A 70,678-nucleotide genomic window follows, 5' to 3' on the forward strand; every position below is an offset into this window, starting at 1 on the left:
AAGCTGGTTTGAGCCCCTCTTCTGTTTCCCTCACACACGTCACCAGTGTGATGTCGCCAATCAGCCCAGATTTACCATCAGTGAAAATTCAATTCCCCCAAATGGGAGGTCCTGTCTGCGCAAGAAACTGGGTCAGACATGCAGGGGTCTTGATGAGGGACCAGATGAGGAAGATGAACACATCCACAACTCAAGGTGGCCCAAGGTCAAGGGCATGGGAGACCTGAAGGTGGGGGGAGGCGAGTATTGGGGGAGCTCAAAGAGGGAGGGAGCCTCTCTGGCCAGGGTAGACTGGGAGGACCTAACGCACAGATGGTCAGCGGACAGAGCTTTGCGCTAGGAGAAGCGCTGAGCCCTGGCCGAGAGGTGGGAGGAGGAACACAGGTTCAGAACCAGGGAGATGCGTGGTGGCTACGTAGGAGCCCTGAGGGCATTCAGCAGGGATGAAACTGGGAAGGTGGGCAGGCGCCACGTGTGGGGAGCTTCGTTTCAGGCTGAGGACACCATGGGCACATACAGCTGACCAGCAGTTCAGAGCGGCAGCAAAGCACCTAAGTCTCTGAAGCAGAGGTTGGTTCAAATCCCAACCCAGCCAATCACTAGCTGTGTGACCTTGGGTAAGTCATTCTGCTCGTTGCTGTTCTAGTTTCTCACCTAAAATGTGGTTAAATCACTACTTCATGGGGCTACTGCGAGGATGAAATGAATTCAACTGCATGCAGCACTTAGCAAGGGCCTGGCTCATAACGGTGCTCTTACTATTACCTCATATAAATAATAACAACGGCTACCATTGGGGGAGCACGTATAATGTATCAGACTCTGAGACGTTTCCCTAACTACGTCATCTCTTTAATCCTCACAGGAAATCTCAGGGGTACCATCATCTTACCATTATCACACCCATTTTACAGATGGGGAAAGGGCGTGTCCTTGCCCACAGTCACAGAGCTGCAGAGTGCTGAGCCAGGCTCCCACCCAGGCCTGCCTGGCTCTAGGGACCTCTAAGCCACCGTCTCCTCTGGCTGCATCTTTCTGCCAGCGAAGGGGCCTGGGCTGTGCCCTGTGGTTCATGGATCCCAGGATTCTGAACGCAGCTTTGTGGGTCTTGGATGGGGTAGGAGAAAAGTTCAGCACCCCCCACACACACAACCCCTACAGACACCTCCCGGGGCCCATGTCCAGGAGTCTAGGTTTTAGGCGACACATCAGTGCTGCCTGTTCAAAGCAGAGCAGGGGGAAAGGCGTGGAGCCCTTAAAACAGTACAAACGTGTCCCTCACAGCCGCGCCTGATTCTCCCGGAGCCCGGGCGCGCACAGACAGAAGTTGTGTACGCAGGATTTTAGTATTTCCTCTCCGGCTCCAGCCCCAATTTGAGGGCCTGTAAAAGCTTGAATGGCGTCCAGTGCGGCGTGGTTTGCCTAAGCTCGGCTCCCGGCACGGAGTCAGAGCAGCCCACACAGGGATGGGGCGCCCACAGGAGGCCCTGGGGGGCAGAGGGCGCCCATGCCCACGCCCGGACCGCCTAGCCTACCCCCAGCAACCCCTCACCCCCAGCCTGGGGCACTGATGGGGGGAGGTGAGGGCCAGACCGTGTGACCCTATGCTCCCCACTGGCCTGGAGGAAGAAAGGGTGAGCTGGGAACCTCTTTCACTTCATAGGAGGTGGGGAGGGCTCCCCCGTGACTGGGGGGACTGGTCCAGGCTGCACCCCAGGAGGTGGGAGGCTTGTCCAGTCCCCGCTTTTAAACCTGCCCCCGGCATCTCTGCCACTGTCTGAAATCACTCAGTCTCCTTCCCTAACTGGCTGTGTGAGACTACACAGCTCATTCGCCCTCCCCGGGCCTCAATTCCCTCACCTGTAAAAAGGGGCTGTTGCTGCTCTAGCTCAGGCCCCAGCCCCAGCCCCAGCCCCAGCTCCAGCATCTTGGGGTCCGAGGAGCCTGTGAGCTGTCTGCGCTGTAGACAAGGTGCTCTCTTAGGAAGGGAGGACTGGCCCCCTCCTCCAGGGGCTGTGACCCTGCACAGCCAGGCAATAAGGGGAGGAATGTGTCTCAGGGCCAGGAAGGGACACCCCAGGACCCCCATGCTCGGGGGACTGGTCACAGGCCTTCCAGGGGTCACTCACACCCTGAGCACAGCCACCTTTGTGGACACAGCCCAGGTCACCCAGGTCTCCACGCATGGAGGTGTTCAGCCTGCCCTCCACCATCACTGCTCTGCAATTCCCTCGTGTGCATTTGTCTTTGAGGCTCTCAACCAGGGACTTTTGCAGAGGAAAGTTTTTCATTTTAATGAGGCCCAGTTTATCCATTTTTCCTTTTGTCGATCAGGCCTGGGTTTAGACCTCGAAGATTTTTCTCCTATGCTTTTTCAAGTTTTATAGTTTTGTGTTTAAGCCCATTTACGTCTACAATCCATTTTGAGTTGATTTTTGTATAAGGCATGGGGTTAAGTGGAGGTTCATTCCTTTGTCTGTGGATAACCAATGGCTAAAGGGATTATAAGAGCCGTTTTGACCATACGCAGTGTCTGCCTTAGAGTGCCACTTTTAGATAAAGTAAAGGAAGCCTGGAGAAATTAGACGACTTTCCCCAAATGACTATGTTCATCACGAGTGCCGCTTACTAACCCTTTCCCACTCTCTCTTTTCCGGGCGCATGGTGGGATCACTCCTCGGGGGTCCCTCTGTGGTTGCGTGGGTCCTCGCCAGTGAGTTGTGAGTAGAAATTACATGAGTCTCTCCCAAATCAGAGCATTTAAATGCCATTTCAAGACCCTCCAGATCTTTCCTTTCCCTCTGTCCCGGCAACCAGCAAGTTCCAAATGGTGACCATCATTAGCCTGCGTTCCAGAGGGCGGAGAAATGGAACAGAGCCCGCAGTGGACTCATGATGGACATTTAGAATGAACAAGATATAAACATTGTGTTTAAACCATTACACTTTTCAGGCCTTTTGTTACCACAGCATGACTCAGCCTCTCCTGACTGATACAGCCACCAAGTTGGACTGAGGGCCCCTCACTCCCCTCACTATGGACTTGCCAGGAGAGGAGACCAACCATAGAGTTATATGGACAATACAGCCCCTCCAGCGTATTGCTGCTAGTACCCTCTGCTACTAGAACACCAGGCTCCCATCAGCAGCTGTCCCCAGGCCCCTTGCACCCCCTCAGCTCAGAAAAGGCCCACAGGGAGGTCAGCAATGGTGCTGTGTCAGATGACCCAGGGACCCCCTCCCCACTCTGCTTAGCACCAATCACTACCCCAGACACAGGGGCTGGATCTACTTCTAATGGCTCCTCTAAGGGGGGGTAGGGATAAACTGCCACCCACTGAGGAGAGTGTCTGGAATGGAAGTGGGGAGACACAGTGGGTTTCACAGTGTTAAGTCCAGAAGCTTCTGCTTTCCTGATAAAAGGGGATGGATTCAGCTGGCGTGGCCCCTTTCTTTTCATCTTTTTGTCTCTGTTTTCTTTTGAATGTGGGCATGATACCTAGAGTTGTACCAACCATCGAAGACCATGAAGAAAAGGCCAAGGAAACCCTCCTGCACTGTTGGTGGGAATGTAAATTGGTGCAGCCACTATGGAGAACAGCATGTAGTCTGTCATACAGAGTGAAGCAAGTCAGACAGAGAAAAACAAATACCGTATGCTAACACATATATATGGAATCTAAAATTTTTTTTTTAAATGGTAAAAAAGAAGAACCTAGGGGCAGGACAGAAGTAAAGACGCAGACGTAGAGAATGGACTTGAGGACACAGGGAGAGGGAGGTGTAAGCTGGGATGAAGTGAGAGAGAGGTATGGATATATATACACTCCCAACTGTAAAATAGATAGCTAGTGGGAAGCAGCCGCATAGCACAGGGAGATGAGCTCGGTGCTTTGTGACCACCTAGAGGGGTGGGATAGGGAGGATGGGAGGGAGACACAAGAGGGAGGGGATATGGGGATATATGTATACATATAGCTGATTCACTTTGTTATAAAGCAGAAACTAACACACCATTGTAAAGCAATTATACTCCAATAAAGATGTTAAACATAAATAAATAAAATAATAGAACTACCATACGATCCAGCAATCCTACTCCTGGGCGTATATCCAGAAAAGATGAAAACTCTAACTTGAAAAGGTACATGTACCCCAATGTTCATAGCAGCACTATTTACAATAGCCAAGACATGGAAGCAACCCAAGTGTCCATCAACCAATGAATGGATAAAGAAGATGTGGCATATACATGCAATGGAATATTACTCGGCCATAAAAAAGAATGAAATATTCCATTTACAGCAATATGGATGGACCTAGAGATTATCATACTAAGTGAAGTAAGTCAGACAAAGACAAGTACCATATGATATCACGTATATGTGGAAACTAAAGAAATGATACAGATGAACTTATTTACAAAACAGAAACAGATTCACAGGTGTAGAAAACAAACTTATGGCTACCAAAGGGGAAAGGGGGCAGGGAGTGATAAATTGGGAATTTGGAATTAACAGATACACTCTATTATACATAAAATAGATAAACAACAAGGACCTATTCTATAGCACAGGGAACTATGTTCAATATCTTGTAATAGCCTATAACGGAAAACAATCTGAAAAAATATATATATATGTATATTTAACTGAATCCCTTTGCTGTACACCTGAAGCATTGTAAATCAACTATACTTCAGTTAAATAAATAAAGAAGAAAATGCCAAAGGAAATCTCAGAGTCCTTGAGCTACAACAATGTTATGACGGCCTCCTCTTGATTTCTTGTTCTGAGAAAAAGACTCCCCTGTGTGTTTAAACTTCTATAACCAGGCTTCCTGCTACTTGCAGCCCAATACTTTCCTAACTGGTACAGTTCCTAGCAGGGGAGTTGGAAGAAAGGACTTTTTCTGGTTATCAACGCCTGTGCTCCTCCTCTTTCCTCACCCGGGGTTGTATGGCCCCAGATCAATCCTGTCCCCAGAAGTTGTCCCCGATCAGTTCTGACTGCAGCAGGAGGTGAGATTTAAGTGCCCCACATCCGGGGCTTTTTGCACCTTTCACATCAACTCCAGAGTTATCTCCCCAAGACACAAACCTGAACATGGCACTGCTCTGCCCCCAGACCCTACCACCTTCTCTCGGACCCTAAGAATGACATTCAGGTTCCCTTCCCGGGCCCTCAAGGCCCTTCCCACCCCGGATTCAGCTAACCTTTGCAGCTTTAAATCCCTTGCCTCCTCACCAGGCACCATCCCCTTCCTAAGCCACCACCTCTGTCACCCCACATCCACCGTGGGTGGATGTGCTGTTACCCTCCTTGGCACCCTTTGTCCACATCTTTATTATAGCAAGTGCACTTCACCTTGTAATTACTTGTTTGCAAATCTTTCCTTCCAGAGATTGTCAGCTCTGGGGACAAGGGTCAATCCTTATTCTATTTGTATGTGCTTTAGCTTCCAGAATGGCTAGTACTCAAAACACAGCCTGTTGAATAGATAAAACCCCAGTGCTTTGGTTATACTTTGGATGTTAACTGTGAGCTTTCTCTTTGGGTCCTATATGGAGCCACTCTTCAGGTAACCTGTGAATTCCCCATTATAAGGAAAGGGCTTGCTTAGTTTCCTATTAAGCAATATTTATTGAGCACCTACCATGTGCTTGTATCAGTTAGCTATAGCTATTAGCACAATCATGCTGTATAACAAACACCCACAAATCCCTGAGGCATATAATCATAAGCCCTTATTTGCCACTTGTTTTTGTGTTGGCTGGGGGTATCTAAAGTTGCTGTTACAAACCCCATTTTTCAGATGAGACCAGAGGTGTAGAGAGGTAAAGTAACAGTCTAAGTTTGCACAGTTGATAAGCAGCAGAGCCAGAAGGAAAACCTAGGGAGCCTGGCTCACATCTGGATTCTTAACCATTAGGTTGCACTGCCTCTCTGCTATAGACTGAATGCTTGTGCCCTTTCCTCCCCAAATTTAATTGTTGAAACCTAATCCCCAATGTGATGGTATTTGGAGGTGGGGGCTTTGGGAGGTGATTAGGACATGAGAGTGGAGCCCTCGTGAATGGGGTTAGTGTCCTTATAAAAGAGGCCCAGAGAGCTCTCTAGTCCCTTCTGCCATGTGAGAACACAGGGAAAAGACGGACATCCATGAACCAGTAAGCCGGCTCTCACCAGACAGTGAATCTGCTGGTTTCTTGATCTTGAAAGTCTCAGCTTCTAGAACTGTGAGAAATAAATTTCTGTTGTTTGTAATCTGCCCAGTTTGTGGTATCTTGTTGTAGCAGCCCCAACAGACTAAGACGCTCTCCATCTTTGAAAGCATCCCACCTCTATGCATAAAGAGTTTGCTCATTTTTAAAAATCACTACCTAAGGACTTCCCTGGTGGCACAGTGGTTAAGAATCCGCCTGCCAATGCAGGGGACATGGGTTCGATTCCTGGTCTGGGAAGATCCCACATGCCGCGGAGCAACTAAGCCCATGCACCACAACTACTGAGCCTGCGTGCTGCAACTACTGAAGCCTGTGAGCCTAGAGCCCGTGCTCCACAACAAGAGAAGCCACCGAAATGAGAAGCCCAAGCACCGCAACGAAGAGTAGCCCCTGCTCGCCGCAACTAGACAAAAGCCCGCGCGCAGCAAAAAAAAAACCCAAAAAACAATAAAAACCACAACCTAATATTTCAATGAATGGATGTCAATATATCATAAGTACTTAGTCAGTCCCTACTGATGCTCATTTAAATTGTTTCCAAACTTTTGCTGTTACAAACAACGCTACATGAATAATTTGTGCCCAAGTCATTCAGCATTGGTGAAGTGTATCTGCAGGGAAAATTCCTAGAAGTGGAATTGCTGAGCCAAAATTATGTGCCTTTATAATTTTGAATGCTATCACTTAATTGCCTGCCAGCAGTCTATGGACTGTCAATTTCCCCACACCCTTTCCCACATGGTGCGTTAGCAAGCTTTTTGATCTTTAATAGCACGATGAATGAAAAATACTATCTCAGTGTTGTTTTAATTTGCGTGGTTTTCATTATGAGTAGGGTTGAAAAAATTATAATGTTACCTCATGGGGTTATTGTGAAGATGAAATGAATTAAGACAATAAGTATCAAGTTCTTAGGACAGTACCCAGTACGTGGTAAGCACTTAATAAAAGTTCATCACTATTAATATTATATACTCCGGGGGTGAGGAGAAGGGCGAGACACAGAGCAGTATGTATAATATGCTGTTATTTGTGGGAAAAAAGTGTATTATTTGTGAAAAAAGAATATATATGTATATATATACATGCACACACATTCACACATATATATGTATGTGTATATATGTATATATGTACTTGCAGGTATATATAACTTTTCTCAGAAAAGATATACAAAAGTAGAGAATGGACTTGAGGATATGGGAAGGGGGAAGGGTAAGCTGGGACAAAGTGAGAAAGCGGCATGGACATATATACACTACCAAATGTAAAATAGATAGCTAGTGGGAAGCAGCCGCATAGCACAGGGGGATCAGCTCGGTGCTCTGTGACCGCCTGGAGGGGTGGGATAGGGAGGGTGGGAGGGAGGGAGATGCAAGAGGGGAGAGATATGGGAACATATGTATATGTATAACTGATTCACTTTGTTATAAAGCAGAAACTGACACACCATTGTAAAGCAATTATACTCCAATAAAGATGTTTAAAAAAAAAAGTAGTAAATATTGATGCCTCTAATAGAGGAACTGGGGGCTGGTGACATCAGTGAGAAGAGATTCTTTCCTGCATTCTCTTGGTATCACATAATATTTGAACCATGTGCATGAAACATTTATTTGCAAAAAACGCTGCAGTTACTGGCACTTCCTGTAGGAAGGCTGCACAAGTAAGGAGAAGGCTCCCAGCCCCATAGCTTTAGCCCTAAGCCCCCAGGTGATACAACGCATTTTGCCACCTTCCCACCCTTGCCTCTTGAGGGCGCCAGACTCAGCCCTAATTGTAGCTCAAAAGAAGGTTGGCTTTGCCACAAGCTGAGGGATGGAAAGAGCTGTTCATTCTTCCCCATTTGTCCATGCTCTCCAAACCCTATCATTCCATCCAACCCCCTCAAGGCAGCAGGAGGAAGGACGACGGAAGAAGGGAGCCTGAAGCATTTGCTGCCTTCAAGACGCCTGACGAAGTAAGAGAAGAATTCGTCGACTTGGGCGCCTTCATCCAGTCTCAGTGATGCCACTGACCTCCTGGGCAGGCAAGAGCCATCACCTCCCTAGGCCCGAGTTTCCTCAGAGTGACAAAGGGCTACTGACACCCAGCCTACGTCATGGATTTTAGGTGAAATCAAATAAGCAATGTGAAGCCACATTGAAAAACCAAAGCATGATGTCAGCCAGGCATACGGAACGTGGGAGTGGAGTGTACCAGTGAATGCTCCTGATCTGTCACCAAAGAGAGACGCCACTCCCCAGGGCATCTTTTCCCGGAACAGACTCCAACCTCGGAGCCCTCTTCTCATCCAAGAGAACAGAATGAAACACCTTGCCCAGACACTGTCAGATGTCAGATACCATGTCAAGGATAAAGAGAAAAAGGATGTAGGAAAGAGAAAAGCTGATTCCAGGTTTAATAAATGTCTGCGGGAATTTGCCAGAATGTATTGGAAACATCGATCCTTGATGAAAATCTGTTGATTAAAAACCATCCTCAGCCATAAGAAGGAATGAAACTCCGATACATGCTACAACGTAAAGGAACCTTGAAGACATTAGGCTAAGTGAAATAAGTCAGACACGAGGGACAAATAATGTCTGATCCCACATCTATAAGGTATCTAGAATAGGCAAAGTCATGGAGACAGACAGTAGAATAGGGTTACCAAGGGGGGCTTCCCTGGTGGCGCAGTGGTTGAGAGTCCGCCTGCCGATGCAGGGGACGCGGGTTCGTGCCCGGGTCCGGGAAGATCCCACATGCCACGGAGCGGCTGGGCCCGTGAGCCATGGCCGCTGAGCCTGCGCGTCCGGAGCCTGTGCTCCGCAATGGGCGAGGCCACAACAGTGAGAAAAAGAACAGGGTTACCAGGGGCTGGGGAAGGGGGAAATTGGGAGTTATTGGTAATGGGTTCTGAGTTTCCATTGGGGTGATAAAAAAAATTCTGGAGACGGATGGTGGTGCTGGTACACTGTGAATGTATTCAGTGCCACTGAATTGTATGCTTAGAGATCGTTAAAATGGTAAATTTTTGTTAATCCACAAATAAATAATCTCCCTCCAAAAAGAGGGGGAAATATCCCTTAATGCTCAAAGTGAACTTTGTGCAAGCATCTTAGCAGGTAATAAGACTGATTTGAAAATAAGGGCCCAGGAACAAGAAAACACCCAGTCCCAAGACCAGCGGTGTCGGGCTGGCACGAAGTGGAGGGTGTAGAGGGTGTGGAAGGTGGAAGCGGGCAGCGGGGCTTCCCAGGAGAGGAGCCCACCCTGTCCAAGCCGGTGTCTTCTCCCCGCCACACTCCTCAGCGCTCCTTCTGGTTATTAGTGAGAAACCTCTGGGCAGTGACACCAGAAGGCACCGTGGAGTATTCATAGTCACATAGATTTGAGTCTATGTTTGTATAAGCTGTGTCGTAAAATGCATTCTCATGTCACAAAAAATGTGAGTTCATTCATGCTAAAACGAATCCTTTTGTTGAATTCATATCGTCCTGAGTTTAAACAAAAGGAAGGACCCTTCAGCGGACGCCCTGGATCAGGGCAACCTTACCAAGCTATAAAAATTCAGACTCTGCTGTTCTGAGTGGGGAAATCAGGAAAGCCCCAGGCCCAACCCTCTTAATAGAATTCTGTCCAAGGGAGGCTTGGTTCATGGGTCATGTGTGACCCATGACCGTCATCAGGGAGAAACGACATTATTAAACAGCCTATGAGAAGATGGAAGGCATCCACCTCAGCTCTGCTGCCACCTCTGTTCCTGAGGCGGGCAGAGCCCGAAGAGAAGGTAGGTTGGGGCGTGGAGGCAGCTCAGGGGGAAGAGACGAGGAGTCCAAGACAGCCCAAGCGGTTCTCTGAGGCTGGGGAGGGGAGGTCGTTCCGGTTCGCTGAGCTAGCTCTCTGCGCAGGCAGGGGGCGTGGCCATCACGCTGGGGCTTCTTGCCCCTGGGGAAAGCCGAACCACCTATAGCACCCACCAGCCTGACTGACCCCTTCAGGGCATGACCACCCAGGGGCCTTATCAAGGAGAGAAGCACATGTCAAACTACTAAGCAAAAGCTCACTTTGCAGAGAGTCTTCGTTAGGATAAAATTTGGTTGTTGTGACCGAGATCCAAAGCTTCCCAAATTGTATTCCCATTCTGGCACGCAGGGAAAATGACAACAATTATATAGCTCCACTGGCCCAGGGATGGCTCTAGGCAATCAGTAGCTTCACACACCTGTAACCCACACACCAGGGAAGCCCAACATGGGTGGGGAAGCTCTGATTTTATTTTTTATTTTTTTTGCGGTACACGGGCCTCTCACTGTTGTGGCCTCTCCCGTTGCGGAGCACAGGCTCTGGACATACAGGCTCAGCGGCCATGGCTCACAGGCCCAGCCGCTCTGCGGCATGTGGGATCCTCCCGGACCGGGGCACGAACCTGTATACCCCTGCATTGGCAGGCGGACTCTCAACCACTGCGCCACCAGGGAAGCCCCACTCTGACCTTATTAATACAGATGTTTACTTCCCTGTCAGATAGAAGAGCGAGTTATTATGTTGATTTTGCTCTATGGAGCTATCAAGAGCCCACACCCTGTCTTGTTGCTCCTCCATCCTTAGCATGTTGCCCTCATCTGAAAGATCCAGGATCGCACAGCCACACCCACCTTCCATACAGAGAGAGGGCGAAGGGGAAGCAAAGGCCCACTCATCCTCTTAAGAGCATGTGTTATCTGAGGCCGCATAACAAATTACCCCGGAACTTAGTTACTTCGAGCAATATACATTTATTATCTCAGTTTCAGCAAGTCAGGAGTTCAGAGGTTGCAGTCAAGATGTCAGCAGGACTGTGACCATCTGAATGCCAGCTAGACTGAGGCTTGAGGATGTGCTTCCAAAATGTCTCCGTCATGTGGCTGTTGGCAAGAAGCCTCAGGTCCTTGCCACGTGGGCCACTCCATAGGGGCTTCTTGATTGTCCTTATGACATGGCAATTGGCTTCCCCATCGTGCTTATTACAAGAGAAAGCAAGGAGGAAGCCAACTGCTTCCTTGCCCTAACCTATGACTTCTGCCATATTCTGTCCATTAGAATCAAGTCACTAATTCGAAAAGATACCTGCACCCTGATGTTCATAGCAGCATTATTTACAATTGCCAAGGAAGCAATTGGAAGCAACCAATTGTCTTTGGAAGCAACCCAAGTGTCCATCAACAGATGAGTGGGTAAAGAAGATGTGGCGTATATATACAATGGAATATTACTCAGCCATAAAAAATAACAAAATATTGCCATTTGCATGCAGCAACATGGATGGACTTGGAGGGCATGATGCTAATGCGGCATAAGTCAGATACAGGAAGACATAAATATTGTATGACGTCACTTATATGTGGAATCTAAAAAATACAACAAACTAGTGAGTGTAACCAAAAAGAAGCAGACTCACAGATATAGAGAATAAACTAGTGGTTACCAGTGAGGAGAGGGATGGGGGAGGGGCAATATGGGGTGGGAGAAAATAGGGTTATTATGGGATTACATGAAATCGAGTGTGTGAAACTTTTGAAAATTGTAAAGCACTATAGAATTTAAAGCATCTTTCATTCAATTAAAAAAATTCAGAAAAAAAATAAGGCAAGTCACTAAGCACAGCATAAACCTAAGCAGAGGGGAATTAGGCTTCACCTTAATGAAAGGAGTGTCAAAGAATTTATGAACATGTATAAAACCACCACAGGACACATCCAAAAAATTGTGCATATTCCTCTTCTGCTCACCCCCCATTGGCTAGAACTCAGTCACATGACCAAACACAGTCCAAGGGGAGCTGGGATGTATTGTCTTTGTGGTAGTGGCTGGACACCCGGTGGGTGGTCTGTTACTATGGGAGGGAAATGGAGCATGAGTAAAGTTTCTGCCTCCAAAGAAGCAACAATGCAGATATGCCAGGTGAAAAAAGGACCCTGTGGAATATAATTTACATTCTAGGCAAGGGAAACCATGTTTCTCATCACTGGCATCCTTGAAAATGCTCATGACATATGGACGAGTGAAAAACGCAGGTTGAATAACAGCGTGATGCCATTTAAGACAATTGATATACGCAGATCTCAATGGGCGCGGAGGCTGAGAGGTGATTGGATGTTTGCCAGCACAATAATTGTGGTTATCTCCACGTGGCTGAATTACTGGCAGTTTTTTCATACATTTCTGTCATTTTTCTATATCATTTACCATTTTTCCCCAAAATAGAAAAAGACATAAACAATATTTCTTCCTATCCTTTCTAATCAACCCACCTCCCCCAAGCTGGTCTAAAAAGAATGTCGGTGAGAAATTCCTGGGTGTCCTGCCGTGAGTCTTGCTGGAGAATCTGTCAGTTCAGAGACAAGCCAAGCACGGGCAGCAGGAGGAGAAGGGCCAGGGGTCTGGTTAGACCGTGAGGATGTGCCAGTGGGACATAGTACCAGGGCACGAAATCGCAGCTGAGACCATGAGATCAGTGGTGGGGGGCAGGCCGTGAGAACGGAAGTCAGAACAGAGAGTCAGACCAGAAGTGGGAGCCGCCAAGGTGTAGTGCCTGAGGGGATGTGCCAGGGTCTGGGCCAAGTCACAGTCTAAGCACCCAGGCTGAAGACAGTGTTCCCGGTTCCAGTGAGTCCTAGGGAGCAAGAGGAAAAGAGATTTCAGAAACTGATGCTTGGTATGAGTGATGGGAGCCAAGGCAGGTTGAAAAGACCCCTGGAACCTCAGCCAGGGCACTTCTGGGGAGACGCAGCCAACTGGCAGCCCCTATGCAACCAGGAGGCTGCCGGGGAGCGTGCTACCGCCCCAGCAAGAGAGGCCTCTGCGGGGCTGCTGCTGACTGCACTGCCTCCCGCCTGGGCAAGGATGGGTGGATGGGTTTAATGTTGCCTGCCAGCTCTGATCTATGACTAGTAGTTCCCTGTACTCCTGGGTTGAGAAAGGTTCTAAGGCTAAGTCTGGGCTTAGGAGGAACCACTGAAGTGATTGATTGGTGATGTCTGCCAAGGTCCAGAGGAGAGAGTAGGCCAAGTGCCGTGATTCCAACAGCTTATCCTTCTCCGCTGGGGATTCAGCACCGCCCCCTCTTCCCCCACTTGCCTGTCTCCCATAGTAGGGAAAAATTATCCATAATCCCCCCCTTTTCACTTTGGCTGATTCACTGCTAGAGTTTCTATATACAGAGAGCCTTTTTATGTAGCTGTCATCAAAAAGTACATCCTAATTATAAATGTTTTTTCCACTTGGCAATACAACACAAGGATTTTCCTATGATTTTTTTAAATATCTTTTTTTAAAAAACTAACACAAGTACATTGTAGAAGAGACAAAGAACCAACAAGAAAAAAACTTTAAAACATCTTTAATTCCAAAATGCACAGGGGACCCCAGAGCATGTCAGGAAGTGGCAAACCAGGAAGATGTTCACTCTAGACCAATCACTCCAGAACCTCCATAAGTATCAGAATTGTATGGGATTTTCTTTTAAGAAATGAGGATTCCCTCTACAAACTCATTAGAAAAGGTAAACCTCTCCCCCCGACAACAACAACAAAAAAGGGGAGCAAAGATTATAAAAGAGACAATTCATAGAAATAAAAATTCATGAGGTCAGTAAATGAGAAGCATGTTCTTCTCTAATCAGTCAGGAAAATGAAAATTAAAACAATGAGATGCCTTCCCCCGCCTCCAGCACGCTGACATCGCACATTCAAGGGTGAAAACATCCAGCACAAGCAGGGCAGTGGGCATGAATTGCTACAGCCTCTTGGGCAAGTAATCTAGAGTTGATTATGAAAATTAAAAACAAATCTATATGTACATTTTTTAGAACAACCTCACTTCCAGGATCTCCTCTACAGAACTGAAAAACCCAGAACATGAAGATCCATGTACTAGGACATCTACTGAAACACCCACCTATTTGTTCAACAAACATTTGTTGATTAACTACCATGTACCAGGCACTAGGAATACAATGAATAAAACAAACACACATCCACGATCCCATCGAGTTTATCTTGCAGAGGGAGGAATCAATTTAAAAACCAGATACATTTAAAAGACATAGCATGGAGAAAAATACAACAGAAAGAAAGACGGAGAGAATGCTAGGGGAAGTGGAGTATGTGGGGTGGGGGGAAGAGGGTTGCACTCTGAAACAGTGATCACGAAAGGCCTCACTGAGAAGGTGGCATCTGATCAAAGAACTGAAGAAGGGGAGGGAACAAGTCATGGGGATATGCAGGAGTGGAGCATTCCAGGTGGGGGAACGGCCGACGCAAAGGCCAAGAGGCAGAATGGGTCTGGTGTGTCCAAGAACCAGATAGAGGTACGGGTGGTGCAGGCCTTGGAGGCCACTGCAAGGACTCGGTTTTACTCTGAGAGGGATCTAGCCGTCTCTGGGATGCAGGTAGGAATTTGGAAGTCAACAGCCTACAAAGGGCATGCGGCCCTGAGGGAGGGAGGAGGGGGAGATTGTGGGGACTGAGGACCAGGCCGCAGGGCATCCCAACAAGCAAAGGAGGCCGAGGACAGCAACCAGAGAGGTAGAGAGCAACCCAGGGAGACTGGGCTCCATTTCAGGGAGGGCGGATGGGCTGCGTCAAATGTGCTGGCTGACAGGTCAAGTCTGATGAGGACCTAAGGACCAGCATCCTGAAGGAGACGGGCTGGTCCAGCCCTGACGGAGGACTTCAGTCACTGAGCGTGGGCACTTGTACAAGCCCCTCAGGAAGGGAAGTGGAAAGAACAGTGAGAGCAGAGGGGATCAAGAGGCAGCAGCTGAGCAGCCTGATGAGGGGCTGCAGGGGCAGCTGGCCGGCTCCAGAGAACAATGGAGTGCCCTGTGTCCTTGAGCTCCGAGAAGGGCGCCTCTCACCCAGGGCCGGGAGGAAAGCGGATCCCCGCGTTAATTAAGTCCCATCAGCAGCAAGTCGGTGCTTGCCAAGCTGCCGGGCGGGGCCTGATCCAGGTCCTGCCTCTAAGGAAGCATCCAGGCCGCCAGGACAGGCACTGGCTCCTCGGAAAAGTGCTCATGCCTGGAGGAGGAAATGAGTCCCTGACCGAGAGCCCGGCCAGAGGAAGGCCACAGCCCTGGGAGGAGCCCGGGTGCCTGGGGAGAGGCCAGGCCAGCGGAGGCCAGTCCTGAGTGAGAAAAGCAGATGGAATGAAATGCCTCTCCCTTCCTGCTGTGGGTGATGCCTGGTGGGGCAGGGCAGGCTGAAAATGGTGAATTTAAAATAGAGATGAAACAGATTTTTAACTCAGCCTGGCGCTGAGTGATATTTTCTGGAGAGAGAGAGCTATATAGCTGGAAGAGGCTTTAGTCGTCATGTCCTCAAACCACATATTTTACAAATGGAGAAACTGAGGTTCAGAGAGGGGAGGCATTTGCCCTGGGTCACACAGCCAGTGAGCAGAGGGGCTGAGAACCAGCCTCAGGGCCCCTGGCACCTATGACAAAGTGCAGGCCAGGGGGTGCCTGGGAAATGTGGCTGCCACCTGAATCCATGTACCGAGGAAAGGAGGCTGGGGAGGGGAAAGCAGGAGATGTCAGAAGCCAATGGGCAGAGGAGGGAGCAGAGCAGAGGCCTGGCTCCCAGCAGGAGCGGGCTCTGTGAGCGGGATGGGGGGAAGACCCTGGGAACAGCCTGGCCCAGGTGGGAGAGGGGGCTACAGGTCTGTGAGAAGGTGGGTCTCAGTGGTCTCAGGACCTAGAGGGAAGGGCAGACAGGCCCTGGGAGGGACGAACACCCTGCACCTCGGCCTGTGGGCAAGTCAATTTCACTTCAATCCTCTGAATACCTTCGGGCTGGAGAAGCTCACGTACTCCCGGGGTTCCACTCCCTGTGTGTTCCGTCTGGCGTCCGCTCCTTATTTATTTCGTGCTGAGGACACTCATCCTGTTTAATACTTTCTCCCTTGCCTGGATCTCTGCGGGACAACCTGGGCTGAAGAGGGATGGGCAGGACCCTCTGGGCTCACCCTGCGGCCCCTCACCAGGGCAAGGAAACCCTAGGAGCCCTCCCAGCCCAGGCCAGCAGTGCTGTACATCGAGGCCACAGGGCCTAGGACTGTCCTGCAATGTGTAGACAGATAGACCTACTCTCTGTCCTCCAGGAGCCCACAACCAAGCCAGAAACATAGATGGAGAGGCAAGCAACAGTGCCAGAAGGGGGAAAGTGGGTGTCCTGAGAGGCCCGAGGCATGTGGAGTTTGGACAAAGGTTAAAGGACCTTTCGTTGAGGCAGGAGGTCAGCAGTCTGGGGGTCTGGGGAGGTGAGCTGTACCCAGATTAGAAGGATGACCACTTGTTTATTTGTAATTTCTCTAAAGATGCTCTGTTGGTTTTTGTTTAACAACTCTGGAAGGTATCTGCTCCTTCAAATAATTCTCTTGTTCAAAAGGTAATCCCTCAGGAGAAATACAGCTGTTCTAGCGAGACGGAGGAAGAAGAGGGGAGCTGTAATCTGAGCCTTGAACTCAGAAATGCAGGCAGGACAAGGCAGTGTGGAACCCAGGATGGAAATCAGCTGCGAGGGACCTTGGAGGTCACAGAGACACTGTCTACTTGTCTACTCAAGACGGGTCACACGGGGAGTTGAAGGTCTGGCCAAGCTGACCCCAGGCCCCCAGGTTCCCAGAGGACGGCGCGTTCTCCCCCCAGTCACAAGGGGCTTGGTTCTGGGTGTTTCCTCCCTTGCATTTCCCAGATCCCTGAGCTTGGGAGAAGAATGCACAGCAGAAGGCCCTCTGGAGGGGGGTGAGCACAGAGGGCACGCACTTTGCCCCAGCAGGTCTGCCCGTGGGAAGTGCTGGCTCCCAGTGCCTGTGGGGAGGGCAGTGGTTCGGAATAGTCTGTCCAGCTCCCTGAGGAGCAGGACAGGGTGCACCTGTGAGGCTGCCAAAAGGGGGCTGGGGCCTCCCTCAGGCTTGGCTCTGGTCCAGTCCTGTCATCAAAGCCAAGGGAGGCCGCCCTGACAGATGTCACCAGCACGGAGCTGTCAGTCATCCCAGCAGGTCTCCTCAGCACAGCCACCATCCTGTGAGGGTTGGAGGGCAGGGCTCTTCCTGGCTTTCCCCCAGCGCTGATCACTGATCACCGCTCCTGGGTCCTTCGCAGACAGCTTCAGCCTCTGCCTTCAGTTTCGAGACTGAGCCGATCAGAGCGCCTCTGGCAGTGCCTGGGGCAGCCATGTGGGTAAGGAAATCCTAGCCCATCCAAAATCCCCATTAACCAGCAGTCCCCAAACTGGGTTCCACGGACCTCCCCACATGGTGTCCAGTGAGAGATTGGGGCATGAAATAAAGAATAAGTGCCCTGCGTCAACAGATGAATGGGTAAACCAAATGTAACACACACATGCAACGGAACATTATTCAGCCATAAAAAAAGAATGCAGTTCTGATATACGCCTCAGCATGGATAGACCTCGAAAATCTTATGCTTAGTGAAATAAGCCAGACACAGAAGGACAAATATTGTATGATTCCACTTATATGAGGTACTAAGAATAGGCAAATTCATAGAGACGGAAAGTAGAATTGAGTTTACCAGGGGTGTAGTGGGAGAGGCGGGAAAGGGGGAGTTATTGTTGAATGGGTACAGAGTTTTTGTTGGGGATGATGAAACAGTTTGGGGTATAGATAGTGGTGATGTTTACACAACATTGTGACTATATTTAATGCCACAGAACTGTGTACTTAAAATGATTTAAATGATAAATATTATGTTATACATTTTACCACGATAAAAACATTTTTTTAAAGAGTAAGTAGTCAAACAACTTTGGGAGACACTGTGTCCTCAAATTTAAATGAAGGGGCAGTACAGGGGTAGGGGATTAAATTTTTTTTTAATAAAAAATTTTTTTAATTTAAAAAATTTTTAATTAAATATATTTTTTAAAAAGGGTTGTTATGTGGGATTATATGAAATCATGTGTGTAAAACTTTTGAAAATTGTAAAGCACTGTAGAATTTAAAGAATCTTTCACTCAATAAAAAATAAATTAAAAAAAATTTAAATGGGTTTTCCTTGTGCAGGACTTTTCAGAGCCTTTATGAAAGGGAAATATTAGCTATGGTTCCCAGTGGAGAGGATCACTGAATACTTTGTTCTTAGAGAGCCTATACATCTTTTTTTTTTTTTTTTAATTTATTTTTGGCTGCGTTGGGTCTTCGTTGCTGTGCGCAGGCTTTCTCTAGTTGAGGCGAGCGGGGGGCTACTCTTTGTTGTAGTGCGCGGGCTTCTCACTGTGGTGCCTTCTCTTGCTGCGGAACACGGGCTCTAGGCGCACGGGCTTCAGTAGTTGCAGCACGTGGGCTCAGTAGTTGTTGCGCACGGGCTTAGTTGCTCCGCAGCACGTGGGATCTTCCCGGACCAGGGATGGAACCCATGTCCCCTGCACTGGTAGATGGATTCTTAACCCCTGCCCCACCAGGGAAGTCCCCCTATTAATCTTAGATCTGCCCCTGAAGTTACAACATTTGACTTCCTAGGCTGCCTCTCACACCTGAAGGAGGCACTAAAATCTTTGTCAAACCCTTTGTCCTGATTTTTATTCAGAAAATAAAGCATAGCATAGCTATCCCAAAGCATACCCGAAGCTTGATTTTTTTGTTCTATTTTCTTCTCCAAAAATAGAAATTTATTTCCTGGGACTTGGAAGGGTTTTGAGTTCTTTATTAAAAAAAAAAAAAAAAAAGTGTGTGAGTTGCATGCATATGTGTGCCTGCAAGAGGAAAATTCTCTAGAAACTTCTGGTTGTGGGGATGGAAATGAAGTCCCGGAGGAGGAACGCATGTTGTCTGTGGGCCAGATGGCTTTGAATGTGGTTTGGGGTATGGGCTTGGCACGGGGCTAAGTTCAGGGCCCTGCTTGCCTCTTGGGGGAGGGGGCAGGCTCTGTCCTGTCCCCTCCTCCCCATGGTATTACCAGTCAGCTGCCCTTGGTTATAGGAGAGCCTGGGGAAAGGAATGTGCATCTCTTCAGGTCATGCATCTCTCCTCCCAGAGGCAAGACCCTGGATGCCTGCTCAGCTGAGTGTGGGTGAGCTGCCCGGCCAGCTGTCATATTTGCTTGTGACCTTTCCACTGGGCATCGTATTTTATAGTCTCCTGTTTTCAGGCTGGGATTTGGTGGTGACCTGGGGTTGGGTAGGGAGATGTTAAATTGAAGAAAAAAGACTGGATTCAAGCCCCAGCTGTGGGACAACTTCGGTGAGTCACAGCCCAGAAATGTAGTGTCAGAGAGTGAAGCCAGAGGGGAAAATATTTATAACTGCCGGAAACATGATGAACCTGTCAAAAATACATGAAATCAGCTAAATAAATTGGGAAGAAAAAGGCAAGGTCTTATTTGGTTTTCTGTGAGTGTAAACATTTTAAAAAATCATCAGGAAGGAGAAAAATAATTCCTCTATACACAACTGCCTTGTGTGAGTGATGTTTTGGGGAAATCAAGGGAAAGTGGCTGTGTTCCCTTGAACTAAAGCGGAGTAAAGAGAAGGCATCAGCCATAGGCGGCGATTGAGAGAGAGATAATTAGATCAAAGCAGAGACAACCATGGGATGTAAGCCCCTCAAGAATCCTCAGAGATCTGGGGCAATGCTGGCTTCTCAATGAAGATGGGGCAGCGAAGTGATGATCTGATTAATATATATGAACAGGAAAGACGAGTCCTTAGGATAGGAGGACATGTACCCAGGCCATTGCTGTTGGGTTAAGCAGGGCCTCTCTGCCTGTCCAGGTTCTGGGATTGAGAAACCTAGATTTCCCCTAGGGAACCAGGGGCCTGGGTGGACGCAATGCAGAGGAAAGTTAGATTAAACAGGAACTGTTTCCATTGCAGTAAACACGAGGGTCCAGAAAGAATCTTGTTTTGGGGGCAGCCAGAGGAAAGGGAATTGAGACATGATTAAGAAAGAAGGGCTGTTAACACCTGGGGATAGGATTCAGCCAGCATCCTTAGATGCCCAAACTGGGGGTCACTGAGTCTGGGGAGGCATTGGAGTCACTGGGGGAGGGGATGTGACCATCCGTGACAAGTCCTATAGGGAGCTAAGGAGACTGGACTTTGCCTGGAGGCGATGGGTCCAGGGCAGGAACTTCAGAAACCACCTCCATCAGCAGGAGGAAGGGGCGGCAGGGAATAGATCAGAAAGTGGGAGGCCAGCCAGGAGGTGGCCACACAGCCCTATGGGCATAAGGAAGGCGACCTCCTCACATATCCTCAGTCTTATCATCCTGATGGTGCCCCAGGAGGCTGGTCTGAGGGTGTCCCCACCTACCACTTACCACAGGATGGCCCTGAGACCAAGACGGCCAAGAGAGCACATCTCTTCAATGGATTAATAGTGACTGCCTGAAGCACTGTCCTGAACTCGGGCAGCTTCAGGGACCAGGCAGAAAAAGAGCCACCATCGATTAGAGATGTCTGAGGAGGGGCACGAGGGTGGGGCAGCGTTCATTCATTCATTCATCCCCACACCTTCAATAAATGTTTATTCAACACCTACTGCATGCCAGGTGCAGGTGCCATGAAGCTCTCCTCTTTGCAGGAGCACAGTTCTCAAAGGCTCAGCCACAGAAAGAGCAAAAAGCCCCAGGCCTGGGCTCCACTCTGCTCTGGACTTTCTCCCTTTGAGCCTCTTGGAAGCCTTGGCAAAGGCCTGTGTCCGAGTCTCTCAGGGTCTTGAATAAATTAGCTGCTTGGTAGTTATTTGCGGAAGGAAGAAAATACATGCGTGACTTACCATATTTTTCATTTTTATCCATTCATTCAACAAATAAACCAATATATACATTTTGCAAGGCCTTTTCAAGGATTTGGAGATGTATTTGACCTAATCTTTGCCCTCTAGGAATTCATAGCGTCATGTGGAGATTAGACACATGCCTGCATAGCCGTAAAACAAAGTCGTTATTTATAAATCCAAGTTCCTTGGAGTGCCTGGCTTTAGGGAGGCAGACGTAGCTTGTCTGGGGTCCAGGGGACCAGAGGGGACCCGTGAGAAGGTGAGGACCCTGGGGCAAAGGGCCAAGCCAGCCGCCCCCTCCTCTCCACCCCTTGCCTAGGCAGGGTCTCCTCCATGCCTTCCTGTCGTCCTGGAGCCTGGAAACAGAAAGCAGCTGTGCAGGTGGCAGAGAGACAGAGGGAGAATGGCAACACAAATCCGCTGAAGGAAACACGATGGAGATGTCTGAGTCTTGCTTTGAGAAGGCCAGGCTATCTGTCAGCCGGCCTGCTGGCAACAGTCCCTTTTAGCCCAGGAAGCAGCGTGGAAGGTGGGAGGCAAGTGCAACCCCTGCTCCAGGCCCCTAGCAGCCCTGCCCTGGCTGCCTTACTGTACAGCTCAGCCTATTTAGCGGTACCCAGGTCTCTGCCCTGTATCTCGGGCACACAGGAGCCCTGTCTGCACCTCAGCTCCCTACACGGTCCCTGCTCACGGCTCTGCTACCCAGTTCCCAGCCCCTGAGACCTGCCGGCTCCTGCCTCTCTCACTGGCTCGGAAGGAAGGGGAGATGGGTGGGAGGGATCAGGAAAAGGAATAGGACAGCACAGGACAAGGTGAGGTGGAGGGGGGCGGGGGAAGGAGGAGGTCCAGGACAGCGCAGTGGGCCATGGGACCGGGAGGAAGGACAGTGTGGGGTGACAGAATCCACTGGGGCCCTGGCCACGCTGTGAGACCAAAAAGGGGCCCAGGGACATGTGGAAGGCCCTCCCCAGAATTCACACCTCTCTTCTGGCATTGTCCGAGGCCGGAACCGGGAAGCAGCGGGCAGCCCATGTGCACGGAGTTTTTGAAGAGTCTTGGAAGGCTCAGCCTTGAGCTGGGGAGATCTCCGACTCGCAGAGGCATTGTTTGTGGTTTTGTCCTTTGGAGAGCAGGAAGCAAGCACGCTGCAGGAACCAGGCATGCACCAGAGCTGCAGACACGTGTGTACACACGTGGCCTCCAACATGAACACCCTCCCTCTGTGGCTGGTGTCTGATGAGCCATCCCCGGCATGCGGAGCCAGGACCCAGAGCAAACAACGGAGCACAGAGGGGGTGTGTGCAAACAAACCTGTGACCACACCCTCGGCTGCCCAGGACGGGCGCTGTCAAGGCCCACGAGGGTGGCTCTTCATAACTTTTATTCTGCTGAGGGCCTTCTTGCGTGGCTGTTTACACAAACTGTTGAGAAGGCTGCCGATGAAATCTGAACCCATGTGCAATGGACTTCCCTTCCCTGGGAATGTACACAGTGGGTATCTGGGTGTGCATATGCACACGAGAAGGAGTGTGTGTGTGTACATGTGTGTGCACAAGAACACAAGCTGCTGTATTGGGAGAGGAGCTGAAAAAGGAAAGAGAAGCGTGGACTTTCAATCACTCATATACACACATACCTGTGTGCATACGTTCGTGCCGTCGTCTGACGGTATCACAATTAGCTTGTCTATCTGGATACGCACGCGTGCGCACACACACGCACACACACACACACACACACACACACACATATCCCTGTACATTTTTGGCACAGCCTGGAGCCCATATCAGTGATTCTAAATCACTTGTCAGAGATCTCAGCCCACTTCAACCAGTAGCTCTCAACCTCGCCTGCACATTGGAATCACTTGGGGAGCTTTTAAAAATCCCAGATGCCCAGACCACACTCCAGACCAATAGAGCAGAATTTCTAGAGACGGAACTTTGGTATTAATACTTTATGTCAGTATTTTAAAATCTCCTCAGGTGATTCCAACGTCTTTCGAGGGCTGAATACTTCTCTGCATAGAAAGTCCTTCTTCCTTTCCTCTGCTCAGAAAACTTCTATTCATCCTTCATGACCCAACTCACATAGCTCCTTTCTAGATAGCCCTTCAGGATACCTCCCCAGGGAGAGTTACCTTTTTCTTTCCCGAAACTTCCAACAACACCTTAGTCATCCAACTGTATCACAGTTATTTGCTTGCCTATCTGTCCGTCCCACCTTCTGTTCAGAACTCTGAGCTCTGTGAAGACACTGCATGGGATCCATCTCTCTATTCCTGATACCCAGCTTAGAGTCGGCTATGCAGCTGGTGATCAATAGATGCTTCAGAATGGAAGGGAAGTACGTAATGAAGGCCTTGAGCAGGAGAGGGGTGGGGAGTAGAGACCATTATTGTTTCTGGGTAGAAAGGCCACAGGTCTGCTCCCTTGTCAGCAGGATGGGGGTATCTCCCCAAACCGTTTGTAACAGGGTCCTCTTATGGCAACAAGTTTGATGCAGGTTGGTCCACATTTCCTGCTTCCCTAGGAAATGCCACCAGTGTTACTCAGAGGCTCAGAGGGACACCAGAGTGAGTCTGTCATCTGTGCCTAGAGGCCTGGGGTGACTGTGACCACCTCCCCCCCCCAACTCCAAGCCCACTCTACCTGGCCTGTTTCCAGGGCACTGTTGCTCTGAGGAGCTCCACGAGCAGCCTGTGGCCCCTGCTTCTGCCCCAGATCCAGGACCAGCCCACACAGCTCAGTCCTTGGCCAGAGCCATGTCTGGAAAACACTGGTGCAAGAGGAGGCGCAGACACTGCAGCTCCAGCCCAGGAGCCCGGGAGTAGACAAGAGAGGGTGACACTGGGCGGAACCATGGGACAGGTGTGTATTCTGCAAGGGCACAGCCTCCTTCCCTCATCACCTCCCCTCTCCTGGGGCAGCCCTGCCCCTCCTACACAGCCCTCTGGCCTGACAGTCCTTTCCTTGTCCTCTTATTAACCCTCCCCCATCCCCACTGAACCATTATTGCCCCATCTTAGGCCAAGGCCACACAAAGACTTCGGGCACGAGCTGGCCTATGGGGCTGGAGAGGCACTAAGAGCACAGGCAGTGGAGTGAGGCCGCCCTGATGTGAGAACTGTTTCTGTCACTGCCTGGCCCTGTCTCCTCCCCGCCTCAGGTTCCTCATCTGTACAATGGGATTAAAACTTCAGTCCCCACCTTATAAACTCACAGTCTGGAGTGAACGAGGCACGTTCCTGACCTGGCCTCCTGGTCACTAGTCCAGGCCGAGGCCATGGCGAGGGCCCCACCCCCTTACACACATACAGCTCACTTCCCGAAGGGCTCTCAACCTCTCCCTCCCCCCACAGCCCTCTCCAACTGACCGGCCAAAGTCCTGGTCACCCACGGAGTCCATCAACACAAGCAAGTGTTTTCGTTACATGTTGGGGCTTTTACTTCAATTTGAAGCAGATGGTTGAGCACAGATGTGAACAGCTTTGGCCTTGTGCACAAGGAAGGAACAGGCCTTGACTTTGAACATGCCCACCTCCCCACATACTGGCCCATTCCCCTGGTCCCTTCCTCCCCTCCGCCCCCCTGCACAGCCATCACAGCCCGCCGGCCCCCAGGCAGGGTGCCATCTGTGTGCCCAGTCAGGAGGGCGGGGCCCTGGCAAGGAGTGGCTGGCTGGACCGGCTGGGGGTCACCTTGGGGCAAGTCCCTGGGGTGAGGTACGGGTGGTCAGTATTGCCCCCCACCCTCCCATTCACTTCTCACGATGCTTAGGGCCCAAGAAGGAGCCTGCGCCCAGGGAACATGGGAAAATCAGGGTCAGAGGCCTGGGCAGCCAGTGGGAAGGAGAGGGGGGCCGGGATCTCAGACCTCACTCCCCACAGGTGCCCCCAGCCTCCCTGTCACAGCCTCCCTATCACCGATAAGCCAGAAGGCTTATCTGCGTCCAGCCAGCTCGGGGCCCAGCTGTAGAAAGGGAGTTCCGGGTCAGAGGGTCAAGCACTTCCAATAGTCACCAAACGTCCATCCTTTCCACGAGTTCCTAGTGGAACTGCTGACTCTTCTTTGGCGTGAGATGGGACCCGGGCAACAGGAGGAGTAAACATCACAGAGCAACAGTGTGGCTTTTCACTATGGGGTCTTCTCACCCCATTTTTTTCAGTGTCTCTGTCGAATCTTTGGCAATGAATTTCTGCAGCCAGACGGTGGGCCTCAGGCCCGGGCAAGGGGAAGGCTTTGCTCTCCCCGTCCCACCAGGCAGAGAGCAAAGTGCAAAGTCACTGTGGAGTGGTTGCGGGGTCGGGGGGGGGAGAGGGCAAGATGGGGGCAGGCAAGCTTCTGTCCTGAGAGGTGGTGGTCTGAGCATCCGGTGGCAACTTAGAGAGGACGACAAGGCTGGACTTGGCGAGCTCACCTTCTCCTCAAGCTTGACTGGAAAGAGGGCCCACAGCAGCGTCCTTGGACGAGCCCATGGCCGGTCACTCCTGAAAGGAACAACCAATGGGAGGAGAGGGAGAAATTAGGAGGTTGGGATTAACATATACACACTACTGTATCTAAAATAGATAATCAACAAGGACCTACTGTAGAGCACCGGGAACTCTACTCAATACTCTGTCATAACCTATATGGGAAAATAATCTGAAAAAGAATAGATATCTGTATATATCTATATATAAAACTGAATCACTTTGCTGTACACCTGAAACTAACACAACATTATAAATCAAATATACTTCAATACAAAAAAATAAACTAAAAAAATAAAGAAACAGCAGCTAAGACCCGGCACAGCCAAATAAATAAATAAATAAATGTTTTTTAAAAATAAAGAAACAAACAAAAAATAAAATAAATAAGCTAAAAGGATATATTGTATAGCACAGGCATTAGAGCCAATATTTTATACTAACTTTAAATGGAATATAATCTATAAAAATTTTGAATCCCTATATTATATACCTGAAACTAATATAATATTGTAAATCAACTATACGTCAATAAACAAGCAAACAAACAAAAAGAAGGGCTTCCCCAGTGGCGCAGTGGTTACAGATCCGCCTGCCAACACAGAGGACACGGGTTCAAGCCCTGGTCCCGGAAGATCCCACATGCCGCGGAGCAACTAAGCCCGTGCGCCACAACTACTGAAGCCCACAAGCCTAGAGCCCACAAGCCACAGCTACTGAAGCCCACGAGCCCGTGCTCCGCAACAAGAGAAGCCACCACAATGAGAATCCACAAGAGAAACCACCGCAATGAGAAGCCCACGCACCGCAAGAAAGAGTAGCCCCCGCCTGCCACAACTAGAGAAAGCCCGTGCACAGCAACAAAGACCCAACGCAGCCAAAAATAAAAATTAAATAAATAAAAAATTTTAAAAAGCCAAAAAACAAACAAACGAAAACCAACCAATGGTCAGAAGTAGCCCCTACTGGTCCTGACTCCACAAGGCCGACCTGTACCAGGTGCCGGCGCCCATGGTACCTCCTCTTACTCGATCCTCGCGGCTGCCCGGGGAGGGGCTCGGGAGGGACTCGTATGGCCCAGGCAGGGACTGAATCTTGAAAGGTTCGGTAAGGGATGGAGCCAGGATTTGGACCCAGGACTGGCTGCTGCCAGAGCCCACGTCGTCCCCTTACTCCCCACCCCTACCTTGCTGCATTTCAGAGCCACTGCTGATTTTGCTGGTTTGGGGGATGGGCGGGGTTGTAGAGGAAGCTCAGGGACCCCTGGTCCTGATACCACAGTCCCCCAGGTCACGCCTCTGAGGGATATCAGAGTCAGCCCTGTCCCCCCACGGGAATGGCATCCTTACCTCCTTCTCCCTACACCAGGGGTCCCCAACCCCCGGGACCCCTGTACCTGTCTGCGGCCTGTTAGGAACCGGGCTGCGCAGCAGGAGGTGAGCGGTGGCGGAGCCAGCAAAGCTTCATCTGCCGCTGCCCATCGCTCCCATCACCGCCTGAACCCTCCCCTCCCCCATGGTCCGTGGAAAATCTGTCTTCCACGAAACCGGGCCCTGCTGCCAAAAAGGTTGGGGACCGCTGCCCTACACCCTTCAGACAAGACACACACCGGCAGCCAAGAGGCTGACTCTAGGTGCAGCCCATCCCCCCGCCAGCTGGGCCTCAGTGTTCTCATCTATAAAATGACAGTGTCTTCATCTATAAGAGGACAGTGTCCTCAGCTGTAGTAGAAATGAAGTCTGACCTGGGAATTCGAACCCAGAAAACAGATGAACACGGTTCTAGTCTATTTGGATCGGGAGAGTACAGGGGACACAGAGAGAGGGGAGCCCAGAGTCTACAGTATTCCTTCCAACGTGGAGCCTGGGGTGGCTGTGAGAACCCAGGTGCTCTGGGGCAAATTGGGAAACCCCTAGGTTAGACCGTCTTTCAGTTCCTTGCAGTCCTGACCTTCGGAAACTTCACACTGGCAGCTGAACTTGGTGTTGCTCATGAGAAAACTGACCAGAGGGCGTGATTCTGCTGCAGGAAGGGACAGGAGATGCGAAAAGGTCCTGGGGCTGCCGGGCCTTCGCTTTGGGGGAGGTCAGAGCTGGTGGGGAGGCTCTTCAGGGGCTCCCAGTCCACCCAGAAGACGCAGGAGGATAACAGCCATCCGCTAACTGGGCACAGCACAGCCCTAATACCACAGTTCCAAATCCTTCTCTCCCGTTTCCTGCAACAACCCTGAACAAACAGCTAAGCACTTATTTTTGAAGCAAAACATCTGTCAGGCACCTCTGACACGCCAGGGCGCTTCTCACGTCCCCAGCTCAGAGGTAAGTGCTACGAGTTGGCAGCACCACGATTTGAATCCAGATCGGCAGTGTTTATTCTACCACAAGGAGCCTGCTCCTGCTGAAAGGGAGGCTCGGGGAGCCGGGCTGCAGCCAAACCACGAGGCTGGAGGGGCTGCTAACCACAGGCCCTAGTGAGCCTCAGGCCTGGGCGGCGCTGGGCAGGCAGCCAAGGTGCGAGGCCGGGGCAAGGCTGGAAGTGGGGTCCAGGGAGGGCGAGGGAGCCCAGCCAGGAGGAGGGAGTGTCCTCCAGCTAACAGAGGCTAAGAAGGGGAAAAGGAAAAGTGAGAGGAGGTAGCATCTTGATGTGGTGAATCCAGGCTCACATTCTCCGAGCCCATGGTGCGTGGCTGGCCCCAGCAGGAATCTGCTTTTTGTTACCGAGTCTGAGGAGGATTAAGAAGCGGAAAGGAAACCCGTGGGGATGGCACTGGGTCTGTGGTCCACGGGGTGATTTACAGCCGCGTCATCCCGGCGCTGGCTGCCTGGGCGGGCCCTGCGGAGGACTGGCCCGGAGTTCCTCCCTTGTTCAGTCTGCCTGCGGTCAGGGAAGGCACGGAAGGCTGGGGCAGCTGAAGCCATCCCACTGGCTGCCCTGTAAAGGCGGCCGCCTGGCCGGGCCCAGCCCCAAGCCCTCCGTCGGCTCTCAGACTCCACTGAAGCCATGGCTACCACCCAAGAGCAAGGGAGACAGGGGTTTCTCTCGCCAAGGCCCGACCTGCAATTCTCAACCCCACCCTTTCCCTAACGTCTACACTGGACCTGCGTTCCCACCACCCACCTTGGTCCAGGAATGCCAGCACATGCATCATCCGTCCAAGGAAGCCTCATGTCAACTGGAGCGTGGTGGGAAGAACACTGGGAGGCCTGAGGTGCCACGACCTTTTTTTTTGCAATTAACCAACTGTGTGACCTTGGGGAACTGACTCTCCCTCTCTGTGCTTTAATTCCTTCACCTGTACGGCAAGTGCACGTACATGGATTAGCACTCCCCGAAGGGTGCTCTTCAGAATACTAGCCAGGTGAGGTATATCCCATGAGTTTGGGAAACATCACAGACCTTGGCCCGACTTTGGAAAGTCGCCGTGTACATGAACATATTAAAGTCTCTGAAAAGTCCTACAGTAAAGAAATTCGTGTGGCTTTACTTACCCAGTGTTTTCCCAACCCATCTGATTGTGTGACTGCAACCGCATTATGAGGAGTAGAAACTCACTCTACTCTTCCCGTTATTTAAGGCTGCACAAGGGCATTTCAGAGGGGCTGGGGGAAAGTCTCAGGAAAGCTGGCTGAACTGCAGTAGGGGCAATCTATGGCCCTTCCCTCCAGGTACCTGCCAACAACATCACTCAGCCACTTCCAGGCTCTGCTTCTTTCTTGCCTGTCTGCCCATTGGCCCAATCTCTCAGCATCCCAACCCCGAAGACCCAGTGAAGGCAGTCAGTTGGTCCAGCCTCGGTCAGATTCCTTCCCCTAGACCAATCTGGTGTGGCTGAGAGACAGGAGACAAACCTACCTATGCCATCCCTTCAGAAGAGGTGGGGTATGTGTGTGTGTGTGTGTGTGCGCGCGCGTGTACGTAAGTGTAGGTGTGGACGTGGATGTGTGTGCACGCACACATGCAAGCATAACTGCAAATACAGGGGAGAGGGCTGGACATACTCCCCACTGTGACAACCACACCACAGACCCCCTTCTCATGTAACTCCTGGCAACATCCTGCTTGGGTCCATGTGAGAAGCACAGCTTGAAAGGGCCTCTTGCGTCCCCTCTGGCTCTGGCCTTCTGTGTGTGGTGTTCCCACTGCGGCCAAGCCTCTGATTATAGCTGGGTAAGGCTCTCACCGTCCTGAGGAGCCCCCTGCAGCATGACCCCTCCACCCAAAAGATGCCCTTTAAACACAGGTCTTGCTGCTCACTAATACAAACTTTAAAAATGACTAGACAAGATGCCTCCCAGGTCCCTTTCAGCAGGTCTGACATGCTGAGTCCGACTGAAGTGATTTGGTCAGGGTGACAAAGTGTCTGGGTTTATCACATTCAGAAATCATCTTTTTTTCTTTTTTGGCCACAGTATGGCATTCAGGATCTTAGTTCCCCAACCAGGGATCAAACCGTGCCCTCGGCAGTGAAAGTGCAGAGTCCTAACCACTGGACCGCCAGGGAATTCCCAGAAATCATCTTTTTATCTGCTCACTCATTTGTGGTCAGAATGTCAGCTCCACAATGGCAGGGACATGGTCGTTTTGTTCGCTGCTATAGCCCCAGAGCCTAGAACAGTCTGGACACACAGTAGCATCTCAATAAATATTTGTTATTTGTTGGACGTGTGAATATTTCCAGTTACCAGGCATTTTATTTACTGTAGCATTTAAGTACCACCAGATACGTTTCCTATTTCAAATGTAACACTGAGCATTTTTGTAACTGTGCCTATGTTTTAGGGGAACTTTTGGTAATTGTTGTGAACCCAGGAACAATGTTGTATCTGTCTGGTTTTGTTCACTTCCAGTTTTTAAATTTCTAATTATACCTCCTCTGCTTACTAAGTTTGTCCCTGGCTTTAAGTGGATTGGTTTCCTCTCCTCGTCACTTCTATGTGCTTCAGGGTAATTTTATCACTTTGGGGGCATTTTAAAAAAAACGATTATTTCTGCCTATAAGTTATTTTACCTTTTAAGTTCATTTTCAGTCACTTCACCTATTTAACCTTTTTGTTTGTTTGTTTGTTTTTTGTTTTTTGCGGGACGCGGGCCTCTCACTGTTGTGGCCTCTCCCGTTGCGGAGCACAGTCTCCGGACGCGCAGGCTCAGCGGCCATGGCTCACGGGCCCAGCCGCTCCGCGGCATGTGGGATCTTCCCGGACCGGGGCACGAACCCGTGTCCCCTGCACCGGCAGGCGGACTCTCAACCACTGCGCCACCAGGGAAGCCCTATTTAACCATTTTTGACTGTTTTCAAATCATACATCTTTCTGTATTTAAGCAATTTGTATAGAGCCTTCTATGTGTAGAGAAAGACGTCAAATGGGATTGAAATCCTGAGTTTTTTGTTTTTTATGGTTTGTCCTAAAAGGAGCAGTCAGATTGCAATGTTACTTTAAAACTAAAATATGAAAGACAAGCAGGGAGGGCATGGGAGAAGTATTCTTCAAGCCCCACACTATCAGGCATTATTTTACCTTTCACTTTTACGTACACCAATATATGGGCTAGAAAGGGTTTGGTTCTAAATGCTGACCACTAGGGTTCATCTTGGCCCCAAAGTCAGCGGGACTCTGGGGCCCTGGGCAGGCTGGTTGATCTCTCAAAGCCTCAGTTTACTCATCTTTAAAATGAGCACAGGGGAGGGATAAACTGTGAGATCGGGATTGACATATACACCTATTATATATAAACTAGGTAACTAATAAGGACCTACTGTACAGCACAGGAAACTCTACTCAGTCCTCTGTAATGACCTATATGGGAAAAGAATCTGAAAAAAAGTGGATATATGTATACGTATAACTGATTCACTTTTCTGTACACCTGAAACTAACACAACATTGCAAATCAACTATACTCCAGTAAAAATTAAAAAAATAAAATGAGCACAGTAATAGTATCCACTTTCTAGCTCAGCTGCAAAGAATCAATGGGACAAGAGAGCCACACTCCCAGCAGGGCCTGGCACACAGTGTAAGCACCAGCTCCCATTCCTGCAAAGAGCCGGGTCCTTGGTGTGATTCACTGGTGTTTGAAAACATAAAATGGCATCATAGGCTAAAAAGTCTCAAAAGAAGTAACCAGAAATAGTCACATGGAACCAACTGTCATCTCGGCCAATCTGCTTTAGACGACTTCTTTTTTAAAAATAAGCACAACTTTTAAATTACTTAAGTCACATCCATGACGAATGAATAACCAAAGTGTGGTATATTCATACAATGGAATATTATTCAGCCATAAAAAGGAATGAAGTAGTGACATATGACAGAACTTGGATGAACCCTGAAAACAGTACGCTAGGTGAAAGGAGCCAGACACAAAGGCCCACGTATTACAGGATTCCATTCACATGAAATGTCCAGAACAGGGAAACCCATAGATTAGTGGTTGCCTAGGGCTGGGAGGGAGGAGATAGCTAAAGCGTATGGGGTTTCTTTGGGGGCTGATGAAAATGCTCTAAAATTGGCTGTGGTGATGGCCACATTTTAGTGAAAAAAACTAAAAAATCATTGAATTGTACACTTTAAATGGGTAAACTATAATCTCAATAAAAATGTTAAAGATTTTGGGACTTCCCTGGTGGCACAGTGGTTAAGAATCCGCCTGCCAATGCAGGGGACACGGGTTCAATCCCTGGTCCGGGAAGATCCCACATGCGGCGGAGCAACTAAGCCCGTGCACCACAACTGCTGAGCCCGTGCACCACAACTGCTGAGCCTGTGTGCCACAACTACTGAAGCCCACGCACCTAAATCCCGTGCTCCACAACAAGAGAAGCCACCGCAACGAGAAGCCCGCGCACCGCAATGAAGAGTCGTCCCCGCTCGCCACAACTAGAGAAAGCCCGCGCACAGCAACGAAGACCCAACGCAGCCAAAAATAAATTAATTAATTAATTTATAATTTAAAAAACTGTTAAAATTTTTGTAAACGCCTAAGTAGTATACGTTAATTATAGAAAAGTTAGAAAACACAGAAGAGTGAACAGAAGAAAACCATTTAAATCACCTCCATCTCCCCACCGAGAGAAACCATGATAGTGCTGGGTGATTGCTGTTCCACATACTTTTCCTTTTTTTTTTTTTCCTAGTTGATACACAATGCTGTGTTGGTTTCAAGTGCACAGCAAAGTGATTCCGTTATATATATATATATATACACACACACACACACACACACACACATATATATGTACATATATATATATATTTTTAGATTCTTTTCGATTATAGGTTATTACAAGACATTGAATATAGTTCCCTGTGCTATACAGTAGGTCCTCACTGTCTATCTCTTTTATATGTAGTAGTGCGTATCTGTTAATTCCAAACTCCTAATTTATCCCTTCCCACCCTTTTCCCCTTCGGTAACCATAAGTTTGTTTTCTATGCCTTTGAGTCTGTTTTTGTTGTGTAAATAAATTCGCTTGTATCATTTTTAAGATTCTACCGATAAGTGATATCATATGGTATTTGTCTTTCTCTGTCTGACTTGCTTCACTTAGTATGATCATCTCTAGGCCCATCCACCCACATACTTTTCCTATGCGTAGGCAGACCTATGTTGGATTTCATGGGAGTGAAATCAGCTTGTGCAAACTGCACGGCAAGCTGGTGTTTGTGTTTTCTCCAACACTCCAGCCCATACATCTTTGCATCTGGCAGATCTGCTTCCACCTCTCCAAGGGCCAGGCTCTGCTGAGGTTATTCTGGGCACAAGCATAGGCCTGGGCTTCTGGCCTCCAAACTTCCCAGGGAACTGGAAGCAGGTATGGACCAGCCCACCCCCAGCACCTCCCGCCTCGCCTGGCCTGGGCGCCACGGGTGACAGGCAGGAAATTTATGAGCAGTTGGAGCTGGCGGCCCTTTGCTGAGGGCAGGAACATGGTGTGAATCAACGACCACACTGTGTCCAGGCTGGGAGGGCTCTCCAGGTGCCAGGATCTGAGAGTTGCAAAGTTATAGCCAGAGCCCCTTGTGAGCCAGGAGAAGCCGCCTGGGGACCATGAACTGGGGGAAAACTTCATTCAGTCATCAAAGATTTATTGAGTTCCTCCGGTCAGCTCTGTGACAGGCGTCAGGGTTGGAGGCCCTGCCCTGCAGCAGCTTACAGTCTAACCCCAGGGCAAAGCAGAAACCACCAAAATGCTATCCTGATAAATGCTGTCGAGTCACCTCTTCCCCCTGCCCCCTGCTGTGTCCCTCCAGGCCACTCAGAGAAGTGAATATGATTGCCAGGAGCTCCCGGCTACAGGGTGCAGATAGCTTCCTGTGATGCTAGGAGGACGTCCTGCCCTGCCGGCCCAGGTCAGGAGCAACAGTGGGTCCAGCAGTCTAAACCGCTCGCTGACTGGGGCCAACATTTATGTTCAAACCTCAGGGTCAGTCAAGGACATACAGAAGAACTTTCCTAGCTGTAGGAAACCACCACTGAGTAACACTGGGGACCCCTCCTGTGCTAAGATGCTGGAGCTGAAGCTGGGACCCAGGCAGCCGGGCCAGCACTAAGAGACTGCACACCGTCCAGTCCCGGGCGTCCCCTCTGTTCCAGTACAGCCTTGCGCGGAGTTACTTCCACCCACGGGAACGGAGGCTCCAGGAGGGCAGGGTTCTGCTGGCTGTGTCCCTGCTGTGTCCCCAGTCCAGGACAATGGGGCCTCCAGTCCAGCTGCCTGCCCCGAAACCCACCTCACTGCAGTCTGGGGAAACGTGTTTCCCCTCTGAAGCCTCCAAGCACTTCATACCGACTCCTCCTACACCCCTCTGTGCTCGAGTTATGGCTGCTGCAGCTGCGATCGCCCACATGCTCCCCCACACGGCTCCACCACGGGCTCCTGAGACAGGGGGCCAGGTCGTCCTCCCAGGCCTGGGGACAGTAGTCCGTGAATCGGCTGAGGGCGGCCTCGTCCGGAGCCCAACACACTCCTTTGCATGTGCGGTTGTACAGTCCTTGGGAGGTGCTGTCGCTGCTTCCATTTTGCAGATGGGGAAATGGAGGCCCTCGGTCACACGCTAGGATGCAGCAGAGCAAGGCAGACCCCTCAGTCCCTAGAGGATTCAGCTTCTTCACTGGCAATCGGGACTAGAAAGTCCTCAAGCCACCCCCCCCCCCCAGCTGCCACCTCTCTTGGTGCTAAGAAAGCCTCAGCCTTCATCCCCTGGGGCCTAAGGGAAGGTGGGAGGTCCGGAGCTTACAGAGCCAGGCCAGAGCTCAGAGGGAGAACCCACGCCTGCAGGGGACAGGCAGGGAGACCTTGGGTGCCGCCGGGCCGACCCTTCTCGGGCTGCAGGCTGACCATCTCTGCTTCTCTCTCCGTGCTCCCGCCGTGTCTCTCTGTGCCAGCTCTCTCTTGGCCTCCCCTCTGCTTCTCTCTCCACGTCTGTCAGCCTATCTGCCTTTCTTGGTCCCCACCTCACCCCACCCACAGCACAGGGCACGGCAAGGGCCGAGCTGGCCTGGGTGAGGCCTGAGGCCCAGCTGCTGCAGCTTCCCATCTGCTCCCCGTCCTGTGAGGTTGTCCAGCCAATTCCACTTCGCTGCATGCTGCCCTTCCAGATCCCAGAAGCTCAAGGAGCTCCTGCCCTTGCCCCATAGCCAGAGAAGGCACCCGGGCTGGAGGGCAGCAGATAGCTGGGCAGACACGTGGCCCAGCCAGGTGAGGAAGGCCCTGCTCCCTGGAAGTGTCCCTAGGGCCCCGACTCATGACCCTCACACACGCCCCCCACCCCCCGCCAACACGACACATATACACACACCCCCAACCACAGTGTCGGGGGTCCCCGGGGGCCCCATCATGCTTCTGCATATCTCCGTGCCTCCCCTCTCCCCAATCCTTTTTTTTATTTAATTTAATTTGGCTGCATCAGGTCTTAGTTGTGTCACACAGGATCTTCGCTGCAGCACGCGGGATCTTTAGTGCTGGCCCGTGGGATCTAGTTCCCTGACCAGGGATCGAACCTAGGCCCCCTGCATTGGGAGCGCGGAGCCTTAGCCACTGGACCACCAGGGAAGTCCCTCCCCTCCCCTCCCCAATCCTTATAGCAAAGCGACAGCAGGAGTGCGGGGGCATCAACCAGACAAGCCAATTCATGCTAAAGTGCCGGCCCACAAGCCTTTGCAAAGCCCACAGCATGTCTTCAGGAGACCCCCAGTCAGAGTCTAGCTGTGGATAGTTCAGGATCAGTGGAGGCAATAATGGGGTGGCTGGGAGAGGCCACCAGGCCCCTGGACAAATGATTTCTGAAAAAACAGTGTGCAAACCCCTCCTCTGGCCCCTCCCATCGTCCCTAAGCCCCTCATAGCTAGACTCTGGAGCTACCGTGGGATTCAGGAAAGGGCAGGACATCTCTGATCAGGGCTCTTTACTCACCACCACCCTGACCGTCAGTGACACCACAAAAGTACCGGGAAGAGAAACGGATCTTTCACCCACACACACACTTAAGTGCACGTACATACGCTCCCTGACGCACAAGCACCCTCACGGACGCAGTGCAGCGGAGTGGCTAAAGGTGCCGGCTGTGGCATCACACAGCCTCTGTTTGAATCCTGACTTCCCCATTCCACCAGCCGTGGGACTTGGAGCACTGACGTCACCTCTCTGTGCCTCGGTTTCTCCACCTATAAAATGGCAATAATAGTAGTCTAATGTCTGAGTCTGAAGAGAGGATTAAAGGTCACAAAGGCTGCGAAGCCATGCACTCAGGGTGAGGCAGCCACATGTCAGTACACACACGCGTGTATGTATGTGTGTGGGGGGGTCTCCCCCCATTTGCATGTCAGCCCCTCAAGGCAGGAACTGTGTCTCCCCGTCAGGTGGCCAGGGCCCCACTGGGGACACGGCAGAGAGGAGCTAGCTGCCCACGAGATAGTGTGGAAGGCAGCTAGAAACACCTCACTTGCTTGGGCTTTCACGCTTCCATTCATTCGGCAAGCATGTACTGAGTGTTCAGACTGTGCCCGGCTCCATTCGGAGCACGGGGGGGCCCCCCGCAGTGAGCAAAACAGACAAGGACCCCGACCCGCCCAGCGCTGCCCCCGCAGGAGAACAAGCCCCTGAGCAGGAGTGACTTTCCCTAGAGAAAGGAAGCCGTGTGTTTTCTGTGCCCAAACAGCTTGGACAGGTCCCAGTTCCCAATAATTGATGCACTTCCCTGCATTCTCCGTCAGACGCTACTGGATGAACTTCAGCTTCCCCTTGACAACTCAAGGTCAAGCCTGGGAACGTCAGTCTACAGAGGACTCCCCAGGTCCCTGAGGCTCCCGGGGCCCCTCACCCCAACACTAAATGGCTCCAATCCCTCGGCTTTTCTGAGCCCCTGGTGTTGCCCTCTTTGTTCTCTGTTTGCTCCCACGCCATCAGGCCACTGGCTGTGATTCTGGGGGCTGTCACTGCACCTGCTCCAGGAGCTGGTCTCCTGGTTGTTTCTGCTCAGCTGCTCTGACCCGAGCCTCCAGGGAGGCAGGCTTGTAAGAACTGTGCACAGAGCTAAGCACAGTGGGCTGCGAACAAGGTCCTGCAGGGCTCTCCTCTGAGCTTTCCTGCCCGGGCTTTGTGTCGTTCAGCCTGAGTTCCAAAGGGTGGGGCCTTTGTTTTGTTCTCCAGAGTGACCCAGCACCTAAAACAATGCCTGGCACATAGTAAACACTCAAAACTGTTTATTCTTAAATAAACGTACAGCGTCCTTCGAGCTTAATTCATCTTTTTCTGCTTCTGTTGAATAAACGAACCACCACTGCGTGTAAACGTGGAGGGGGTGGGTGGGTGCCAAAGTGGATCCTGACCCCTGGGGGAGAGGGGAAGTTCTGAAACCCTTGAAGACCTCCGGGCACCTCCCCAGTGCCAGACACTCAGTCCACCATGTGGGAGGCCCTCCGTCTGATCCTGGCAGACAGTGCCTACAGATGCCCCAACAAACCTGTGCACATACACACACACACACACACACACACACACACACACACACACACACACAGCAGAAGGACGGACTCGGTGTCTGCTGCCTGGCAACAGAGTCAAGTCCATCCAGTCTAAGTCCCTGGGTGGGGAGGGGACACTCAAGGTCCCTCTTCCCACCTTCCGGATGGACAGCAGTGTCCTCCAGGAGCCCCAGTGACTGCGTAGTGCAGCCAGTTGACGTAGCCCTTTCATGGCCATCATTTCCTTGAACCCTCCTCACCCATGGACATTTCTATCCACGTCTCATGAGGAAAGCGAAGCTTGGAGAAGGCAAGTGCTCGAGCTGACAGAGCTCATGAGTGGCTGCGCTGAGACAGACCCGCGTCACTGCTAGACCCCCTCACCTTGGGAGAACAGAGGGCAGTGATGGTCTAGATTCGGAAGCGCTTGTTTCACGGGGCTGGATGAGCCTAGGTCCTGCCCGGCCCCACCCAGCTGTGTGGCACTGAGTGACTTCACCCCCCGGGTCCCAGCCTCCTCGTCTAGAGCTCCCATGGTTAGTGACGTGGATCTCAGGAGGTCACTGCAAAACTCAAGAGGATAAGAGGCATGAGAAGGCTCTGCAAACTGAAAAGCACTGTGCAGAGGAAGCAGGTCACCAGTGGCCTAGTCACCTAGGTTCCCTGAACCTCAGTGCTGTCAACTGAAAACGGGGCTACTGGCCCTCACTTTGTGGGGCTGGGGGGAGGAGTAGGCAAACTCGCAGAGATGGGGTTCTGACACTGTGGTTGAGGTTATGATGACATCCGTCAGCCCCATTGGGAAGAAAACCACTCTGTCAAAAATCAGGGTCAACTTTCCAGGGATGAGCCACGTGGCCGTTTACCCTACTGTCCTCCCAGATGAGAGGCCCCAATGTCCTCCTCAGTTTCAGGGAGAGCACCCCTTCTTCCAGGGCAGGTAGGGGATGGCTGGACAGGACTGACTGAACTGGTGAGGAGAAACGCTCTTCCCGGCAAGGCCCTGCCCTGCCTTGGATGTAGCGTGTGGATGAAGTACTCAGTGCTGTGGCAGCCACTGTGCAGTCATGAGGTAAAGACCAAGAAAGAAGCCCGAAGCCTTAGCATCACCAGAGCCTTGGAGCCAGGGAACAGTCTCCTCACTTCACCTTTCCTAACTGTGAGAAACAGGAGCCCTGTTAGTTTAAGCTGCTGCTAGAGGCGTTTCTGTGATCTGAAATGCAAAGCTTTCTGCACTGATTCAAGGCAACAAGAGCCCAAACTCCCCAAACAGGAGCCTGGGGGAGCCCAGGGGCACTTCCCTGTCTGTGTCCTAAAGCCCCTAGTTCACGCTTCCCTAGAGTCTTTGCCTTCAGCTCAGGAATATTCAGCCCCAGCGTGTGTGGATTTTCGTGGAAGGAACGCTGTGCATTACTTGGCAGCCTCCTCTGTGCCAGGAGCTGGGACACAAAGATGAAAGGGCTGACAGTCTAGCTAGAGAGGTGTCCTAAACACACATTGTGTGACATAAGGTAATGTAGTATAGAGTTTTAATATCACATAATTTATCAGGTAACATATCACCTAAAAATACAATAAAATGAGCTCTCAAATATCACATAATAGAGTATCACATAATATATCATGACTTCATACTGTATCAGAGGATGCTCTCCTGAATTAGACTCTACACCCCCCTATGGTAAGGGTAGGGAGGTGGCCATGCTATGGGGCCCTGAGGTGGAGGCTGGGGTAGGGGTCAGGGAGGGCTTCCAGGAGGAGCAGGACTTAGCCAGACAGACAGCGTAGAAGGGCATTCCAGGCAGAAGGGACGGCGTGAGCACAGAGGCCAAAAATAGCCCCTCTGGGCGAGGAGCTCTGCGTTGATGGAGTGTAAATTGGGACACCGGGAGTGACCGGCTGGAGCCAGGTCACCTAGGAGGAGGGGCAGCTGCCCTGTAAGGGAGTCTGGCCTCTATCCTCGGCTGTGGAGAGCCCCTGAGGGGTCCTGAGCAGGGGGAGTGAGGCAGTCAGACCTGGCTTTCAGCAGAGCTGCTGGGAGGGGCTCAGGTATTAACTGCGCCAGGGAGCAGCTGGGCGGCAGGGCCAGGCCCCAGGTGGCCGTGAAGTCTGGGCAGAGAACTAAGCACTGTGAAGGCAGGAAAGGCTCCTGCTTCGCCCTCTAGAAACGTTTATACTAGGAGGTCAGGAAGGCAGGGGTTTATACCTTCCCCTAGAACCAGCCTCCGGTCTGCAGCGGGAGGTAGAAAAAGGACGACCAGGGCCTGCTGGCGCCCCCTGTGCCAGGCGATCCACTGTGCCAGGGGCAGGGGCTCAAGGCTGGGCAGTGGGCAGGACAGGCCTGGTCACTCCAGTGCCCTCCATTCTCCTCCCACTGCTCCTCTGGAAGCCCCAGGTCTGGAAAGCAAGTTCTGGTCACTGGTCGGACCCCACGTCATCACCAGGGGCCTGGGGCCAGCGGCCACGCCTCCTTCCCCAGGCCCTCCTCACCTTCGGCTCCACAGGGACCAGCTTCTCAGGCAGCAGACACGGGAGGGAGGACAGAGTTCACAAAACAGTTTCACATCCTTTGTGCCACTGACCCCTGGATAGGTGGGCAGTCAGGCTGGCATCTCCCGGATACGACACTTGAGCAAGGCCACCCAGCTACGCAGGCCCCTGGGCAGAGACGAGACCAGCCTCAGAGTCCAGATTAGGTAGCTGCCCACCAAGGCCTTAGCAGGGAGGGGGGACCTCGGCCCATGCCCAGCCCTGCAGACGGGGAGACGAATGGCCCTGAAATTGTGATAAACTTATGTATATTTTGTCCTGCCAGAGCTGCCACCTCTCCAACCAAAACTGGGAAGAGAGGAGAAAGGAGTGAAGTACGGCGCCTGAGTAAAGCGCAGAAGAAACGCCCTCCGTAGCCCGAGCCTCAGCGTGTGAGGACCGGCCACCCGCGGCGACGTGGACGACAGGCTTTTTCCACTGCCGGGGTGAGGGGCAGCCGAGCTTCTGGGTCTCACGGGACAGCACTGGGGCAGGCAGTGAAAAAGGGGTGCCGGCACTGAGAAAGGAAAGGGGAAGCCCCCAGTCCCCTGCCCCTGCCCCGTGACCCCCCATGAGGTCACGCCCATCTGACACCTGGGAGGTGTCCCTCTCCCCACCTCCACCTGGCAGCCCTGGGCCTGACTCTCAGCTCCCCCTCAGGGGTCCAGGGGGTGTGAGGAAGGTGGCCAGGCCTTGCCCTCCCCTCCCCACCGCCGCCAATGCTGGCCTCCCAGCTGCCAGCCCTGCCCCAGCACAGCCCAAGGGCCCCACTCAGGCCACCCGGTGACTGCTCCCAGGAGGTGCCCAGATTCCAGGCAGACGTCTCCCAGAAGTTTCTGGCGGTGGCGGCGGTTCTTAAAAAAGGCTTCCTGTCATACTGCAATCAGCTGGGGCGCCAGGCGCTGAGCGTTTCATTAATGCCACTGCTCTCCCAGAGCGTCTCCGTGTTGCCTTCCGATGTGTTGATGGCAGTCTCCACGCTCTCTCTGCCCCCGACCCTCCCTCGGGTTGACGACTTTCTGCTGCCCTGCCCACACTGTGCCCTCCCGGGTACCTTCTTTCTGCCCCGTCTCCTCCAGCCCGGGTTTTATGACAACAGTCACTTCTAACCGCCTCCCATTTTAAGAGCTTTGAGAAGGAAAAACAGTTCGGCAGCGTCCAGGATACCTAATTAGGTGGCCTTCAGGCACCTTAGAGGAGGAAGAAAAGTCACAACTGGTGCAAGAAGGGGAAGAAACACCATTAAAAGAAAACAAGGGGAAACCAAATAAAGAGCGGAGATAAAGAGCCGGGAGAAAACAGCGGCGCCTGAGAAACACGGATTCCAGCCGCCAACTTTTACGGCGTCCAGCCCTGTTATTCATAAGCGAGTTTCCTCTCTCACAAAGGACCTTTTGCACGGTTTTCCCTGCTGCCTCCAAACCAGCTGCTTGTGCTGTTGTATCCTGAGTGATGATGAGGCTCTGAAAGGGTTTTTTGGGAACAGATGGCCAGGGGAGAGCTGGGGAATGTGCCAGCAGAGCGCTGGGCGGGCTGCCAGGGCCTGCGGTGACTGAGTGCTTGGGCTTCCAGCTCGCGTGCTTTCCCTGCCCTCTGCCCTCCGTGGCGCCAGCAGGCCTTCCCAGCGAGCGCTCGGAACATCTGGAGTCTGGGGCTGCCAGGAGGGGGGGCCGCGGCGGCCGGGCGGGGGACCCTCTGTTCCAGCGGAGCTCCCAGGGCCTCGCCACCAGGCCCGCCTTGTGGAACAGCTAATCAAAACCATAGCGCCCGAATGGGAACCAGGCGCGCTCCCAGCTGCAGCCAGAGGCCGCCAGGGCGACTTAACCCCGTGTCAGGCCTCGCTGGCGGCGGCACTGGGGGCGGGGGGCTGCTGACACCACCACCCCCACCGGCCCGGCCCACCCCTTGCCACCCCCAGCGGTCTGTGGGCTCCCCGCGGCTCAATGGAGCCTGCAAGCGCCACAGCCTGGCTGCTTACATAAGAGCTGCTGCTCCTGACAAGGCCCTGCACCCGCATTTGCTGGGGGTCTCCGGGCTCAGGCCACCCTGCTGGGCGGTATGTGAGCTTCAGGGCCCGGGCGCGGCTGAAGAGCTCGGAGTTTGGAACCAAAGAGACACGGGCTCAAAGCAGCTCCACCACTTCCTCGCTGCATGGCCTTGGGCAAGCTACTGCCCTTCTCTTGGCCTCAGTTTCCCCTCCGTGCAATGGGGAAGTGGTGCTAACTTGTGGGGTCAGCATAAAGGGTAGAGATAAAGTATGGGAGGTGCTCGGCACGCAACGGGCACCCCCTGTTCGGTCAGCGCGACTGTTGGTGAGAGTCTGTTTATTAGCATTATTACCACGTACAACCACACGTTATGCATGTTCTTTGGTATGAATCCGTGAACTTTGAAAGCCCAGGGATTTCTGGGCTGGCTAGGTGCTCGCCCCCCTTTAAGGATGCAGGGCCAGGGGGTTTGCCCCGAACGCCGGACAAACAGGAGTCCCCCATTCAGAATTATTTGCCCTTATCTGCCCTTTGTCTGGTCATTCATCCATTCCAGGCACTGCCCTTTGCTGAGATGATCCTTCCTGGGATTCCATATGAAGTTGTTACCTTGTGGCTGTAAATTCCTGAGATTTCCCTTCTGGCACTGAGAAAAGGCCAGCCCTGTCTCATACGGGATCTCCTTTAATCCTTCCAGCAAGGTGGCGAGGAAGGTTTATAAGCTCACACTTTACACACGAGAGAACGGGGGATCAGAGAAGTTAGGTAACACACCCAAGGTCACATGGGTAGGAAGTTCCAGTGCCGTGATTCAAACCCAGGTCTCCAGCGCCAAAGCCTACACTTCCCCTACTTCGTGGTCTTGCCAAGGGTCTCCCTGTTGTATGTGCCTTAAAGTTAAATGACAGCACCAGAGAGAACTGAAAGGAACTGTAGGGTTCTCTCAGCTCAACACCCACCTGTAGCATCCTGGACCACCGAGCCTCTGAAGGGGTTTCCAGAGGGGCACCCTGGCTCGAAGAGATGCCCTGGAGGTTAGAGCATCAGAGGGGACTTTGCACGTCTCTGACTTTCTGAGCAGGAGAGGTTGGTTCTTTCTCACTGTCCGAGACCCAAGTTTTCATTCATACACAGCATGGTGGGGAGAAGGGTGGGGTCTGTGAGTGCGTGTCAGCGGGGGAGAGGAGGAAGAGGTGAAGACAGTGTGAAAGGAGAGGGAAAAGCAGTGCCCCAGTCTCTCCCCCACCTCGGGACCACCCGGCGAACAGCAGAGGGGCCAAGTTCTGCGTTCCAAGGAAGCTAACCTGGGGGGCTCCCCAGCCCACGACCCCTCCATCCCAGTCCCTGCCAGCCGTGTGGACTAATGGTGTCAACCGAGAGAGGAGAAACGGCAGCTGAGAGAACACTCCGTGTTAGAACAAACAGCTGGCGACAAACGTCTATGTAATTGGAATGCCAGAAAAAATAAATTGCATCCATTTTTATGACAAGAAGGGAATTTAATGGTGGTTTCCCACCCACCCCCCTTCTTTCCCAGCATAGACGGACTCCATGGGTTTTGAAAGCACATGGTATTTAACTCAGTAACATGGCTCGGAGGATGTGGAAACAGGACCTCCTCTCACCACCCCATTTCCATGCGGGGGGCGGGACAGGGAAGTGATAGGAGCCCCGGGCACCTCTCCTACTGGCCAGTTCCTCGGGCCTCTGAGCCTAAGATTCACTGTTCCTGGGACAACGTCAGGATCCACCTTGAAGGGGTGGCGGGAGGAGTCAACGGGGTGATCTGTCAGAAGTACTAAGCACCCAGCACCACGCCTGGCGTGGGATCCAGGCTCTAAGAACGTCAGGGAGTATCAGGATTCTCCGGGTGCACTGCACTGGGGTCCCAACAGTCTCTGTGAGCAACTTTCAGATCTGTGTGAAATGCCCGTGATGGGCAGAGGGGAAGGGAGAGTAGACGCCTGTTGTCATTTAGACAGAAAAAGGAGCTGAGGTGACCTCAGTTCGGAAAGTCTGACCAGAAGGGGCCTTAGAAATCACTTCTGGGGTCAACTCACCTTACAGAAGTGGAGACCAAAGCCCCAGTGGGGGTGACTGTGTACGTGGCAGGTGGGGACAGAGACAGGACAGTGTCCCTCAGTGGGGACTCTGGGGATGCAGGAGACCCTGCACACGAGGGGCTGGATCCAGCCAGAGCAGGAGCTGGAGACTGCCTCACATACTCTGGGGCTCCGGAACAGACCACAGAGAGAGCAGGTGCCACCAGGTCCTGTCCGAGGCCTGGTTTCAACCACCCAGACAGAATCCTCTCGGCTCCCACTGACCCCCCAACCCAAAACCAATGTGCTACCTCAGCTGGCCCCCAGCACCAAAAGTACAGAAGTCTGCACCCAAGATGTTCTTCCCAACAGGGGTCCGGCTACCCTCGAACCTGCCATCACCACGAAAAGCCTCCCCTACCCAGAAAGCAGCAGGAAGAGAGAAGATGCGGTCGAGCTATGCCAGCCTCACTGCCTCCTCTGGCACTGGACCACCCACAGGGTGAGAAGCAGCCTCTGGCCTTGCAGAGCCAGCCTTCCCTGCCCAGCTGGCACACACGGCTACAGCCACAGCTCCGGGGTCACCAATCGGTGCCCAGGTGTCTGGTAGGGCCCTTAGCTCAGCGCACCGTAATGGACTTATCTCTCCCCCCACCCCACCCCCGCCAACCTGGGGCCTGTGAGAAACCTGGGGGCAGGAACCTACTGGCCATTTACCGCCAGGGCTTAAGCTATGCCATCAGTGTTAGTAGCTGCTGCCGCTGTCATTATTATTATTATCATTATTCACTGGAAGGCAGGGCCCTAGACTGTGGGAAACTGCTCGTCTCCTATCCCGCAGGCCCGGCAATGCCCACCCTGCCCAGGTGTGGAACAGTTCTGCTTCTCTTCCCTTCTTTCCTCCTCAGAAGCTCCCAGGAGTCGCTGCTTTAAAAACAGGAGCTGCGGAAACATGGCCCAGAGCCAGGTGCTTAATGTGCATTATCTCCGGCTGCAGCCGGAGCTCGAGCTGAGATCTGCAGAGCCCTTCCACTCCTCCCACCTGTCTCTCCGCTTGGCAGCCTCCGACGAGCCTCTCTGCACGACCAGGGCTTCCACACGGACCCTGGACCCTCAAAGTCACCTCCTGTGAGGTCCAGATATAGAGGACTCACCCGTCAAGGTCCCCACCCCCAGCAAGGAAGGGCTGAGACGGGCAAAAGGATGTGCCTGGGGCCTAGAGGGTAAGGAAAGATCACTTTAAATCCCACTCTTAACACAGGTCTGGAGGGACAAGGCAGCTCGTCAGGGAACACTGAGTACAGCCTGTCAAGGCGGTGTTCTGGAAAAGGGTCGCCCAGCCTCTGGGGCACATGAACGGTGAGAGAGCCGCGCTCCGTGGGACAGCTCAGAGCGCCATCAGTGGCACTGGTGGTGACCATTTATGAAAGACTTCCTTTCAGCTGGTCACTGACATCAGCATCATTTTCTAGTTTCTTCCTTTCTTTATCCTTCATTAGAATGTCAGCCTGACTCAGCCCCATCCCCAAACCCTCAGGCTGCCCTGAACGGCTGCAGGGGAGGGGCGACAGGGGCTTGATTCGAGACTCACATCCACCTGCCCCGTCCACAGGGACTAGGAGGGGCAAGCCCGCCCCATCGCAAACACCCGTCCCAGTGCCCACGTGCTGAGGATGGGATTCCCCAACACGGAGCTCACTGCCGCTGCTCGACAGACACTGAACGCATGAATGTATGAACAAATGAAGGAACGCGTCTCCAGGGACACCAGCTCCCTTGGTTCTGGTTAACAAAAGGATGGCCTCTCCCAGGCACTCAGGGCCACTGGGCGGGTCACTGAAGTCCATCCCTGAGGGCATCCCTGAAACTCACCTACCTGCGTGGTGACAGATGCAGGAAGGCACACACGCCAGGAGTGGGGTGGTGCTGTGATCCGCCAATCTACCAGGGCAGTTACAGGGCCCAAGAGGCCTCAGATGCCCCAGCAGCCCCAAGACCCTGTCCCATCCCTCCCTCTAAGTCCTCTGGGCAATGGTGGCTGTCCAGGCATGGTCCTCGGGAGATGGCAGCCTCAGGACAGCCCGCTCGGCAGGAAGGGCTCCAGGATGCAAGGGGCCCCTTGCCCTTCAGAGGTGAGGCAGGGCCTCTGCTTGCAGAGTCAGACTAGAAAGGGCCTTGGAAATCTCTGCTGTTTCCACCATCCCCGTTTATTGAGGAGAAAACTGAGGCAGGAAGAGGTAAAGAAATGGGTCCAAAATGATACAGCTAGTAGGCGGTGAGCCAGGCCTTGAACTCAGGGCTGTTTGATGCTCTTACCCACAATCTAACACCTCAGTCTCCCAATCTGGACAATGGGGAGGCTGGACCAGATAGTCTCTAAGGTGTCTTAGATTTGATGTGATTTCAGAGGAAGCCAAAAGCTCGTCTCTGCTGGGCATCGTCACCCCACCACCCCCCTTCTTCCCCCTCACCTCCCAAGCGTCTAGTTTCCTCCCCAGCCCAGGGCACTTGCTCCAATCAAAAAACAGGGAAGGAGGGGGACCCAGCACTCTGGCCTTTGGTGGCTGACGGGAGGACTTGGGGAGGGGGGAAGAGGGGCAGAGATGGGGGAAATGGCGCCTGCCCATCCACACCTCCGACCGACCACCACCGAACGCCAGGGGAAGTTCACCGAGAGTTTACAACCCTCCTTTGTCACCGAGCGCTGCATGGGGCCATCAATCACGCCCTTAATTTACCCGCGTCACCTTCCAGAGGAAAAGCCGCCCTGCAAGCAGCCAGTGGCGCTTCCTCTCTCACCCACTTGAGGAAGATTTCATCTAATTGGTCCACATTAAATCACTCCCAGGATCGCAACATGCCCTCACCGCAGCAGCGGCAGTGGCTGGCAGTGGGGACGTGCCGGGGCCCTCCCTGCTGTGGGCAGGAGAGTCCACAGAGGGCCTCCCTGGCTGGAAGCCTCTTGAAGGGGCCCCTGGGAAACCTGGAGAACCCAGAGAGGGGCCTCCTTGAAAGGGGGGCTGGGGGAGGAATGTCAGGGATGCGGGGAGGGGTCGGCCAGGAAGGAAGGAGGAGGTGGTAGGAAGGAATGAATGGAGGATGCCAGAGCCACTTGGCTACCCCCCCCCAACTCCCCATCCCTGGATGTCCAGGGGAGCCAGCCATCTCTAACCACCTCTACCCTCTTCATGGATGCAGACTGGCTCCCACCCTCTGTCTCTCTCCCTCTAGCCTCGTGGGCACAGAGATCCAGAGGGTTGCCATGAGCCTTGCTCTGCGCAGCCTGGCAATGACCCCCAACTGGAAATGCTGGAAGCCTAGGCCATCTGGGAAGCGTAGCTGTGCCCGACACCTTTCCTCCCGCCCATATTTCTCCAAACACATCAGGCTTTGTACAGGCTGTTCCCTCTGCCTCAGATACTGTTCCTGCTTCATCTGCCCGGTGACCTCCTTGTTGTCCAGCTCAAACACCACTTACACAAAGATGACCTTTCCAACTCCCTTGGGCAGGAGAGGTCACCTGTCCCTTCTCTGCCTGGCCTTCCCCTGCCCCAGCACAGGCCTCCAGTGCCTCCTTTCCTACACTCTTCTGCCCTTATCCACGGGCAGGAGGGTCTCTGAGCATCCTGTGAGCTGCAGGGGTGCTGTGACCATACGTGTATCATTTTTATACCCCTGCCCGGCAAGCGCGGCACATGGCTGGGGCTCAGCAAATCTCTTCAGAACGAACGAATGAATATCGCGTGCCTTAACGCGCGGCCTCAGGTAACCCACAGGCCAAGTCACATTACCAAAACACACTAGAGGGCTCTCCTGGGCTGTTACCAGTTCAGGAGATCTCACCCTGATAGGACATCCATCAGGGGTCGCATGGGGGATTCATCCTAAGAGCACGTAAGGCCAGAAAGAGTTTCAGAGAGAAGCTGTCCTCCTCAGTTAAGTGATGAACACACGCAGGCCCAGGGTGACTGTCCCAGGTACCCAGCAGCCCCGTTCCCAGGAGCAGAGTCACACACAGTCCCAGGGGTCTGAGGAGCCCTGAAGCTGGCGCCAACCCCAGCAAAGCTCCTAAGGGCCGAGCTCACCGGTCCCTCTGGAAGCCCAAGCTCCCGTCCCCACCTCTCTGTCTTCCCGGGAGGCTGCCGCCTGCGTGGCTGGCACGTACCTTGCGCTTCTTGGCACGGCCCTCGGCCTGCAGGGTGCGGGTGCAGCGCTGCACACACTCGGAGAAGCTGAGGTTGCTGTGGTCGGCGCTGTAGTCCAGGTCGGCCAGCCGCGCCAGGGACAGGATGTAGTTACAGGCGATCCTCAGGATGGCCAGCTTGGACAGCTTCTGCCCATATGAGTAGCATGGCACCTGGAGGGTGAGAAGGCGTCAGGAGGGGCTGCCAGGGTCTCTGCTGAGAACGGCCTGGGGGCACCTCAGCCAGGCAGGTGCAGGGCCCCTCACACTGACACGCGCACCGCCGGACAGGGGACTGCAGGGCGGCAGAGGTGGCCCATCGAGTCCCTCAACCCGGATTTTATTCCCTGTTCTAAGCACCCGCTGTTTCCACACTCACCACCTTGGGAGGCATCCACGTTCCCACGTCACAGGGGAAGAAACCGAGACTTAGCTCTTGCCCGAACGTCAGTGCGCACGAAGCACAGTGAGTTCCCCCAGGACAGAGCTCCACCCCCCTCCCTCCCTGAGAAGGAATCTCTCAGAGAGAACCGATGTTTTTTAGCTCTGAGGGTCTATTTACTCATTCAGTGGCACTTGTCTTGCTGGGCACTTGGGGTCCGACCACAGATAATAACTCGGGTCTGCCATCAGAGAACTTACACTCAAGAGTGATGTTATAACGTCAGAGCAGAGTTAGGTGTCCGGGACTCTGGGAACAGACCAGAAGCAAAGTGTCAGTGCTCAGCTGGGGTCCCACACGTGATTGGCTTTCTTTTGCTTTTCTCTTTTTCCTTCCGCCCTCTGGACCTGGGGCGCTGCTGGGCATTGCAACAGGACAGCCCCAACCAGACTTGACAGCCTTGACGTTCATCACCAACTAGACACTCACTAATGGCACAGGGATTTGTATGCGTGAGGCGATGGGGTCTCTAACACTGTCCACCAATGCTCCTGCTGCTTGAGCAAAAAGCTACAAAGACTGCAGCAGAGTTCTGTGTCGTAACACGGAGACATCACCACAAAGTCCACCCGACAGGTGCTAACCAATACAGCTGCCCTGACGCGTCGTTCACCTAAATGGCCCAAACGTGCACTGCAGCCAAGGCTGCGGCATCCTCCTCTCTACGGCTCTCCAGGATCTACACGCAGCGTCCATCCCCACCACGGATACCTGGTACTAACCCTCAGCCCACAGAGAGTGGGGCGCCTTGCAGGGACCACTCAACAAGCACACCCGGCACTGTTCTGAACCAGCGGTTCTCAACCAGGGACAATGTCGTCCCTAAGGGGCAGCTGGCAATGTCTGCAGACACTCTTGATCGTCACCACCGGGGAGCAGGCGGGGAGGGGCTCCTGGCCTGCAGTGGGCAGAGGCCAGGGAAGCCGCTAAACATCGTACAGTGCTCAGGATCCTACGATGCCTCCACAGCAAAGAATGACTCAGCCCAAAACGCCAGCAGCGCTGTGGTCGAGAAAGCATGATCAAGAGAGCCGCTTCAGATGAGGACCCTAAACGCGTCAACATCTTGATCTCACGTTAAAGCTCACTTCGTCCAGCAGCTTTCCCTGACCTCCCACCCAACCCTACCCCGGGGACTAGGGCTGCCTCCCCTTGCTGGTGCTCTGATAGCCCGCCATCTGTCCTTAACTCCTGATTACTGGGACTCATTTAATGGTCAGTCTCTGTGTGAGCTGTCAGGGGAAGGCCTCTGTATGCAGAGCCTAGCCCTGGTCCTGCCCATCACCGGCCTCCAAAGGGTTTGTTGACTGAATGAACAAATGAACGCTCTCCCTCCATATCTATCAGGTGACTCCAGAAGGTTTAGAACTGGGTTCAAAAACCGTTCTCTCTCTCTCTCTCTCTCTCTCTCCTTTTCTTTTTGGCCACACCGCTCAGCTTGTAGGATCTTAGTTCCCGGACCTGAGATTGAACCCGCGCCCCCTACAGTGGAAGCATGGAGTCCTAACCACTGGACCGCCAGGGAATTCTCAAAATTCTCTGAGGATAAAGATTTAGTTATTTGGTGCAGAGGTGAAGCTCATACACCTTTTGGTCACCTGGGCTAACTCTTGGCTCTAGCTACAAACCCTGGGCAAGAGACATAACCGTTCTGAGCCTTGGTGTCCTTGTCATATTGCCAACAGGACTGACCACAGAGCGTGGTAAGGACTAAAGGAGATGGCATATGCGCCGCACATAGTAAGGCCTGATACAAGTCAGTGGCATTATTACGGTGGGTGTTGCAGAGGGTCTCTAAAGAGGGTCTCCAGAGAGGGTGAGAAGCAAGAGATCTGGAGCCAGGACATACTGCCTGCTCATCCCCCACCCCCTGGGGGTCCTGAGACCACAGGCTCGAGGTGAGGTTTGCTGTCACCTTTCAAAAATCCTCTAGCACACATATATATGGAATTTAAGAAAAAAAAAATGTCGTGAAGAACCTAGGGGTAAGACAGGAATAAAGACACAGACCTACTGGAGAACGGACTTGAGGATATGGAGAGGGGGAAGGGTAAGCTGTGACAAAGCGAGAGAAAGGCGTGGACATATATACACTACCAAACGTAGGGTAGATAGCTAGTGGGAAGCAGCCGCATGGCACAGGGAGATCAGCTCGGTGCTTTGTGACCACGTGGAGGGGTGGGATAGGGAGGGTGGGAGGGAGGGAGACGCAAGAGGGAAGAGATATGGGAACATATGTATATGTATAACTGATTCACTTTGTTATAAAGCAGAAACTAACACACCATTGTAAAGCAATTATACTCCAATAAAGATGTTAAAAAAAAAAAAATCCTCTAGCAGCCAAGGAGTTGCCCTTCACCAGGCCAGGAAACGCAGGGAGGGGCAGGGAGGTGACACAGGGACCACCAACTCCTGTGCATTCCCCTTCCCCATCCCAGTCCTGGCCACAGCTCCAAACCCATCTGAGAAAAGCCTGCAGAACAATGCACGTTGCCTGTTCTCATCCAGAGTCCAGAGAATCCTGCTTTATCAGCCTGAACAAATGAACAAGGTCTGTGGCACAGAAAAGTTCCCTGGGGCAGGGGCATGGGTCTCAGGGACCAGCCTAGCACCTCTGCCTCCCCTGCACCCAGGGAGGGAGTGCCTGCCTCGTGGAGGCTCTGGACACTGGGCACAGCTCTGTGACACAGGCCCTAGTGTGTTGTTACCCAGAGGCCATGCTGGGAGTTACCCAGCTCTTTGAGCCCTGGGCCCTGAGCAGCTGGGCTTCCCTGCCAGCAGGGAGCAGGGATCTTGGAAGGGATCTGCACATGGGGATCCAGGGTCATTGCGGGACGACCGAGCAACAGGTGAGGCCAAGGCTGACCTAGGGGCTCCCGTGCCAAGTTCTGATCCAGTTTTGCCCCAGATTTGTCACTCTGTCCCACTGCTTGTGTCAAAGTCCAGGTCTAACAAGAAAACCATCTATTGAGGGGGCTGCCCTTGTGGCGCAGTGGTTAAGAATCTGCCTGCCAATGCAGGGGACACAGGTTCAAGCCCTGATCCGGGAAGATCCCACTTGCCACGGAGCAACTAAGCCCATGCGCCACAGCTACTGAAGCCTGCACGCCTGGAGTCCATGCTCCGCAGCGGGAGAAGCCGCCGCAATGAGAGGCCCGTGCACCGCAGCAAAGAGTGGCCCCTGCTCGCCGCAACTAGAGAAAGCCCTACGTCACGCTGCAACGAAGACCCAATGCAGCCAAAAATAAATTAATTAAATAAATTAAGAAGCAACTGTGGAGTTTAAAAAAAAAAACCAACCCATCTATTGAGCTCTGGTTGTTTACCTGGCACCGTGGTCACTATTTACAGGTAGTTTCAGCCCATTGAAACTTTCCCCCAAATAAAGATTGTTACCCCATCTGCACATGAGGAAACAGAGAGGTGACATATTGGGCCCCAGGTCACTCAGCTAAGACCCGGTTGGAGCCAGAAGCTCGTGTGTTTATCGCCCAAGGAAGGCGGGCTCCCCAAGCCCCCACCAGGGGCTTGGCCACTGGGCTCCCCAAGCCCCCACCAGGGGCTTGGCCACTGGGCTCCCCAAGCCCCCACCAGGGGCTTGGCCACTGGGCTCCCCAAGCCCCACCAGGGGCTTGGCCACTGGGCTCTCCAAACTCCCACCACCAGCGGTGGTGATGCTGGTGCCCACGGCCCAGGATGCAGGAGCTGGGCCCCCAAAAGCCCAGCTCAGAGGCACCCTGGCCTATGAGGATCTGATTCTAGGAGGTTAAGGTAAGGCAGAAAGAGCTGGTCTGAATCCCAAACATCGGGGTGACTTTGGACAGGTAGCTTCACCTCTCTGAGCCTCAGTTTTCTTATCTGGAGAGCGGGAATAATGCCTGGGTACCCTGGATGACTGTTGGAACTACGTCATCCCCTTGCTGTTTCTTGTGATCTACTAAGGCCAGGCAGAGGGCTGGGTATTGTGAATATAATTCATCTTTCGACAGCGCCATGAGGTAGAAATGACGGCTTCCACTTTACAGAGAAGCATTTGATGCCCAGGGAGCGTTAAGAACTTCCTGTATCTCTCAGCTGATGAAAGATGAGCTGGGTCTTGAACACACACCTTACTTAGCTGGGCTCTTTCCAATCAGCCAGAAGCGATGGCTTGGGGGTTTGGATGAGCATCTATAGCCTATGGTGGGGAGGTGGGCAGCCCCCCCTTCTGAGCAGGGGATGGAGAGTCCTGGACTCCACGGGACCCCAGCCTTAGTGCATTACCTCTCTGAGCGTCCACAGCGTGGCCCAGAGCCCAGCCATCCCACCACCTGCCGGAGACCACACAGCAGTCATCTGCTCAGCCTGGGCAGGGGACAGAAGCCAAAGGAGGCAGCAGGGCTGCTCGGCTCCAGCTACCGACAGGCAGCAAATCTTCCTGTAAAGGAAAAGGACCTGCCTCACGCTCACCCCACAAGAATCGTTACGCTTCAGAGGAGCAGGTGCAGTATGGGGATTTTTCACCAGGTCCCAAGTGCCCCTAAAAGATTCCATCCCACCTACCCCAAGCTGGACCCTCTCCTGGCTCCAGCAAGTGGGAAAAGGCAGGAAGGGCACTGGCCTGGGATTCTGAGGACCTAGCTCTACTCCGGGCCATCCACGTGATCTTAGGTCCGCAACCATAGGGGACCTCAGTTTCCTCACCAATAAAATGGGCATCAGAATACCTGCTACCTCAGAATGGAATCGCCATGGGCAGATGTAGGGAGGCGCTACAGAGAAGCAAAGCCAGGAACCAACCAGCCAATGCAGGGGAGGCCTGGAAGCCCTCCACCCTCTTGCCTCTGTGCCAACTCCTACCCCACCCTTCAGACCCAGCCCAAGACGCCCACCAAGACTCCTGGACCCACACAGCTCCAACAACACTGCATCCCCGGCACACAGCCGAGCACTTGATCCCATCTGAAATTTTTCTCTGATCGGCTCATGTCAGTGAGTGCTGGCTCCCTGGGATGAAGCCGCTCTACACAGGCTGTTTAAGGTCCTTGTCAAGATCTATTTAAACAAAATCCCAACCTGCTACACAGCAACGAGGCTGGACCCTGAGAACCTGGGTCTGAGTGGTTAAGAGCCACGGCCCAGGGCCAGACAGGACAAATCCTGGTCACTCACTCCACCTCCGTAAGCATCCCCATCTGTGAAATGGGAAGGCGGCACGACAGGGCCAGGTAAGGCACCTCGCCCCGTGCAATGAGGCTAAACAAGCTACTGTCGTGGTGACTGTGGATGCGAGGGGGCAGGAGAGAGGCTTTTATCACCCTCTCCCATCTGGATGCAAGCAGGTCCGTCCCCCATTCCCTGAGGAAGGGGGTTCAGGTTGCAGTGGGGCCATGGGCCCCTGGCATCCTGTGGCATCTGAGACTGAGGGAGGTGCTGGGCTGGGGGTACCATCCTCATGCCCCCTCCTGGGCCATCCTGAGTTCACTTGCTGAGGATCCCCTGGGACACTCCAGGGGCAGCAGAGGAGGGGCCACTGGTGTGGTACTTCAGCAAGTCCTGAGGGCTCCTCCTTGCCGCCCCAGGCCTCTGCCTGGCTCGGCTGCCATTCCTCCATCAATGCTGAGAGGAAACCTGCAGCACACACACCAGATGCCCCAAGGGTGAGCACAGCCTGTGAACCAGAAGGTTCTGCGGGGGAGGCCGAGGCCCACAGCTCTGGCCCCTCCCCTCACCCGCCCAGCAAGGCCAGGCTTTCCCTTGGACCCTCTCCCACCCAGCCTGGAGCAGCCCTGCACATGGGCCAGGCCCAGCTATGCACACATGGCCTTCACGTGAGGCGGCGGGGGGGGCCCCGAGCAGCTGGGCTGGTGGCATGTGCTGCGGCCTGACCATCTGCCCCGCATACGCACCCCCTGGCCCCGCTGCCGGGGGCCTCCCTCTCCCCCACCTGCACTTCTCATGGCCAAGCGGCCCCCCACCCCATTCCCTTCCTGGTTGAGAGCATGACGGGTTGGACAACACAGAAGACTGTCTGGCTTCCCCCTGCTGGGGGTGGACAGCTCCCGGGTGGTCACCAGGCTGAAGAGCGGGGCCGTCAGGAGCCTGGGCCCTGGAGCGACTCGCTGACTCCGATTCGAATCCAGGCTCTGCAATGACAGTGGCACACAGCCACGCAGGCTGTGACTGCACCATGCCCGGGAGGGCGCCGGCACCCCGAAGCCTAGTGAATGGCAGGCCGGGGAGGCATGCAATGCAAACCCAGGAGGCCTCATGCGGTGGCCAAAGGCTGCGAGACCTCCACCAACTTGCAGAAGTTCCCTGAACCTCGGCCTCACCATCCGTGAAACAGGGGTGGGAATGAGGGCGGGGGGGTGGAAACGATACCTACTTCATTAAATGAACTAATACGCGTAACACGCTTAGCACACGACCCAGTACAAAGGAAGCATCTGATAAATGGCAGTTTCTATGATTCTTATTAAAATGATTACAGAATTCTTATTTCTACATCTGTCAAGGCCTTTGCCCAGCCCTGAGGACGTTGCAGACGTTCGAGAAATGTTCATTCCTCCTACGGCCCCCATTCCTTTCTTCATGCGCTCTCTGCAGAGAAGCGGTGTATGAGGTAAGCATTAACACCGTTTTCCAACTTTAGCAACTGAGGCTCAGAGAGGGAAAGTGACTTGTCCACGGTCACACAGAACGCATACAGCAGAGGTATAACTCAAACTCCGGCCTCCGGACTCCCCGCCCAGTGCTCTTTTCACCGTACCAGGAAGCTGCTCAGAGAAATGAAGCCCCAGACCAGAGCCACAGCCCCAGACCTGACCTCGGTGCGCAACAGCCATGGCCTCATTTCAGGAAAAACCATCCTTCTTCCTCACCCTCCTTTCCCAGGGTCCATTTCAGACAGTCAAGCCTACGCCTAGATCCAGAGTCACAGCCTGCCTGGATAAGGGCACACACACACACACGCACACGAGTGTGAGTGTGTATTCACGTGCGCACTTTCTACAGGTGGGATACTGAGGTCCAGAGGAGGAAGGAGTGCCTCTGAGACACAGGACTTTCCCCATCGGATGGAGGCTGTGATGTGGACATGGTGAGTGTGCCCTAGCGATACTTCTTTCCCTCGCAGACAATAGACCGGTGCCCACCAGCAGCCTTTTTGGGGAAGGGACAGATGGACTGGGCAAGGGGGGGAACAAACCAGAGGAGGCGCTTCTGATCACGCATTTGTGTGTGCTCTTGGGCACTAGTACTGATCGTGTGTATAGGTACAGCTGTTTGTACCTGTGTGTGTGTGTGTGTGTGCACACTTTCTCCCTGAATTTGTCCCTCTTATATAGAACTTCCGCACAAGAAGGGTGGAAGGGAAAGGAAACCACGATTAACCATCTCATCTCAGAGAGTCAGCCATGTGTACACCCACCTTCCGACTTAACAATACTGCGAGCGCAGGGCCCACAGCGCTGATACAGCTGACATTGTGAGAAGCATTTGGCCAGGCGGGCATTCCAGAAACTTCTGTCACCTTCCCTAACCCACTAGGTGATCTTGGAAGTGTTTCCTTCATTCTTTCTCCAGGCCCCAGTTTTCCATTCCATTAAATGGAAAGCTAATTCAATCGACAGGGATGTTAAGATCAAATAAGATGGAATTTATTACTGAAAGAAGTTAAAGCCACTGGACAAATGAGATGTAGTTGAACACACAGAGACCGTGAATACTTTCTCGGAACTGAAAGAGGCAGCTGGAGGAGTAAAAAGGACGCTGAACTGTCAGTTAAAGGACCTAGGTGCCAGCCCTGACCGTCCTCTCACCAGCTGTGATGCTCTGGGCACGTGGCCTCCCCAATCTGAGAGGGGTTGCCCTAGCTGCAAGGTGAGCAGGTGGACAGTCATCTCTCTGCCATCTCATCCTTCCATCCTGGGCGGTAGGTAGCAGGATGCCCTCCAGGCTGCCACCCTCTGACACAGAGCCACTGCCTGAGGGTGAAACTGAATTCTCCACTGGGCCCACTGCCCAAGGTCCCAACTGTCTATGACAGTTATCTGACTCCTCCACTCCACTCCACCTCACTGACCAATCATCTTACTCAAGCCCAAATGTGACACTTTGGCTCAAAAGTCATAGAAACTCTTTTCCCCAGGAGTTTAATTCCCTTCCCATGGATGGACACAGGCACCTTCCCTGCCCCACCCACAGGAGGAAGAGGAGAGTGTGTGATCCAAAAAGAAGATCATGTTTTCTGAAATCCTTTGTTGTTGGCTAAAGCCCAGAGAGGGTAAGTAACTTTCCTGAAGTCACACAGGAAGTCAGCTGCAGAGCAAGCAAAAATCCTGACCATTCAAACCAGTCACATCCACCCCCCCCAACCCTTCCCCATGCCCTGTGTGGGCTGGGGGCAGGGGGCACTTACCACACTCTTCTTAGATCTCCGCTCTGTGAAAATGCCCAGCCTAGAATCCCGGGGCAGTCTCAATCTTGTCTAAGTGGAATTGTAAAACTGCCACTCCCCACTATGGGTAACTCTTGGACAAATATTCTTTCCCATCGGCCCCAGAAGACAGTGTCTGGTGAGGACAGCCCCCACCTGCCCCAAACTAAGAAGCCCCTAACCCACCCAGAACTAGTTTCTGAAGATTCCCCAAACCAATCAGTCCCCTCAGCAGACCTGCCTGCTTCAGCATGCGGCGGGCGGCGAACGGCAGCAGTGGAGGGGATCTCCTGGAAAGGCCCTCTCCAGACAATTCCTGAGGCCGCCCCTGCAGAGGGGGCTCAGGCTTGTACCCCGGGTCCTTAAGGGACACCAGGAGCGAGGGGTGCAGAGCGCAGAAGCAACCTGAGTTCAGGGGCATCCCTGCTGGGAGGTGGGGGCTGAGGAGGTGCTGACAGGTTCCCGCGGGCTGCGGGACCCTTATGTTCTGGCAAAGCCAGGACCACCCCTCCGCAGCGTTCCGGGCCTCCAAGACCACGCCAAATTGCCAGAAGGGTAAGGGTTTTCCCCTTTCCCCGCCGGAGACAGATTCCCACATTGCCCCTCTCCACTCCCCACCGCGCCCAAGGGACCCCGGGAGACGAATATTCGCTGCCATAAAAGTGAACTATGAGGGGTGAAGTCAGACGCGCAGACAGGGTCACCCCAGGGGGGACGGGGGTGGCTGTAACCAGGGCGTGCCCGAGCCAGAGATCTCGAACCTTCACCCCGACTTTGCAGACTAAGAGCCGTACCAACGCTGTGGCAAAGGTCACTGCCCCAGGAGGACCCAAACCTGTCTGGGCCCTGGGGCCGACCGGGCGGGGACAACTTGCCGGTTACCCACGCCCTCATCCTCCCTAAAGTCCCCCAGCCACTTACCCACCCACTCCCGCAGTCATACCCGGGCGCAGTGAGGGTGTGTGGCTGGGAGCCGGTACCTGCTTCCTGAGCGCCTCGAAGGCTGCGCTGATGGTGTGCACCCTCGTCCGCTCCCTGGCGTTCGCCAGGAGCCTCCGGGTCTGCTGCAGGGCTTTGATCTCGGAGGAGGCGGCGGTAGCTTCGCCTGGCCGTTTCCTAGGCGACGCGGAGGAATCCGGGTGGTTATTGTAAATTACGTGTGAAATTGACGAGTAAGAACTTTCCCCAGGGCGCGTGGGGGGAGCCGGGCGCACTGAGGGCTCCGGGGGAGCAGGGGCCGCCGACGGCGTGGGGCGTGCTGGCGGTGCGCACAGCAAGATGCGGGGACGTAGGCCGGGCTCCCGGAAAGGCTGTGCCTCGGGACCCCCAGGTACCTGGCCCTGGGGCGCTGGAGGCGGCGGCGGTGGCGGCGGCGTGGGGAGTCCCGGCCCCACTGCGCCCAGGGCGAAGCCGCGTTTCCGCGCGTCCAAGACCTCAGGAGCCCGGGCGCCCCTGCGCTCCCCGGCCGTGTCCGCGCCCCCACCTGAAGGAACGGCCGGCGCCACCCGGGCTGGCACCGGGGCCGGGACCGGCTGCAGCCGCTGGGTCCTGTCCCGCAGCCCGTCGGTGGCGGCGGCGCCGTGCTCGGGCGCTTCCAAGTCCAATCGGAAAGTTTTATAGCCGTTCGCGCGCCGCGCCGGCTCCTTGCCTTTCCTCTTGAGCTTCTTGAGGCCGTTCAGCTCCTTCACACACACGGTCTTCCACGGCCCGTCCTCGAGAACCGGGATGTGCTTCATGGCGCGGGCAGAGCGCGCAAGGCAGGGGCGTGGGGCTGCCCGGGAAGCGCGCCCGCCGCGCTCGCTCTACACGCTGCGCGCCGGCTCTGCCCGGGCGGCCGCGGCGCTCAGCGCCTCGGAGTCTCCAGCTCTCCCCCTGCTCGCTCCCTCCCTCCCTCCTCCCTTTCTCCCCCTCGTCCGGGGCAGCTGCGCCGCCGGCTCCGCGAAGCCGCCAGGCTGTCCGTTCCCGGAGCGCTCAGAGTGTCATCTGAAGTCGCTGCCGCCGTGCCAGCATTTCTGGAGAACGCCCGCTGCGCTCCATCTGTGTTTGTTTAGCCTCAGTTTACACAGAAGCCCAATTCGCGAGATCAGTCAGCGCCGCCGCCCGGAGAGGAGGCAGCTCCCGCCGCAGCCTCCCCAGCCCCGGCCGCCCGAGCCGCGAGCGCCTTTAAAGAAACAGGAAGCATTTTTCAAAACAGCTGGGCTGCTGGCCGCCTCCTTTGTCCGCGTCCTCTCCACCTCCCCCCACTCCCATCCCTTCTGCCCAGAACCTGGTCCTCTGACTCTCCCTCCCCGCCCCCTCCTCAAGTCCGGGGCGCTTCTCTGTCCCCAGAGGACAGTCCGCTCCCGAGCACGTGCCCTCTAGGCCCTTCGGCCCTTCCCCAGATCAGAGCCGGGCCTTGTCTCCCTGGCCTTGCTGACCTCTCGGTGACGCAGCGTCGCCTTCCGCACCCAGCACCTCCACGTCCAGCCCTCCACCCCAGCTTGCCAATCGAGAAAGAAACAGAATGGCGACTTCTCCTGGGGGGCGGGGGTGGGGGTAGGTCGACGAGGGAAGGGAAAGGCTCTGGGGTTGCCCGAGACCCTCACTCCCCCTGCACCGCATCCCCATCCGCTCGGGTCACTTGCTGGAGCAGAGAGACCAGGAGCAGAAGGGCTAAGCGCCAGGCAAACTGAGGCTCTGAAAAGGAACGGGCTTTCCCACGGTCACGCAGCGAGTTAAAGAGGCCGAGCAGCGTGGAAGCTTTGGTTTTAGACGCAGCATCTGGGAGAATCTCAAGTCACCTCACCGCAGGTTGCCCGCTGCGTTGCTGTGGGGAATTCAGCCCCAGGCACATAGGGGGTACCAGTCAAATGGAAGCTTTGGTTATTATTAATAACAGGCAGAATAGCTTCTAGAGGCAGATTTCCTGGGTTCCAATGCCAGCTCTGCCACTTACAAACTGAGTGTCGTTGGGCAAGTCACTGAACCTCTCTGTGCCTCCCTTTCCCCATCTGTAGAATGGAAGTAACAATTGTACCTTCTTCCCGAGGTGTTGTGAAGATTAATTGAGCATATATGTGCAAAGCGTTCAGAGCTGCCTGGCACAAAGTGAGAGCTTTGCAGGTAGGTGCCCACTGTTATTGGCAGGGGACAGAGGTCGACTACCCAGACCTTCGGTCCCAGTGCCATCCCACTGGAGATTCTGGGGGAAAATAAAGAGCAAACTAGTGGGCCCTCACCCGAGCCCACCTCCCGGAGGCTGCCCTGAGGACCAGCACACGGTCCTTCACTCTTCGCGGGTCCTTTCTCTGTGGTAGTAAGTTCCTCCTTGGTGGTGGTTGCTTTAAGCAGTTTGAGAGAAGATAGACCCTTGACCCTGGCCTTGGGCTCTGACCTCTGCAGCCACTGGAATCTTTGTCTTTCTGGTTTCAGTCCTTCACTCCCATCCCCAGACCCACCAAACCCGGTGGGGTTTTTCTGGTGAAAATGCAGGTTCATCAGAGTGCCTTCTCTCCTCTAGGGGAGAATGCCCTGGGGGTGGGAGGAGGCAGATGACATGGTGACCTGTGCCGTACAGTGTCCTGTGAGGTAGGATGGGGGTCCAGGAAGAAAGTTCAGGGACAAGAGCATAGATTGTACTTGGCTTTTCAACTCTCAAGCTCCATGACCCTGAGCAAGACAGTTCATCCCACTGGGGTTCTGAATCTGTCCTTGAGGATGATATTGCTGTCCAGCCAACCTCTCAAGATAGTCGGGGAAGTAAAAAGAGATCACAGATGTAAAAGGACTTTGACATAAGACTTCAAACATCCCTTCACACGTCAACATTCACACAGGGACACACGCAGAGGCATGCAGTTTTCTGATCAATGCAAAACCTCATTTTTTCCACCGGGATGGGTCCCGGCATCATGAAATGTGTGCTGCCTGAGGCACCCCCTTCCCTGGGCACTCAGCATCTTCCCATACCTTATCTCTCTCCTGAAGACCAAGGGTAAGCCCCAGAGAGGAGTCCCCATTCTCCTTCTGTTTCCCCCACCAGCCCGGGACCCTCTGAAGAGAACACTCTTCTCACTCTTTGATGACTGGCTCCAGTTTCCCCTCCTCCTGTAAGCCTCCCCTCCTGCTGTAAACCTGGCTGGTCAGCACAGCCCCCTGTCACTCTTGCTGGCCTCTGCATGTGGTCACTCACAAGAATTGCTGCAACTTGCCCTCCACTGAGGTCCTGCCTGAACCCCTGGGTTTGTGAGCTCCCGAAAAGCCACTGTTTCCTTCCTCCCTGTCTTCCAGGAAACTTTTGCTGAAGGCTTCATGCCCTTTACATTCTCCAGATTGCAAGCAGAAGCTGAGACCCCCGCCTACCCACTCCTCACGCACCCAGCCAGTCGGTGGCAGAGTTGGGGGGAAAGCCAAGACCCCCTCTCCAGAGCTGCTGAGGTCCTCTCTGAGCCTCAGTTTCCCCCTCTGTAAAATGGAGATCGTAATATTGTCTCATTGGGCTGGCATGAGGATTAAATGAGGCTGCAAGTACAGCACTGAGCCTGGTAGGTAAGTGGGATGACGGTGGCCTTACGCACCCTGGGTTAGCACAGCTGCCCAGGCGCCTTGCATCCCAGCTTTTCCCCCCAGGCTCGGGGTGCATTTGCAGGCTGGGGTGTCCATGGCTAGTTAGGGCGTGCAGAAGTCTCTTGGCAGGACTGAAAATTGTCCCTAAAGAGGCCAGGCTGTGCTCCAGGAAAGTCACGTGTCTTGGTTGAATAGCGAAGGCTCCACACTCATCCTGATCCTGAGCCTGTCACCAACTCTTCCAAAACAGAGGAGAAGGTCACTGAGATCCCAAGGGGTGGAAGGAAGAGAAGGGAGTGGATAGGAGTGGCCATCTGCACTGGGTGGAGGTAGACGGGACTCAGACCCAGCCAGTCTCCCAGGACATGCTCCCTCGCCATGCTGCCTCTCCCGCCGGTCAAATCGCGGGGCCCAGGGGTTGGCATCAGGCTATTCTAGTGCTTTGCCACTCACCAGCAGCTGTGTGGCCTTGAGCAGCCCCTTCACCTCTCTGAGCCGCAGTTTGCTATCTGGGCGTTATCCCCTTAGTCATAAGATGGAATGCCATGTACCGGAACAGGAGGGCCCAAGTGATGTGAAGGGTCCCTGTTATTGTGATTCTCAGCCCACCAGGTGGCAGACCTTCGAAGTCCAGGCTAACTGCCCAAGGTCCCCCAGCCTAAGGGCAAACCGGCCACCCAGGGCTCCCTTCCCTCAGTCTCCTGGAGAAGTGGAGGGAGACCAGCCTGCCAGCACCCCCTGGTGGTATGTACACTGTCTGGACTACACACAACATAGCCGTCTCCCCACAAGGATTTAGAGCCAGGAGTGGTAGCCCTGCAGTGACAGCAATTTGGATTTTGTGAATTCATAGAATTTCCAGGATAGAAAGGCTCTCCAGGCTCTAGGTGGTCTCACCCCCTGTTTGGAATGGGACAACACAGACATCCAAAGAAAACCTATGCCCTACATTAAAAACATCCCCCACTGAATCAAGTGTTTGTGGTTACTCTGGGCTAGCATGATCGTGCCACTGGGAGGTTCCACATCCCCTGTATGGCCGGTCCAGGGAATAGGAATGAAACTAGAAAGGGAAGTGAAGGCAAGAGCTTAGAGCTTAGGCCACTGGGAACAAATGTTAGAAAGCCAGGCAGCAAAACTCACCACCACACAGGGAGTGACTACAGGCTCTAGTTCACTAAATCCTTATAACAACCCAGGGAAGTAAACCCATTCTACAGATAAGGAAACTGAGGCTCCTAGACCAAAAAGCAAAACAAAACAAAAACTTGCCAATGGAAAGGAAATAACAGAAGTGGGAGTTGAACCCAGGCCAACGAACCCAAAGACTTGAGCTTTGAACCATTGTGTTTTGCTGCCTCCTGAGACCTCAGTGAGTAGCATCTGGGGAGGTGAGTCACTGGGCCATCTACAGGGCTGGCCTCTCTGGAAGCCTGGCTGTCCCTGCATGTGCCACCAGCCTGGGTGAGCTTCTTGCTGTCCTCTTCTCAAGGGAAGCCACTGTCCTCCTTTGGACCAGCTCCATGACCCTCCAGCTCCTTCCAGGTCAGGGTGAGATGGCAAGGGCAGTGCCTCTGGACATTTGATGGTCTCAGGCATATGGATCCCAGGTCTTATCCAGGTACTGGTGCCCTCCTAGCATTGCTGGGTGGAACCTGCCCAGCAATTCCTAAGTGCATATGCACCACCCATGGGTGAGGACAGGATAGCTCTGCAGGGCGACATCTCAAGATTGCCATCTTCTTGGCCAAATGGGATGGAACCTTGGATACTTGCTACATGGAACACTACATTCCTGAATCCGGAGTTCCTATTTCCGGCTGTCTAGATTGTTCCAAAGTGGGTGTGTCATCCATTCGAGAAAGGGAGGAAGAACAGAAATTAGACTGCCAGAAGGCATGTGATCGGTGCCTTCCAGAGTTGTGCTCATAGCCACCCTGGATAGGACCACCCAAGGGAGTGAGCGGAAAGCAGAATACAGTCAGCCTGTGGCCCCCAAGGCCCCTCCCTACCTTTCAGTCGCAGTGTCTGCACTGCCCCCATTAGCCAGCAGGATGCTGGATCCAGGAGACAGGAATGAGACATCCAGGCAGAGAGCTGTTCCAGGCTCACTCTCCAGTCTTCCTTCCTACCTCTCCAGTCTTCCTTCCTACCTCTCTCTATCCAAGTGACCATCCCCGCTGTGGAAAATTCAGAGAGCCTTTGGGGCTGGGAAAGGGGCTGGATAAGGGCACGGCAGGAGGGAGCAAGGAAGGCCTTCAGCAGCCCCTCTCTGGGGCTCCCTCTCTGGGGCTCCCTCTCTGGGATGGGCTAGGGTGCACCTTCTCAGCCCTGAGCACATGCTCTGTGGTTAATGGAGCAGTTTCCCCTGCAACAGGCAGAGCCCGTGGGGCGCACTTAGTCCTGGCTCCTGTGGTCAGGGAGGAAACGGCAGGGTTGGCTCAGGAGAGGAGGGGTTCAACAAGCACCAGAAGGAGCCTGGCACAACAGGCTGGTAGGTGCCAGGTTCCCACACAGTTGGCCAGATGTCCTTTGAAACCTAGGACACATCATGTCATTCCTCTGCTCAAAACCTCTCCGTGACTTCCTATTTTTCTCAGATGTGTTAGGAGCTGCCAGCAGTCCTCGCCCCCTGCAAGCTTGGAGACGGGGGTCCGTCCCCTCACCCTGGGAACCCGGATTGCCTTGGCTAATGGAGGCCTGAGGGAGTGGAGGTGACACCGTGCTTTCAAGGGCACTGGCTGTTTCAGCTTGCTGTCAGTGGGAGCCCTGAGCCACCGTGTGAGCAGTCCAGGTGACTCCGCTGGAGAGAGAGGCCTCGTGGGGAGCACCGTGGTGCCTGACCTGTGAGTGAGAAAGGCGCCTGGACACCTGGCCCAGGGGAGCCTTCAGACACCTCCAGCCCCAACCTCTATCTGGCTACAGCCACATGGGAAAACCTAAGCGAAAACCGCCCAGCTGAGCCCGGTCAACCCCCAGAACCATGGGAATGAATCCTGAATTGTTGTGTTAAGCCGCTACATTTTGGGGTGGTTTGATATGCAAGCAATAGAGAACTGGAACATTCAGACAGGAGCCAAGGTTGGCATCTGGTCCTCCCTTTCCTCTCTGACTCATCCCCTCAGTCCTCCCCCACCACCCGCCCCATCCCTCTGCTCTCACCGCACTGGGCTTCTTGCTACTCCTTGAACTTACCCAGCAAGCTCCCTCCCACCTCAGGCTCTTTGCACTGGCTGTTCCTGTGGCCTGGAATGCCAGGTAGCCCAGGTAGACTCGTGGCTTCCTCCCTCACCCCCTTCTGGTGTTTCTATGTCACCTTCTCAGGGAGGTTGTCCCTCAGCACCCCATATAACCTCCTCTTCAATATCTCTACCTCTTCCCTGCTTTAATTGTTCAAGTACTTACCATTATCTGACATATTATATTTGTAGGTGTATAACTGGGTTTTTTGTTTATTTGCCTCCCCTACCAGAATGTCAGCTCCATGAGGGCAGGAATTTTTACCTGCCTTGTTCACTGCTATATCCCAGGATCTAGAACAATCCTGGTATACAGTAGGCACTCAATAAATATTTACTGAATGAACGAAGGCTCACTGCTCAGTTTGGACCAGGTCTTACTCAGCTAGTCAACCAGCTGCTTTAACAGAAGAAACCAGTGGATCCAGAGTTGATCATGTCCCAGGGACAGCTGCTCTGACCACCGGGAACTGGTGGTTGGTCCAATTCACTCTCTTTTCTCTGGTTTCGTGTCTCCTGGCCTGATAAACAAAGTGGGGGACAATGGGTGCAAATCACCAGTCATTCATTCACTTGACAAACCTTGGGCCGAGCCAGGCCTCACGATGGGACTGGGTCAGAGAGATGAGGTGTGTACCATCAGGAGCTCAGGTGATTCCCATCTCCAACTTGGTCCACCTGTGGCAATTCAACACACATCTGTAGACACCTACTGAGGCTGTCTACACCTACAGCACAAAGACAGCTACTGAGGGATACAGCAGTGAACAGAGCAAAAACCCCTGCCTCACGGAGCTAACATCTGGTGAGAGGGCACGAGGTATCCGCCTCAAGGCATTCCAGGTCCAGCAGAGAAATTACACAAATCTGTTAAGAGCCGTAAACACAGCACGAAGCGATACACTCTGTAGGGAAAACTGTGGGAATCCTGAGCACGGCAGAACTGCTCTGGGAGACTTCCCGAAAGAAGAGGCATTTGAACCAGGCTGGAAGGTCCATGAGATCTGGCCAGGCAGACCCCTGGCCTGACAAATGCCCATGGCTCACTCCCTTACCTCCCCCCAGCCTCCTGTTATGTCACCTCCTCATTAAGCCCTCCCCTCACTACCCACTTACAACTGGAACGACCACCAGCCCTTTTCTGCTTGTCACACGCTTACGCATCACGTTTATGGTCTGCGTTGCCACCCACAGGAGATAGAAAGTGGCAGGAAGGAGCAACGCCTGCTTGACGTTATCCATCATAACTCCATGCTGTTAATGTGAATTTTATCACCTTTGTAGTTTTGTTTATTAATTCATTGACTTATTTCCATTTATAGTTACATAAGAATTAAAAGCATAAAGCATAAGTGTATAACTATGTCTCAGGGCTCTGTGACAGTGTGTCACCTTTTGAGACAGGAGCACACGTTACCCAGATTCAAGAAATTCTGGGCAGGACATTCGCAGACTTGTCCTGCAGCTTTGACTTTCTGGTCTGGGAGTCGAAAGATACATTCTCTTCCCAGGACCAGCTATGTACCCTTCCCGTGGGCACCTGCTTCCCTGTCCCCTGCCCCCTGCAAGCCTCACTTTCTTCTCTTTTCTCTTTTGGCCACACCGCGTGGCTTGTGGGATCTTGGTTCCCAACCAGGGATCGAAACTGCTCGCCCTTCATTGGAAGCGGAGAGTCTTAACCACTGGACCACCAGGGAAGTCCCAAGCCTCAGTTTCTTCATCTATAAAATGGGAAGAGTGAGAAGGTGATGGCACCTGCCTACCCCGAGATCTTCCCATCCCCAGCATCTTAGCATTTGTCATAAGCCTCTCCAAAACCCAGAGCACAATGGGGGAAAATGAAACATTCACTCGCTAGAGAGAAAACTCTCCTACAGGTCTAACCCCTATTGCAGGCAAGAGAAGCTCTGTCACGAAGCCATCAATCCCACTGGAACACCGAAGCTGGATCAGCCAGGGGTCGGGCGGGGAGCGAGCCAGAGGCCCCTTAGTGCTTTCCTCATCAGGACCTAGTTGTCAACAGCCTAACAAGACCTGGCTTAAGCCAGTGATCTCCCGGGAGCTGTTACCAATCCTCACAGGCGTGCTCTGTGGCTAGATGTGAAACCAGTGTATGATAAGTTCTTCTTCTTCTTTTTTTTTTTTTTTAGGAAAACAACATTAAATTCCCCAAGGAGCACATTCCTTCATTGTGAAGTATTCCCTACCAATCTCCCCCATTCCCTCAGAAAAGAAAGGAAACAAAAAAGGCTTGGCTACTTCTTCTGTACAGGCTCCTTAAAAAACTATTTTTACAGCTCTCTAGAAAAGTCCCCTCTGATGGCGGCAGCCGGAGCACATGAGGGGGCAGGACGGAGCTGACGCAATGCACATTTATTAGCAATGTGGAAAATTAAAAAGGTACTGGCTCTTCCACGGCCCAGCTCAAGGGCAGGCCCACAGACCTGGGAAGCCCCAGTGACAGCTGTTGATCTGGTGGTCTCCAGGCTGAGTCCTCAGACGCCTCATCAGTTGCAATCCTAGATTGGCACAGCTGGAGGGAGGCTTGGAGACCATCTAGTGCCCGGGGGCCAAATACTTTTTTTTCTCTCTCTTTTTTTTTTTGAATTTTATTTTCTTTTTATACAGCAGGTTCTTATTAGTTATCTATTTTACACATATTAGTGTATATATGTCAATCCCAATCTCCCAAAGGACAAATGCTTTTTATCATGCATGCCAAATCTAATTGATTGGTAGGGGCTGCTTGAAGCCCTGTGTTGAAAAGGATTCTGAGGCTGGATCTGGGTCCCATGGGAATGAGTGCTGTAATTGATTAGCAATGTCTGCCATGGATGAAAGAGGAAGAGGGCAGTATTCATGCCATGTGTTGGCCCCTCCTGGTCTAGTCCAGTCTTCCCATTTTATTGATGGGGGAGACTGAGTCCCAAAGCCCATTGTTTGTAGGGTCTTCCCCAGCCTTCTTGGGGGCTGGCTGTTGTTGGTAAGTGGCAGGGAGCTTAAATATCTCTGAGGTCCAAAGATGTCAGATCCGAAGACCGTCTCTGAAAACCCAAAACAATGATTGAGTTTGGTTAATACAGTCAATTGCCTGTTTCCTGGAAATAACTGGTACAATCAGTCATCTCACAAGATTAAGTCAGTTCAACCAATGAAGACGATCTGGCAGGCCCAGGTGACCCCATGCCAGTGTTTACCTAACACTAATGGTTAGATGGTCAAAAAGAATCAATGGGTGAGACTCACCAACTATTTGGCCTCAGGACAATAAAATCCCCAAATGGCCAGTGGAGTCGCTCTAATCAAATGGACAGCTATCCATCTGGTCTCTACCCGACGAGCTTGGGTCTAACCATCCTGTCCATTACTCCACTCCCTCACCCCCATCTTCTCCTCCCTGCCAAGCCTGGCTTATTTCCTTCTCCTCTCCTGAGTCTGGGAGAGACCCTGCCATAGACTCTGCTTTCTCTGACCAAGAATCCTTCTGAGGTGGGTCAGACACCCACCCTCCCACCAAATACCTGTATATCAACTCTGCATCTTAGATTCTCTCCTCCCGTCTATGACAGCTCAGGGAACATACAGACCACTCCTCAGGGGACAGACTCGCTTGACATCACTGAGAAGTACCGGTGCCACTGGGTCCCCCGACTCCAGCTCTCGGGTCATGTTCGTTGCCCTGGATAAAACCATTCTGTCTGGTCCACCTGGGTTTCATGCTATCAGACTAGCAGATAACTTCTGAAGACCCCTGAAGGGGGCAGTCCCACGGTGAACATTTGCGGTAGGGAAGAACTTGGCATGTGACGGGGGTATGCCGAGGAGTGCGGGAGGGGACACAGGTCATTGATAAGGTGAGCCAGGCTATTGGGGAGGCCTGGCTTGCCAGGCACCCTGGCAGGACTGCCAGCCGTCACCTCCTGGGAATGGTGAGGCAAAGCAACTTCCTCTCGGATCTCCCAGCGCTTGTCACACTGCCCTCTGGAAAGTCTACCTTGGCATCTTAGATCCCCAACTCAGATTGAACAGTTCTTTTTCCAGGGACAAAAAAATAGAAAAACAAAGACAGGCCCTTACTCAGAGAACTTGGCTAAGCGGGAAAAGACCCTCGACGGTGGGGAGAAGTCATGCTCTCACGTAGGACAGCTCTGAGCTGAACCCGCCTGACCACGTACAAGCCAGGGGCTTGGCCAAGTTCCCTAATCGCTCTGGGCCTCAGTTTCCTCCTCTGCAATGTCGGATAGAAAGATCCATGACCCTCATGGGTTGTTGGGAGGATAAGGGATCGTCACTGTAAAGGGCTCGGCACAGCCTTGGCCCATGGTTGCTACTAACAGTCTCCTGCACACCTCTCCTTTCCTTTCAACACAACACATACGGTCCCTGACTTTCAACGGTTCAACTTAAGATTTTTCGATTTTATGACGGCGCGAAAGTGATACACATTCAGTGGAAACTCTTCTTGGAATTTTGAATTTTGTTCTTTTCCTGTACATGCGGTACATACTCTCTTGAGATGCTGGGCGGCATCCGCCGCAGCTCCCAGCCAGCCCCGCGGTCACACCAACGCACAACCATTCTGTACCCAGACGACTTCTGTTTTTCACTTTCAGTCCAGTATTCCATACATGACATAAGATAGGCAATACTCTATTATAAAATAGGTTTTGTGTTTGCCAAAATAGGTTTGCGTAGGCTGATGGAGTGTTCTCAGCACGTTTAAGGTAGGCTAGGCTGGGCTGTGATGTTTAGTAGGTTGGCTGTATTAAATGCATTTTCGACTTAACAGCACTTTCAGCTTCTGATGGGTTTATTAGGATGTAACCCCATTGTAAGCAGAGGAAGAGCTGTACTTCGTGCTTCAGGGCTGGGACCCTACCACACCTCCTCCAGGAAGCCTACCCTGAACACCCTCAGCCATTCATGCAGCCTGCTCGGGGGAACTTCCAGGCTGGCCTGACTGTGTCCTGTACTGGGAGACTTGTTTCTCCAAAGAGCCTATGGGTCACCGGGGGCCAGGGTGGTCTGTACCTCCCCTTGCTCCCGAGAGCCCCCAGCTTTAGGCAGAGAACACAGTGGGTGCTGGATAAAGTAGCCACACAGATCCTGGCATCCTCTTCCCCCACCCACCCACCCACCTAATCTCGCTGGTTCCCCTGATTTTCCAAACCTCTGTCTAGTTTCTTCCTAATGATTCTGTCTCCACGTCTCCAGGGTTCTGTTTGCATGAGGGAAAGAAGTCTACACACACACACAGAGCTCAGAAAGCATTCAGTTGCTCCTGGGCGGGCTGCCAGCGATTGAGTGACCTGCAGCTTCCCCCCCAAATCACATTCCACTGGCACGGATCTTGCCCCGCCTGACGCCAGCCTCCGAACTCGCCCCCAGAGCAAACATTTCCAGTTGGCAGCCCGGCCTTGTTTTTCTGAGGCCCTGATTCAGGCTCCCTTGTAGAAAACAGAAAACAAAATGCAAGGGACCAAAAAGGAATTCAAATCAAATGTGAACGGAGGGGGGTGAGGTGGGGAGGCATTTGCTCCAAGGCACAGGGAAAAATAGGAGCTCGGGGATGTGCAAAGATTTTCTAAGAAGCAAACGCACATGCTCACAAGCCCTCCTTCCCTGCTGGCTTGGAGGCTGGGATCAATTCATTTAGGCCACTGCCTCCTGCTAAAAGACTTACTCTGTTCTCATTCACAGCTGCGCGGGGAGGACGGGGGTGGGGGGCGGCAGGCTGCGGATCTGAAAGGAGAGGGTGGTCTGTGTTACAGGACTGGTGTTTGTTCTAAAGGGGAAATTAAAGGAAGAAAAATAAACACGGCCAGCCGGATTTTCACGCCAGCGCGTGTGGCGTCAGGGCG

General features: G+C 53.1%; 1 protein-coding gene across 4 annotated transcripts; it reads right to left on the bottom strand.

Moving 5' to 3' along the window:
• Nucleotides 1–24,396: 24,396 nt before the first annotated feature.
• On the bottom strand, nt 24,397–59,222 carry ATOH8 (atonal bHLH transcription factor 8). 4 transcript variants are annotated; one of them, XM_027129164.1, is made up of 4 exons: nt 58,014–59,219; nt 48,152–48,343; nt 35,963–36,128; nt 24,397–25,478 (listed from the first exon to the last, which is right to left on the bottom strand). In XM_027129164.1, coding segments are annotated over exons 1-4 (1,116 nt in total). In that variant the 5' UTR covers nt 58,770–59,219; the 3' UTR covers nt 24,397–25,476. The 4 variants fall into 4 exon arrangements, with proteins under 4 accessions (XP_026984965.1, XP_026984966.1, XP_026984967.1 ...); XM_027129165.1 differs by lacking the exon at nt 35,963–36,128 and having other exon boundaries at nt 58,014–59,214; XM_027129166.1 differs by lacking the exons at nt 24,397–25,478; nt 35,963–36,128 and adding an exon at nt 41,859–43,861 and having other exon boundaries at nt 58,014–59,217.
• Between the last annotated feature and the right edge of the window lie 11,456 nt (nt 59,223–70,678).

This window comes from Aethalodelphis obliquidens, unplaced genomic scaffold, assembly GCF_003676395.1.
Source record: "Aethalodelphis obliquidens isolate GAN/ISIS:26980383/991018 unplaced genomic scaffold, ASM367639v1 scaffold35, whole genome shotgun sequence".
NCBI classification, from domain to species: Eukaryota; Metazoa; Chordata; class Mammalia; order Artiodactyla; family Delphinidae; genus Aethalodelphis; species Aethalodelphis obliquidens.

Excerpts from the sequence above, each read along its gene's own strand:
- ATOH8 (XM_027129164.1), bottom strand. The coding sequence starts at position 58,769 with ATGAAGCACATCCCGGTTCTCGAGGACGGGCCGTGGAAGACCGTGTGT. Across the intron at positions 48,344-58,013 it reads TCGAGGCGCTCAGGAAGCAG|GTGCCATGCTACTCATATGG; the intron begins GTACCGGCTCCC and ends CTCACCCTCCAG. Across the intron at positions 36,129-48,151 it reads GCCGTGCCAAGAAGCGCAAG|GTGGAGAAACCGAGGCACAG; the intron begins GTACGTGCCAGC and ends GCCATTTTATAG.